At 41.0% G+C, this 60,258-nt stretch overlaps 1 protein-coding gene across 1 annotated transcript; it reads left to right on the top strand.

Moving 5' to 3' along the window:
• Window positions 1-11,231: 11,231 nt before the first annotated feature.
• Window positions 11,232-46,003, top strand: LOC146606906 (uncharacterized). Its single transcript, XM_085349305.1, has 7 exons — window positions 11,232-11,292; window positions 11,339-11,385; window positions 12,146-12,272; window positions 44,968-45,009; window positions 45,090-45,377; window positions 45,459-45,695; window positions 45,795-46,003. The coding sequence occupies exons 1-7, from the start codon at window positions 11,232-11,234 to the stop codon at window positions 46,001-46,003; spliced, it is 1,011 nt and encodes a 336-aa protein (XP_085205431.1).
• The last annotated feature ends 14,255 nt before the right edge of the window (window positions 46,004-60,258 follow it).

Raw genomic sequence — 60,258 nt, forward strand, 5'->3', positions numbered from 1 at the left:
CAGGAGTGTCTGAACATATACGGGGACAAGCCTCATGTCTTAACTTCGCTTCGTTAAGGAGATATGACAATTTGAAAATGCCTCTCATTAGAGAAATCAAGCGGTGATTTTGAACAAACTCTCCATTGAGTTTATATGGAGAGTTTTCTGACTTTGTGTTACTCTGAGGAGATTTGCAAAATATCTATGAGTCCCACAACAATGATAGTGACATTTTCTGAAAGCCAGCAAAAATACCTACGTTTTGATGTATAATTTGTGGGGCTTGAGTGGAAATTGAGCGAGCAGCAAGAAGTTGTTTGGACATGAAGAGAAAATTCAAACAGTTTCACTGTCCCCTCTGAGTTAATTGCATAGCAACCATAGCAACGCATGTATTTTCTGAAAAATCACAATTTTGCAACTGAAAACTCAAAGAGGGATAAGATTAAAATGGTAGAAGATCTGAAAAAGCTGAATCATACAGGAATAGCCAAATCATTTGAGAACATTTTAAAGTTTGAATGGAGTTTCTAGGTGAAAGTATGAGGCAGTAGTTAAGTTTCAAAGACAAGAAAGTTTTAGCAGAATTGTGGAAGTTTCCCATTCATTTCAATGGGACAAATTAAAGGAAAAAAGTGTAATATTTTAAAAAGTATAATAGTAATAAACACCAAAAGTCATAGCCGGCATTAGCAGAAAGAGCAGAACAGTTTAGAGTTTGAACGGTGAAAATAGCACAAAAATTGTGGAAGTAGATCCACGGCAAAAAGTGTACGGAAACACCCGGAATAATAATAAAGAAGAAAGAGAAACAGGATCTCAATAGTGTGGATGCCTATTAAGGCATCCACACAATAAAGAATAAAGAGAAACAGGAACTCAATAGTGTGGATGCTTAAAGCATCCACACAATAATAAAGATTAGAAGAACAATACTGTGAATGCTTTTCAAGCATTCACACTAATAAAGATTACAACAACAATACTGTGAATGCTTTTCAAGCATTCACACTAATAAAGAGAAACAGGAAAACAATAGTGTGGATGCTTAAAGCATCCACACAATAATAAAGAATAAAGAGAAACAGGAACTCTATAGTGTGGATGCTTAAGCATCCACACAATGAACGACTACAAGGAAAGGGAGAGTCATTTGAACACTTTGTGACAGAGTTAAAGCTACTCGTCAAGCAGTGTAGATATGTTAACAGTGACAAAATGGTCCGAGACAGGATTGTTTTTGCAACTAATTTCCCACAAGTCAGAAAAATACTACTGAGCCAAGGGTCAGATTTAACACTAGAAAACGCCATAGACATTGCACACTCCAATGAAATTGCACAGAACTAGAGATGGCACGATACCACTTTTTTATGTCCGATACCCATATCATAAATTTGGATATCTGCCGATAGTCAAAGGAGCTTGTAAAGAAAAGCATCTGGACTTCTTTAAGTTGCTTTAAGATGTTTCACCTCTCATCCGAGAAGCTTCTTCAGTTCTAAGGTCAAATGGTGGGGAGTCCCAGATTTAAACCTAGTGAGAGTATCCCCCAAAGAGGGACAAAAGGACCCCCTGATGATCCTCTAATCGCCTGAGCCAAGGTGTGAAAATGGGTGTGGGTCCCAATCAGCCAGGGTTTCGGGTGAGCTCATTGTGAAACCTGGCCCCTTCAACTGGTGGGGGAGTATGAAAGGGAATCAGCGAAACTAGTGGATTATAGGAACCATCTCCGTTTCAACTTAAGATGCAGACAAAGCAGAGTTGTTTCTAAGAGTCTGCGCCTTGGATCCACTGTCAGGGGATACAGAGTAGACTTGATTCTACAGAGAGCACAAAATCAGCTTTTAAGTGAAAGGATAAGACAGGTCCATTTCACTATAGATGCCCTCCAGATCAAGATCAGCCAGACTCTGCAGGAACTGGAGACCCTTCTACCCTCTCCAACCTTAGAAGAGTTTTACAAGTTTGTGGACAAGGCTCAGCGGGCCCAACACTCTAAAGGAAAAGAAAGACAAGGCAGGAAATTTCACACCTTGTTTCCAAAAACACACACTCCTCATTCTGAACCTACACAACTCAAAGAAGAAAACATACCTGAAGTCAGTCAGGAGAAATGGGTAAAGAACTTTTCAGACCGGAATCTCACTGAACCTGAAAAGAGAGTATTAGCCAAAGGACTCAATTTTGCCATTTCTCCACAACAGTTGCCCATAGTGGACCTCATCACAGCCACAGAATCTGCCATACGCATTAATAAATTATCACAGACAGAAGCAGAGCAAATCAGGATGAAAGTCTCAGCCACGCTCTCCAGTGCCAAAGTCCCGCCGTCCAACCTCACAATACAAGAAAAGAAGGCCGTTGCATCCCTGAGCAAAGACCACAACATCACTGTTTTACCAGCTGATAAGGGAAGATGCACCGTGGTCCTAAACACTACAGATTACCACACAAAGATCACTACTCTCCTCAGTGACAACAATACATACGAAGCCTTAAAGCGAGACCCCACAAGCAGCTACAAAAAGAAAGTTATAGCTTGCCTTCAGGACCTTGAAAAGGACAAAATTATTGACCGCCTTACATATCACCGCCTTTACCCAGGGGATGCCATACCCTGCATCTACGGACTTCCTAAAATCCACAAGGAAGCTGTCCCACTCAGACCCATAGTCAGTAGCATAAACTCAGCCACTTATAACATTGCTAAACACCTTGCTACCATCCTTGCTCCTCTCGTGGGGAACACCCCACACCACATCAAGAACTCCACCGACTTCACCGACAAGGTCCAGAAACTTACCCTGGATCCAGATGAAACCATGGTGTCCTTTGATGTAGTCTCTCTCTTCACTTGCATACCCACCACGGAGGCCGTGGAGACCGTCAGAAAACGACTACAAGAAGACAGCTCCTTGGAGGACAGGACCAACTTCACACCCGATCAGATCTGCACCCTGTTAGACCTCTGCCTCACCACTACATATTTCAAATACAACGAAGGCTTTTACAGACAAAAACATGGCTGTGCCATGGGCTCCCCCGTGTCACCTATTGTAGCCAACCTTTACATGGAGGAAGTGGAAAGGAAGGCTCTTGGCTCTTTCAAAGGAAGAGTACCCAGCCACTGGTACAGATATGTGGACGACACCTGGGTCAAAATCAAGACACAAGAAGTGGAATCCTTCACTGCGCACATTAACGCTGTGGATAAAAACATCAAGTTCACCAGGGAAGACACAAAGGACAACTGTTTGCCTTTCCTGGACTGCGCTGTGCACATTGAAGAGAACGGCAACCTCAACATCGAAGTTTACCGGAAGCCCACACATACGGACCAGTACCTCCTCTTTGACTCCCATCACCCTCTGGAACACAAACTTGGAGTAATTAGGACCCTACACCACCGGGCAGAACATGTTCCCTCTAAGCCTGAAGGAAAAAAGAAGGAACACACACATGTAAAGGAAGCACTCAAAACGTGCGGCTATCCTAAATGGGCGTTCTTAAAGTCAGCAAAGAGACACAGAAAAGAAGACCAGACACCAGCGAGGGAGGATAAGAAGGACAGACGCAACAACATTGCCATCCCCTATGTAGCCGGTGTATCAGAAAAACTCAGGAGAGTTTTCTCCAAGCATGACATCCCGGTGCATTTCAGACCCAGCAACACGCTCAGACAAAAACTGGTTCACCCGAAAGACAAAACGCCAAAACACAGACTTAACAATGTGGTGTATGCTGTACAGTGCAGCGAGGAATGCCCAGACCTCTACATTGGAGAGACCAAACAGCCACTTCACAAGCGCATGGCACAACATAGAAGAGCCACCTCCACAGGACAAGACTCAGCAGTCCATCTGCATCTTAAGGATAAAGGACACTCTTTGAGGATGCCAATGTTCACATTCTGGACAGAGAGGACAGATGGTTTGAAAGAGGAGTGAAAGAACCATTTACGTCCACTGTGAGCGACCATCTTTGAACAGAGGCGGTTTAAACGTGAGTTCATATTCACGTTTAAAAAACAACAACAACACTAAAGCTATTCTGTTATACCTGTATGCAAAAAAAAAAAAAAAAATCATAGTTAAGCAATACTGATCAATCTAATGAACTTAAACCTACACCATCCTCCCTATTCTGGTATTTTAATGAGTACTTAGTGTAAATATTAAGCAACCTAACTAATAGGGTTCCAACTCCCAGCAACAACAAAAATAAATAAATAAAAAATAGGGAACCACCCCTCATGCTCCACCTCATGATGCTTAATCGACGTAATCAATCTTAATTTGATGCAGTGTGAAAAAAAATGCACAGAAATCAATTATTTTTCAAGAAATATTAAATAGATTTAACATCTTTCTTTAACAGAATTGCAGACTGCACAGCCTTCCCAAAGGAAAAAGTACTATAGCTTACTAGGCTATATTAGACTATACAGTAATGGACTTCTATACATTTTATATCAAATTAAAACTTTGGGTGTAAGATTCAGATAATTATTTATTAAAAGCTCGACATTTTAAATGAGAATAAGAAAGAAAAGTATGTCTTTGTGCCCCCTTTTCCCTGTTCATGCCCTATCGGCCCCCCTGGCTAAACTTTGCTAGATCCGCCCCTGCACAGTTACAGCCGTCAGCTGCGTAGAAAAAGATCCTGGTGTAGAAAGTAATATTAAATAAATTCTAACGAAAGCTTATCAAGCTTAAACGTGCTGCTGTTGTTCAGCCGCTGGTTTCCTCTTTCTGGTGCAAAGTGGGCCAAAAACAAACAAGAGAGACGGACTCGCGACAGAAAAGCCGATCAGCTGATCATTAAGCAGTTTCATGATTGAAGTAGCAGCCGGAGAGCGAGAGGCAGTCGCTCGTTAAGCTTAACGCAGGAATGCTTTACAAACATTCAGAGATGGACTTACACACTTGCTTTACTTCTCTCGGGGATAACTTTGTCAGAGATGAAATGCCAGGTTGGTAGCGAAGCTCCAAATGCTCAACCAGACCACCACAGGTCTCGCACGTCACAGACGCTCTATCACGTGACCACACTGCTCCGACGTGCTAAGGTTATGAGGCGAGTTACGGCGTCCCGCAAGTTTTGTGAGGCGCTTTCTTGATATTTAATGGATCGGATTACATTTTTTATTTCTCTCCAATATCTGATCGAGTAATTTAGGTCATTATCGGACCGATACCGATAAGTAATATCGGATCGGTCCATCTCTACACAGAACCACTTAAAAGCCATGTTCAGCCCACACACAGGCCTGAGCATACAATGTTCACTAAGCATCAAAGTATGCAGTAGAAGAACAGGACATCCCAACATAACAAGAGAGGAAAGCCATGTGGGAGATGTGCACAAACAAACAGCTTGAAGGATGACAGTTCTGCAAAAGAGAAGAGGCGCAAAAAGTGCAATAAAATGACCCGCTTTGCTAAAGTGTGCCGTTTGGAAACACCACATCAATCCAACCTAGTGTACTCTAGCAAACCTAACACTCCTAGCGAAGAAGGGGGATCAGATTTGAGTTTGGTACTTGGATGCAGAACAGGATTTCATCATCCGCAGTTTGTGAAAACTGTAGATTCACAAATAATGGAATCTTTTCCGAGGTATGCTTCATGTACTGATTAACATACAGTTCAAAGACATGCAATAGGGTGCACACTGGTTATGCCATTACGGATTTTGCTATATGAATATGCTCAAGAGTCTGTTTGAGCTAAAAACCTGAAATACACTCAACAAAAATATAAACGCAACACCTTTGTTACTGCTCCCATTCCCCATGGGATGGACGTAGAGACCTAAAATTCATTCCAGATACACAATATAACCATCCCTCCCAAACAGTGGTCACAAATCAGTCCAAATGTGTGGTAGTGGGCACATCTGCCATATTGAGATAATCCATCCCACCTCACAGGTGTGCCACATCAGGATGCTGATCTGACATCATGAGTAGTGCACAGGTGTACCTCAGACTGCCCACAACAAAAGGCCACCCTGGAATGTGCAGTTTTGTCTCACAGCAAAATGCCACAGATGCCACAAGCAATGAGGGAGCGTGCAATTGGCATGCTGACAGCAGGAATGTCAACCAGATCTGTCGCCCGTGCATTGAATGTTCATTTCTCAACCATAAGCCGTCTCCACAGGCGTTTCAGAGAATATGGCAGCACATCCAACCGGCCTCACAACCGCAGACCTCGTGTAACCACACCAGCCCAGGACCTCCACATCCAGCAGGTTCACCTCCAAGATCGTCTGAGACCAGCCACCCAGACAGCTGCTGGAACAATTGGTTTGCACAACCAAACAATTTCTGCACAAACTGTCAGAAACCGTCTCAGGGACGCTCAACTGCATGCCCGTCATCCTCATCGGGGTCTTGACCTGACTCCAGCTCGTCGCCGTAACAGACTCGTGTGGGCAAATGCTCACATTCGATGGCGTCTGGCACGTTGGAGAGGTGTGCGCTTCACGGATGAATCATGGTTCACATTGTTCAGGGCAGATGGCAGCTGAGAATGTCCCAGTTCTTGCATGGCCAGCATACTCACCGGACATGTCACCCATTGAGCATGTTTGGGATGTGCTTGACCGGCGTATACGACAGCGTGTACCAGTTCCCACGAATATCCAACAACCTCGCACAGCCATTGAAGTGGAGTGGACCAACATTCCACAGGCCACAATTGACAATCTGATAGACTCCATGCGACGATGTGTTGCACTGCATGAGGCAAATGGTGGTCACACCAGATACTGACCGGTTCTGGGTCCCCAGACCCCCAATAGCGCAAAAAACTGCACATTCCAGGTTACTTGCAAAAAGAATAAAATAAAAATCTGAGTTTAACAAAACATTTTAAATGTAAATATCAAGCTTACCTTTCTTTTTCCATGAAATGTGCTTGTGGGCACGCCAGCCATTTTGAAAAGGTGGGCAAAACAATTGGCAAGGCCACACCCCCACACGTGTGATATAATTTTAAAGGTACTGTTGCCCTCTCTAAGAAACATCAGGACTTAGAGGAGTGGCAAGTAGAGTATGCGAGCTACAAGCAAAAACTAAAATGTGTACTACAGTGTGTAAAAATGAAATACTGGGTCATCAGGGGGACATGAGGGACATTTATAAAACTAAAAGTCCCACTAACCTTAAAGTGCACTTGAAAAGCTCACACAAGAAGGCTAACCTAGCTTACCTAGAAGACCTCATCAGGGGGAGCACACTCCCCCTCCTTGAAGAGCTCACCCACTCAACCCGCATCCCCAGAAAACAGCTAACCCCAGATAAGGCAGCGTGATGTATCCCGAGACAACAGGACTGGGACATCTAAATAAAGGTGTGAAACAATCGCCTTCAAAAGGTTATCAATTCACTTCAACCAAAATTAGGACCACACGGTGCGGCAAGAGTTAATAGTTATTAGTCTCAACACCCAAGGATAACCAGAAGAGCATGACTGATATGATGGAACTGGGATTTTGTTACACTTAATTTTTGCAAAACACAAATAAAACTAAATTGAAACTAAGGATTTTCAGAAAATAAAAACTAAACTAAACTAGCAAACAATTGGTAAAAACTGATTAAAACTGATGAAAATTGCAAAACTATTACAACCCTGGTCCAGACTAAGATGGTGTTGGACATCTTCAGGGCAGAAAAGGGTTGGTGTGACCAAGGTGTGGTTTGGCTTGTTGTATGTACATTTCAAAATGTTACAGCTCTGGATGGACCAGTTACCAGGGCATGGAAGGATGACAGACTTTATTACATGAGGAGAAGGGACATTTTCGGGATCGAAGATCCTCAGGGAGGACAAGGCTGGAGCAACGGTACTCGAGAGAAGAATTTCTGATACTTTCTGAGATATGATGTCACCAACCTTCTCTTTTAATTGTCTAGCTCCAATGAATTGACACATGGGAGTGTGTCAAAAAGGGGGAAGTTGAGTCCGAACATCAAACAATGGTTTTATGAACATCTTATGAAGTTATTTCTGTGTTTAATAATTTAGCTATGGTAAAACTTAAGCTTATAATGTGTTAGACTTAGAAAGGGTTCACTAATTTTTGATTTCTTTTACACACACATAGATTATGATTAGAATAGGTCCTGAACATAATATTTTAAACCAAATTTGAATCATTAGAACAACAATGGATAACAATATTAGATTATCAAGGCTAGGGAGAGAGGTGTTTTGGTTTTCTGTCTCTTGCAGAGAAAGGAAGAGACACCAGACGGGGACACGGAGATGTGAGGACCCTTCACAGCAGAGACAGATGTAGGGACAGCCGAGACAGCAACTGGGGTCAAGTGTCATGACGTTTGGGCTCCTGGAGAAGATGGATCCCACAAACACAGCAATAACCATGAAGGGGTTGGCGAAAACCAGGAACACCAGACCAACGAGGTTCGAGAGGCTCTTGGCAAAAAGGGGGACACACCGGTGAACCCAAAACACACAGATCCTTGTTTGAAATCGGGGCAGAATAATCCCCAGAACTGTGCAATGACTAAAGGGTGGTCTAACCCCGGAGGTCGAAGAAAGAAGCTGAGAATCACCCAACTGGAAGACACTGGTAGCTGCAGCAATAAAAATAAAGGTTAAAAGCTCCTTAGACAGAGGTTCTAGTCTAAGTACATTTGAAAGGTATAAGGTGGCATTAAAATGGGAGTGGAAAACTGGAGCACCAAAATAAAGCTGTGGGAGAATTGGGGAGTGATGGGAGTGTCATCTGTAACTGCTGTTATGGTTGTAAATCTGTAAGACCGGTTATGCTTCCATCCAGCGTAGTCATCCGACCGGTCCATGCTATATCGCCCCTCCCGACCCGGAGTGAAATAACGTTTTGTAGAAAAGTTTGATCGATTCGCTCTCGCTCTCTTTTAAAAAATAATAATTTCTCCGGGATTTTTTCTCATATGCTTATGGTACCCGACAGAGTAAGCATCCCGAGCTCTCGGAGGTAATTGACCGGGATGAACCGACGGTCATCTGACTCCTTCTTGATGTGCGTAAAACAAGGCCGTTTTCTTTTAGGGTTTCCTGTCTGTTGAGAGTTTTCTGCTAATGTTGCTAATGTTTCACTGTTGGAAAAGTGACTCTAAAAAACAGAAAAGTCTTTCCCACACAATACCTCTTCTGAGGGTGTTTTAATAAAGTTATTTGGGGCCGATTTCTAAATAGGACCGAGTTTTGAATATGGGCGCGGTGCTTTTTTTTAAACTCTGGGTTATTTTTACAGATACAAGGATGTAGCTTGCCTCCACATAAATGCATTCCGTTACTAGTCAGAAAATCCTAAAGGTTTTTTATTTTATTACATCTGTAATAAGGTTAATATAAGAAAGTAAAATACATCTGCTATTGTAAAAAGAAATGGCTCTCTACAAGCAATGTAAAGTCCTTCTTTTCATGACAAGCGCTGGTGTAGCTTGCCTCCACCACTCGCTATATATATATAAATGCAATCCGTTAACAGTCAGATCATCTTAAAGGTTTTTATTTTATTGCGCATGTAATAAGATTAACGTAAGAAAGCAAAATAAAGCCGCTATTAAAAAAAGAAATAGCTCTTTACTGAGAAAATGGTTATCAAGATCATTGTCATAATACTGAAATATTTAAACAGAATTCAAACTGTTGTCTGTGGAGAACTAAATGCCGCGATCATTCTCTCTGTCTCTATACAGCACTGACTTATCAGAAATATGCTGCATTACCCCCCAGGAACCCCTCCCTTTCTGATCAGAATTATCCCTCAACCATCCCCCCAGGAACCACCCCTACTTTTTTCCCCCACCGGATGCGATTAGTCACACATATGGAATCGATTAGACACTTCCGGAGTACTTCCGGTGAGGTCAAAAGGTCAAGGCTAGGGCCATCAATCAAATTTTGACACAAGCCATACACCTAAGCTCTCTAAAGTTTCTACTCAGGTATTATCAGTTGTTATGAGGGTAACGCAAGGATTGTGTTTTTGCTTCTCAACAAACTAATTCAACCCCCCAATGCTTTACCACCACACTTCTATTCTTCTGAAACCTATAACTCCTTGATGATTTTCTGGACTACAAAAATCAATAACATCCACCAGAAACTCAGTTCAAATGTTCTGTCTACCCCCTCTCCAGAACCTTTTCTCTATTTTGAGCCGTTTTCCACTTTTCATCTTCCCAATTTATCTGATATTTCTGAGTTTATATGTAAATCAAAGCCTGCCACACGTCATCTTGACCCTATGCCTACAGGGCTTGTGGAATCCCGCCTCTCTTCCTTACTCCCACTCATCTCTGCTATCATCCACTCTTCACTCACCGCCGGTATCATTCCCTCCTTATGCAAGATTGCTTCAGTCACTCCCATCCTGAAAAAAACCTTCTTTAAACCCTAACAACTTTAACAACCTCCCTCCGATTTCTAATCTACCCTTCATCTCTAAAATACTCAAAAAAGTAGTTGCAGTTCAACTTCATTCACACCTGGTTAATAATAACATCTACGAGAGATTTCAATCTGGTTTTCGTTCATATCACAGTATAGAAACTGCTCTACTTAAAGTCACTAATGATCTTATAATAGGAGCTGACTCTGGTCTTCTCACCATTCTCGTCCTTTTGGATCTGAGCTCAGCCTTCAACACCATCTCTCACTCTGTCCTTCTAAGCAGACTTTCCTCTCTCGGCATCTCTGACACACCCCTAGCCTGGTTTCAATCATATCTCCTTGACCGCTCCCAGTTTATTCAACTGAAATCATTCCGCTCTCGTCTATTCCCGGTCACTTCTGGTGTACCCCAAGGTTCTGTCACGGGACCGAGTGGTCTGTACTGAACTGAACTCAGGCGCAGAAACCCAGAGCAGAGACAGCAGATGGTTTAACAATATTTTATTAGGCTTAAGCACTAGAAACGTAGCAAGGACAAAAATAAACAATAAGACATAGAGTTTGACGTGGTGTGGCCTGGGAAACGTGGCTAGGGCGAGGGAACAGGGCCTGAGATGCAGAGTGGAGCTGAGCAGGGAACAGTCATATTGCAGTAGGGGACACAGAGTGTTGAGAGGGGAGTGACGAGAATCCAGGGGAGCTGAGTGGCGTGGCAAGGCTGACCTGAGATCCGGGGTCTTCATATGGAGTGTGATGGCAGGAGGGCAGGCAGGTGAGGCACAGAGTAATTTTCAAAATGATTGCTTGGTATCCTGAGTCCAGAGGTAGAGCATGAGCCAAGATGAATCCAGCAAATGGGTTGATGACGAACTGGCGGTGTATGAACATCAAGGTGTGGCTTAAATCCCTCTGGCTTGATTGCCTGGAATTGGCTCCAGGTGTGCAGGAGCTGGAGGAGGTGGCCCTGCCCAGGGGTGGATCCCAGGTAGGTTCAGAAGCCTTATGGAAATTCCAGCCACCCACCGCAGACCATGACAGGTTCTTGGGCCCTCTTCTCTTCATAATATAATCCTCCCTCTAGGTACCATTTTCCGCAAATTTGATCTTAACTTTCACTGTTTTGCTGATGACACCCATATCTCTCCTGCAAACCTGATTCCTCCCTCCCACCTTCTTCCTTTACAGAATGTCTATCCAAATTAAAATCCTGGTTTAGCTCTAATTTGCTAAAGCCCAATGAGGATAAAACTGAAATCCTCCTTACAGGCACCAAATCCAACCTTTGAAGGTGAACCATTTCTTACTCACTATCGTTAACTCCACAGTTTTCCCTTCTCCTCAGGTTAAGAGCCTTGGTGTCATCCTAGACAGTTCACTTTCCTATAAATCTCACATCAATAATCTCACCCGTTCTGCCTATTTCCATCTACGCAACATTAACAGATTACGTCCTTCTCTTTCCACCCAGTCTACATCCATTCTTGTCCACAGTCTTGTTACCTCCCATATGACTACTGCAATTCTCTTTTGCATGTTCTCCTCCAAAAATCCCTCCATAAGCTTCAACTGGTTCAGAACTCTGCTGCTCGCATTATCACCAAAACCCCCTCCTACCAGCACATCACCCCTGTTCTTCAGGAACTTCACTGGCTCCCAGTGGAATTCCGGATAATATACAAACTTCTTGTGCTCACCTTCATGGCCATTCATAACCTTGCACGTCCTTACCTTTCTGACCTGTTAAGCACTACCACAAGAATGCACTGCTGAAGCAGGGGAGGAAACTAAAAGGATCGAACGTCTACATGAATGACCATCTAACCAAATCCAATGCTGACATAGCGAAGAAAGCACGATACCTAAAGAAACTGGGTAAAATTCAGAACACCTGGACTGCAAACTGTAAAATATTTATAAAGCTCAACGGTACACCGGAGGAAGCCAAGGTGCTGGTCATCAAATGCATCCAGGATCTGGAAAAATATTAACAGGTCACATGACTACAAAGGCAAGGAGCTGGACAAACAATCTACAGTCATCAAAGCAGGTAATAGAAGACGACAACGGAAGCTAAAGCGTAACGTATTCAAGGATGAAACAATCAATTAATTCATTATCTGGGAATTATACATTGCTACCACAGAGGATTGCTAATCAGGAGATAAATTCACCAGTAAACACGGAATACAAAACACACTTCACAGAGCAGGACATTGATCCAGAACTGAACTTTTTTAACATCAAAAATACCTGCTACTATCATACTGAAGAACAATTCAACAAAACTGTCAAGGTCGACGGCAAAATATCTATAATCCACTTTAATAGTAGAAGTTTATATGCAAATTTTCACAAAATAAGGGAATATTTAAGCAAATTTACACATCCATTCAGTGTGATTGCAGTATCTGAAACATGGATTAATAAAGAGAAAGGAGAGGACTTTGTAATAGATGGATATGAATTAAATCTTACAAATAGAAAGAATAAGAATGGCGGTGGTGTGGCCTTGTTTGTGGATAAAAATTTAAAATACAGTATGGTGGGAAAAATGTTGATGGTGGTGGATAATATATTAGAGTGTGTAACAATAGAAATTAGTATGGGAAAAGAGAAAAATGTCATTGTAAGCTGTATATATAGAACACCAGGTTCTAATATTGAAATTTTTAAGGAGTGGGTAGATAAAACATTCATTAGGACAAATCAAAAAGTCATGTTCATTTGTGGGGATTTTAACATAGATCTACTAAATCCAAACAAGCAGAGAACGACAGAGGAATTTATTAATACAATGTATAGCTTGGGACTTTTTCCAGTGATCACTAAACCCAGCAGGATTACAGCACAGTCGGCAACCCTAATAGACAATATATTTACTAATGAAATAGAAAATAGAACCATAAGTGGTCTCCTAATTAATGACATCAGTGATCATCTACCTGTTTTTATAGTGTATAACAGCAATTACAGGAAGGTTAAACAGGAAAACACAATAAAATACAAACAAGTGAGAACAGAAGAGTCAATAAACGCATTCAAAAGTGATTTACTCAAGCAAGAATGGGAGATGCTGTATAAGGAAAAAAATATTGATAAAGCTTATGAGATTTTTTTAGGAAAATTTAAACTGTTATATAATAGTCATTGCCCAGTAAAGAAATATAGTAAAAAACAAAAATATGCAGAGTGCCCATGGATTACAAAAGGATTGCAAAATGCATGTAAGAAGAAAAATACCTTATACAGAGAATTTATAATGAACAGAAGCACAGAAGCTGAAAATAAATACAAGAAATATAAAAATAAATTAACGAGTATTTTAAGGTCATGTAAAAAGGAATACTATGAAAAATTACTGATTATGAATAAAAATAATATTAAAGGGATCTGGAAAACATTAAATACCATCATCAAAAAGGGCTCGGGGCAGGCAGACTATCCTTCGTATTTCGCAAATAATGATAGAAATATTACTAATATGAGAGATGTGGTAAATGAGTTCAATAAATTCTTTGTAAGTGTTGGGCCAGACTTGGCTGAAACAATTCCTGATATAACAGATTCTGTAGAGAAAGAAACTAGACTCATTGACCGCAATCCTCATTCAATGTTCTTAACGGTGGTGGAAGAAAGGGAAATCATTGATATTGTTGGGAAATCACAAACAAAAAACTCTACAGACTCTGACGACATTCATATGGAAATCGTTAAGAGAGTGATAGAGGGCATTTCCAAACCCTTAACACACATTTGCAATTTGTCCATACAAACTGGTACATTCCCAAAACAAATGAAAACAGCTAAAGTAACACCACTGTTTAAAAATGGTGACAGACACCAATTCACAAATTATAGGCCTGTCTCTCTACTTTCGCAATTTTCAAAAATACTGGAAAAAGTCTTTAGTAATAGACTTGACAAATTTATAGATAAACACAAAATAATAACGGATAGTCAGTATGGTTTCAGATCAAATAGATCAACATCATTGGCATTAATGGAACTGATCGAAAATATCACCAACAATATAGATAAAAGACAATGTATAGTTAGTGTATTCATTGACCTAAAAAAAGCTTTTGACACAATTAATCATGACATATTACTTGATAAACTGGAGTACTACGGCATTAGAGGAGTGGTGTTAGAATGGGTAAAGAGTTATTTGAGAGACAGGCAGCAATTTGTGAAAATTGGGGAATATCAATCAGAGTGTATGGACATTGTTTGTGGAGTTCCGCAGGGGTCAGTACTGGGACCAAAGCTGTTTATCCTCTATATCAATGATATATGTAGAACATCAGATATACTACAGTTTATTCTATTTGCAGATGATACAAATATTTTTTGTGCTGGAGAGAATTTACAGCAGCTTTTGGAAATTGTCACACAAGAAATGATTAAACTGAAAACATGGTTTGATAGAAATAAGCTATCATTAAATTTGGAAAAAACTACATTTATGTTATTCGGAAATTGTAAAAAAGATGCAGGAGCAAAATTATTAGTAAACAATGTTGAAATAGAGCAAGTTTCGGATACAAAATTTCTGGGTGTGATAATAGATAACAAAATCTGCTGGAAACCTCACATAAAGCATATACAAGCCAAACTGTCAAGAAGCATCTCCGTACTGAGTAAAGTTAAATATTTTTTGCCTTCCAAATCACTCCGGGTACTTTATTGTTCACTTATATTGCCATATTTGGAATACTGTGTGGAAATTTGGGGAAACACATATAAAACTGCACTTCAACCAATATGTAAAATTAAAAAAAAAGCAATCAGGATGATTAATAAAGCAGGATTTAGAGACCATACTAACATCATGTTTTTGAAATTAAAAATACTGAAGTTTATGGATCTTATAAAATATAAAACTGCAAAAATTATGTACAAGGCCAGATACAATATGTTACCAGGAAATATACAGAGGATGTTCTATGACAGAGAAGGAGACTATGAATTGAGGGGGAAATTGAATCTAAGGATTCTTAAAGCACGGTCAAAGGTTAAAACCTTTTGTGTCACTATTTATGGGGTAAAACTGTGGAATAGTTTTACTATAGATCTACAGCAATGCTCAGGAATTAGTAAGTTCATGAAAATACTTCGAAAACTGATTTTGGAAGAATATGATACCGATAAAGATGATCACCCATTGTATGTATAAAAATATCAAATTATATCCAAATTATATCAATCACGGTAGCCATGTTTATATAGGTTCTCCTCGTGTATTGTGTGGAGTATGTGATGATGGGAATTAGGTGAATTATGTGGGATCAATAAGATGTTGAGCAGGGGTAGGAATTAATAAGTATGTTCATACTTCTTCCTACTCCTTTTCAGACCAAACATTGTTACATTATGTCAGACGATTTTGTTTTATTTCATTATATTTTTTTTTTGTTTATCTGAACACATACGTGTGTGTGTGTATATCTACATATATATTCGTATCTGTAAATGAAAATATATGTAGTGTGTATATATTGTTTTTTTGTTTTATATGTCTGAAACAAATAAAGATACAATACAATACAATACCTATTCTGCCCGCTCACTTTGATCTTCTTCTTCTATCCAGCTTTTGCCTTCCTTCCGCCTCACCACCATGGGAAGCAGAGGTTTAAGCTGCTCTGCTCCCAGGTTGTGGAACTCTCTACCCCCAGATACAAGAAACACTGGTTCTCTCTCCCAGTTTAAATCTCAACTCAAAACCCATCTGTTCAAATCTGCATATTAACTGTGAACCCACTGTTTGTTAATTTTATCTTGTGCTTTTGTTTTATTGTTCTTTATTGTGTCATTGTTCTATTATGTGTTTTTATCTATTGTGAAGTGTCCTTGCGTATCTTGAAAGGTGCTTTATAAATAAAATTTATTATTATTATTATTATTATTATTATTATTATTATTATTATTATTATTATTATTATTACATCATACTGTGACTTTTACGCTTGACACTGGAGCCACTGCTAATGCTATACCCATCCAGCTGTTCAAGAAGTTTTACAAGCAGGTCAGCTTGGCACCACCCACACACACTATCTGATTATGAAGGAGAAAACTGAGTATAAAAGGCACATGCCAGCTGAAGTGCAGGCGGAAAGACATTCATAAGTTGCTGACTTTTGACAAAGTAGAAAGAGCAGCACCCCCATCCTAGGTTTGAGAGCATGCTTGGATCTGGACCTAGTCAAGCTGCTCTTGTCAGTACAGGTCACAGGCATCAAGGAAGAGTTTGCTGATGTGTTCAAAGGTATAGGGAAATTTCAAGGGGAATGCGACTTACACATTGACCCAAATGCTCTGACCGTTGTGTATCCCCCTCAGAGTATCCCTTTTACAGTGTAAGAACGACTGAAACAGGAGTTGGACCAAATGGAAAAAACGGCATAATCATCAAAGTAAAAGAACGCACAGAATGGGTAAATGGGCTGGTGGTCGTAGAGAAATGTAATGGGAAACTCAGAGTATGTCTTGATCCATGCGATTTAAACAAAGCCATCAAAAGATATCATTACCCTCTTCCAACATTGGGTGACATCATGCCAAAACTGGCAGGAGCACAGTATATCAGCGTCATGGATGGTTGTTCAGGCTGTTGGGCCATCCAGGTAACCACCATGTCATCACTCCTCACCATCTTCAACACGACCTTTGACAGGTACCGTTTTCTGCACCTTCCTTTTGGAATAATATCAGCACAGGACATTTTCCAAAAGAAAATCAATGAGACTCAGTGGCGTAGCAGCCATCGTGGATGACATCCTCATGTATGGCAGAACAAAAGAGGAACATGATGAGAACCTTCGTGCCATGCTAGAGCGCACAAAGGAATGAGGAGTGTGCCTGAATCCAGAGAAATGCGTCATAGGCACCACCGAAGTGAGCTACTTTGGACACAAACTCACCCGGGAGGGCATCCAGTCAGACCCAAAGAAAATACAGGCTATCAAGAACATGCCCCCCTGAGAACAAGAATGAGCTCAGACAATTCTTGGAACTACCTGTCTAGATTTGCACCACGAAGTGAATGCACATCTGGGATCAGAACCAGTGTCCACATCTCCTCAGACCTGACATAGTCTGCGCACATTCAGGTCCAGTCCAAAAAGGCTAAGCAGCACCTATACCATCTCCGATAACTGAGGAAAATTGGGATCTCTCCAGTAATCCTTAGCACTTTCTATGCAGGCGCTGTGGAGAGTATTCTCACACAGAACATGTTAAGGCCTAAAAAGCTTTTCAGAGAGGGGCTGCTCTCCCCTCTCTACAGGACATTTACACCAGGAGATGTTGGTCCAGCGCAGTTCAGATATTGAAGGACCTGTCCCATCACAGCAACAAACTGTTTAAACTTCTGCAATCAGGTAGAAGGTTCCGCACCATTCGGGCAAAAACTGAGAGGCTCAAGATTGCTTTCCTCAGGCAATCCAAGTCCTAAACCAGAACATGCCACCCACTCCCCCCAGCATCCATAAGTGACTAAGACAGGACTTATTCTCATACCATGCCTGATTCTGTTGGCCTGATTCTTTTCTTTTTAGGTCTCACTACGGCACAAGACACTTTAACACACACTCACTCATTATCCGGTTTTCAATTCAAATTTCCAGATTATTTTATTTTATTTTATTCTATTTATTTAATACATATAACTGACTTACTTGCTCTATATAATGTCCTCCTTTTTGTATATAATTCACTTACTGTATATAATGTTCTCTTTTTGCATAGTCGAGGAGCGTATCAGGACACATTTCAATGCATGTTGTTCTCGTATAACTATACATGTGACAAATAAACAATCTTGAATCTTGAACCACGACAAAGTATTTCAGCAAATGAAGGATCTCATAACCAGAGCCAGCTCCCATACTAGCATACTACGACACAAACAAGGAGCTATGCCTACAGGTTGATGCATTAAAGTATGCCTCGGGAGCTATGTTAACACCTACATATACGGCAATAGGGCCATCGTCGAATCAGATCACAAGCCCTTGGATCACATATTGAAGAAGCCAATCTCTGTGGGCCCGGCTTGTCTGCAACATATGTTTCTACAGCTGCAGAGATACGACATAGAGATTGTGCACCGGCCTGGAAAAGACATACCTGTGGCCGACACTCTATCCAGGAAACCATTGCTTGACCAATACAGCACGCTGAGCAAAAGCATGGAAGTCTCAGTGCTAAACAGCCTACCAATGAGGAACAAAAAACTCTCAGAAATACAGGCTGCAACACTTCTGGACTTTTCAGAGATGAAATTTCACACTATAATATCATCATCTTCAAAGGTGACAAAATCATAGTGCCTGCAGCCCTGAGAAGCAATATGCTGGAAAATATCCACATTGGGCAAATGCGGCTTGAGAGGAGTAAACAGAGAGCTAAGGATGCCATCTCCTGGCCAGGCATGGGCAAAGTGGAGTGGAGAGGAGAAGTATTCTATATGTCAGGAAAGGCATGCAGTGAACCCCAAAGAACCTCTCATTTTGCACCAGATCCCTGAGAGACCATGGCAGGTCATGGCCTCAGACCTTTTCACCTGGCGTAGACAAGACTACATAGTAGTTGTGGACTATTACAGCTGCTATTTTGAGCTCAAAAGACTATTCTTCACCACTGCAGGGTCAATCATTTAAAAAAAATGAAGGCTGTATTTGCCAGCCACAGGATACCAGAGAAACATATTTCGGATAATGTCAAGAGATTTTTGTTTTTATATAATTTGATCAGCTTCATGAAATGTGTTTTTCTGTTTACTGAGCAATCCAAATGTCTATGTGACTTTTCACCTAATAACTTTTGTGATGAACTTATTCAGCTACTAAACCACTTCCTGTTTTCAGAGAACAGTTAGATGTAGAGAAGAAAAACCGCAGCTCTTTCCGAGAACTGTAGATTTAGAAAAGGGGAAGAACTTGTTGATTCTGAGTGATGTTGTTATTTTACACATACACACACACACACACACACAGACATGTATAAAATAAAAGTACGCAGGCAGAAGCGGCGCAGTTCGCAGGGTGCGTTTGCTGCTGCCCACACGTGTAAAAATGACTGCAGTCTCTCTGTGTGTTTTCTAACTCAGGTGTCTCAGCTGAAGAACTACAGGGTGATTTAAAGAAATCCCCTGTCAGATAATCACCCACAGTACAGCTCTCGGTAGTTCAAAGACTTTGCAGTCACATGAGACTCAAGCCCTTTGTCTCAATAAAGCAATGGCCTTGTGGAAAGAAGAACAGCCAAATTAGTTCTGTATAAGGTTCATGCCCAGGGAGTTCATCCCTAAATGTCTCTGTTGGAGCAAAGGTACACGCCAGTAGTGATGTTCGATTCGTGAACGAATCGTTCAATACTCAAGAATCACTTTACTGACTCGTGAATCATGATTCACAAGCGCAACTCACTGACTCATCCCTGTTGCTGTTAGCAAACTAATTCCATTAGTAGAAATATATCTAGCTTATAAGTAAAATTGTGGGGGAAAAAACAACAGCCAGTTTCTTAACAAAAACATTTCTGCTCTGAAATGGAAGAAAATACCCTGAGTAGAAGCTCACATCAAGACAATAGCTCCTCAGTTCACAGTAGCATCGCTCAGCTAGCATGCTAACAGCACATTTGAGTTACTCACCCCCTCTCTTGCTGTGCTGAATCATAGCATAAGCGAATCACTCAGGACTCACTAACCCCCTCCCTCCTGGCTCACAGCTTCTTCTTCTTCTTGGTTGGCAACCAATGTGAAGGTGCTTTACCGCCCCATGGCTCACAGCTCAGTGGAAATTTAGATGTCTTCATCAGATGCGAGATAGTGGACTCTTATAGGTACCTGGGTGTTCACCTGAATAATAAACTGGACTGGAGCCACAACACTGATGCTCTTCACAGGAAGGGTCAGAGCAGACTCTACCTGCTGAGGCGGCTGAGGTCATTTGGAGTCCAGGGAGCGCTTTTAAAGACCTTCTATGACTCTGTGGTGGCATCTGTCATTTTTTACAGTGTGGTATGTTGGAGCAGCAGTTTATCAGCAGCTGAGAGGAAGAGGTTGGATAAACTCATCAGGAAGGCCAGCTCTGTTCTGGGATGCACCCTGGACCCAGTGCAGGTGGTGGGAGACAGAAGGACTCTGGCCAAAATAACATCTCTGATGGACAGAGTCTCCCCCCCATGCATGTAAATGTTGCTGAACTGCAGAGCTCCTTCGGTGACAGACTGCTGCATCCTCGATGCATGAAGGAGTGTTTCTGCAGGTCCTTCCTCCCTGCAGCTGTCGGACTGTACAATCAGAACTGCTCCCAACAATCATAGATGTTTACATCAGCGCTGTAACTGCAATAAGTTAATTAACCGATTCACACTACAACCTGGTTTGCCTCTTATCTGTAGTTATTTTTATTTAATTTAATAACTGTACAGTACTCTCTGTATATATTAACCATTATCCTTTTTTTTTTTTGTCTCCCGTTTGGATCTTTAGCATCAGAATTGTTGACTTGAGGCCAAGAAAGATGCCAAGCGGATTTATTTTACCAAGTGGATCATCATGGCCTTGCCATATTGGTCCATTTGATTGACCTTTATTATAATTATGAATTTATTTTATTTTCAGTTGTTACAAACGGGACAGACATGACTGTGGGATAGGACAGGGGGAAAGAATGAAAGAAAGAGAGGGAGAGAAAGAAAACCAAAGGGGAGAAGAGACAGTGAGAAGGGGGGGAAGAGAGAAAAAAACAAACAAACAAAAAAAACAAAACTCCTGGGTCACCTGTATGGAGAAAAAAAAACAGAAGAGAAAGCAAACAACAAAGAGCAACATAATAAGAAAAAAAAAGCACCATCACAATAAACTAGCTAGCAGTAGATATCAATAGTTACTAAATAATAAACGATATTGTGCAGCACGCAAGATAGACAGCGCACAGTGTGCTTTGAGGCAGCAGCCAAGAAAGCTTTAGTCCGCGTCTGTGAATACCCATGCGTACACCTGTGTGCATACCTGTGTGGATCAGCATGCTTGCATTCCAAAGGTTTCTCCATGTAACGATCTGCTAGGGAGTGTGGGGAGCCACAGCCCTGTCCTCTATGGTATGAAGCAGGTATGGAGGAGATCAAAACTCCAGACATCCAGAGGCCCCCAGAACACAAGAGACCAAGGAAGACCCACAGAGGGGCAGCCGCGCCACTGTCCCAGTAAGAGCTAAGGAGAGTCCCAGATGAGGGCTCATTCAGCAGCCGCAGAGCAGGAGCCAGGGGGAGCTGCAGTGACCTGCCCGTGAGCTCCGCCGGCAGCCAGCTGTGCCTGAGTGACCGAGCCCCAGGCCGAGAGGCCGGGGGCACCCCACCTCCGAAGTGGCCCGAGCGAGCCCCAATAAGCGGCCGCCAAGGAGTGAGCCGGTGTGTACCCGGACGCCCACCCCCAGATACAAAGAACCACCAACGCACCAACACCTGAGGGAGTCCGCCACCGGCAGGGGAAGTGGTGGTGGGTGGAGATAGGCCCTCCAAGGTTTGGAGGCCTGAGATGTCCCCAGAGAGGTGGCGTCTGATACCCAACCTGACATATAGACACAGACATACAGGCACACACAGACACAAACATCCATTCCCACCCTCATGCTCTCATATGCACTTACACCACACTCAACCGACGTGGAGACAGACATAAAGAGACGCTGTACACACGATCACACTCCCCAAGCGTACTCTACAAACCGGGTCTAGGTACCCTTGCCCCTGGAGGAGGGAACTGCACCCAGACCCAGGTGGTGTTACCCTTTTCCCTGCGGTGGGGAGAGGCAGACCGCCCCGACTCCGCAGCAGCAGGGAGGCGCCACACCTCCTAGCCCCCCCGCTCCAGCAGGCCGCAGAGAACGGGGGTGAGTGAAGACTCCAAACCTCCCTCCACCCGCTCATTGTAGTGTTGATGTATGTGTGTTCTAAGGTGCATTTAAAACCCAGGGGGGCATGGAACTACCTGCCAGAGAGCAGCAGGTAAGCGCATAGTCCCTCCTGTTAGCCCTCAATGTCTACGTGTATTTAAAATTGAGAGGTGGGCAACGATGCCAGGGGTGGGGTGTACACCCTGATGGTAATTTGGACTCCGTGTATCGTGCCCACCCCCAAGATCCTATATGTATGTGTAATGAGGGTGTGAGTAATGTGAATGTCTGAGTTGTGGGATAAAATTGAGGCAGAGGCAGCCAGAAGGGGACAGGGGGGGGGGGGGGGGGGGGTAGCCTCCTCTGCACCCTGGTGACATACCCCTACTCCAAGGCCCTGCATGTGTGGGTGGTTGTGGTGGAGCGGGAAGAGGGAGGCAGCTGGAGATGGGGAGGGAAGGAAGGGAGGGGCAGTTAACCCCTCTCTGGGGCCAGCTCCCCCGCTGACCCCAGTAGGCACTCCCATACTCTGCGAGTAACCATTGTCCTTAATGTAAATATGTAAGAAAAAAATGTGTATGTTTCTGTTCTGTGTCCTGTGTACTGTTTGTTTGTATATTTGTCTTTTTGGCTGCTGTTACAACCAAATTTCCCCTTGTGGGACAATTAAAGGATTATTCTATTCTATTCTTCTGGTTTCTAGGTTCCTGTTCTGTTTCTGTACCTTCACCGTGTCCCACTTCTTGTTACTTTAGTCTGTGCCCCATGTTTGTGTTTTCTGCTTTGCTTCCTTGGTCTTGTCATGTGTAATTAATCCTGGCTGTGTTTCTGTTTTCCATTCCTTGTTTCCCCATTTATATATAGTTTGTGTGTGTCATTCCTGCGTGTCATTCTGTGTTCTGACTGCATGCCATGGCTTCAGGTTTGTCTAGTTAGATTTCCCAGTTTTGGTTTTCCTTAGTTTCTGTCTATGCCATCTCCACTTCAGTTTGTATTCCCCTTGTTTGAAAATAAACTCACTTGTAGTAACTGGTGCCTGCACTTGGGTCCTTCTGTTTAAAACTCCACACATCTGCCGTTGCAGCTGTGACAAAAAATATGTCAAATGTTTATGTGAAGTAATGAGTGCAGTTCCATGTTGTATTGTTGGAGAAATTTGATCTGCAACAGTATTGAAAACTGATTTTACTCCTTATGTACCGGAAAAATCCCTTTTGAAATACATACCAGTGAATAGCTGGCATAGTGGCATACACTGGCAGACGTGCTGTATTCTGTTCAGAAAAAAAGGGAAATGTTGTATTTTTACCTTGTGTGCACGCGGTGTGTATGAACAGTCCAAGTGAGTGCCTGGAAAATTCCACTACGCTCCCTGAATAGCTTTTTTGGCTGTTGTTTGTCTGTTTGCGTTGGATTTTGATCTGCATGTGCTCACGGTGAACACCCTAGGGGAGCTTTTTGCTTTTCCTCTGCTTTGCTGAATTTGACCACTCAATAAACCAACTGGCATAGAACTCTGCTTTTCTCCTGTGATTTTTGTACTTTTTTGATTCCAACTGGAAAGAGGACACAGAAATCCACTTCCATCTAACTAGAGAAAACCTCTCAAAATTTGTGACTTGTCACGCCCTGTCCAGGATGTTACATCCTCATCATTGAAAGAGTGTCAACTGGCTTGTAGGTGTAAATAGACTGCAGAGTCCTGGCCTGGCGAGTTAGCTCTTCTGTGTAGTGCCATCCGTTGCCCTAGAGGTTGTTTGGTTTCCCCGATGTATAAATCATGGTGTGATGGCATGCCACACATGGTAAGCTCCACACCTCACCACCCATTGATTCACTTTAGTTTAATTTACAGTCACTACTTTAAAATATTCTATTTATTGTTCAATATTGTTTCTTTATTAAATGTATTTATTTTTCCATCACACCTTCCAATGTTTATATGGCGTGCACACATATTAACCTTGCAAGGTCAAAGTTCTGTTTTATGTTATATTAATACATCTTTCTTTGTTTGAGTTACCTGGGGATTGGCTTCTCCTCCTGTCTGGCAAAAGGTGTGGCAAAGGGCTGGGAGACCTGAAGTACCACTGACAGCCTAATTGGATTGCACCACATGCTTCATTGCCTGGGGGGTGTTTCAAGTTTGTTTAATTGTTTTGTATTAGTTGGTTATATGGCAGCCATCTTGTTTTCCCCCGTGTGTGTCATTTGGTTTAGCTAAACCAGTATTTAAGTTCCCCCTGTGTCATTTCAGCAGGTCAGTTTATCTTATGTTTGTTTGAGGTTTTGTTAATTATGAGCTTGAGTTTAGTCTATTGAGTTGACCTCTTTTATTGGTCTGCCTGTTTAAGTTTTGACTTTGTTAAATATGTTTTCATATTTTTGGGTCAATAAAACCCCTTTTTTGAATTAAAACCACCTGTGTCCTTTATGCTTTACTGCTTGGTCCCTGATAGTGATGGTGAGATGAAGCCTCATGATGAACTGAAGCTTCCCATCCAACTGGTCGACTCATGGTTCGAAGCATTGTGATGATTCATTTGCTCTACTGCGCCATCAAGTGGACAATTCAAGTGAAACGGGCTCAATGATTATAATGATGTGTAAACCGTTAAACTGAATAAATAAATTGTTTTTCATGGTTATTTATCCCGAATATTGTCTCAGTATGTCTGATACAAAAGAGAAAGTGGAAACTATCAGTACACAGTTTTTGGGATGATTGTGTAACTGCGTAATCATGCTTATGTACATCTCAATAATGACACAAACTAGTGTGTGGCACTTCAAGTTGAATGAATAAAGGAATTACTATTGTTCATGACACCAATAACTGAACTCTAAATATTAGTTATATTTAATATTATACTAATTTTATATTATATTAATTTAATTAATGTTTGTGTATAATAAATTGGCAGCTTAACACAGGAATGTACATGGAAACAAAAAGGGAGGGAGTTGTGATGTGAATGTGCTTGTGACTTTATAACAGTGCTCATGGGGGAATCAGCTGTTTTGCTGCCCATTTTATTTCGAATCTGGCGCGAACCGGTGAACCAGTTCCCGAATCAGTCACGTGGTACGGACTGCCTGCGAGGCCTCGAACGTCACTGCATACGTAATCAACGCAAGCCTCGATACGCGCTTCAGAAAAACGCCCCCGCGATTACCCGACGCGCGATTCGAAGCTTCGACACACAGGACACATCACTAGTCCCTGACACATGGCAATCCTCCTCCTGGCATTAACAGTGTACAGGACCAAGTTTTGGCGCAGTGTTTTAGGGTTTAAAAGCCACGGAGACGCAGTGTTTAGAAAAAATGTGTCTCCGCTGTTCTGATACTCCTGACACATATGGGATCACTAAGGGTTTTCACTTAGGCAGTGGTTGTCCTTCTCTCCTGGATTGGCTGAAACTTTTTTTATGCTCCTTCCTAGCTTTTACTCATGTCCATCTGGGATAACCACATTTACTCAGGGCGTTCTTGATGTGATGTTTTTCTGCTTCCCTGGCCACTGTGTCTGTGGGGATGGTGTTCGCTCTCTTTTGTAGCATCCTGATGACACCCAGTTTTTGGACTTGTGTTTTGTTTTGGGACTTTCTAGTGCTCCTGTTTTGTTTTTCTCCCGGATGCCCCTCCGGTGGTCCTCCTTGGGCTCTCGCACTCTGGGGCCTCTGGATGTCTGGGGCCTGGATCTCCTCCATGCCTGCTTCATGCCCTGGGAGACGGGGCTATGGCTCTCTACATCCTCTTGCTGACCATTACATGTGGAAACCATTTGAATACAAGCGCGCTGATCCACACAGGTATGCACACGGGTGTTCACTGCTCGTAGACTTAAATTACACCTTTCTTGGCTGCTACTTCAAAGCACATTGTGCGCTGTCTGTCCTGCGTGCTGCACAACAACATTGAATATTTAGTATTTACTGCTGTTTACACTTAGCTAGATTAATGCGATGGTGTTGTGTTTAGTATGTTGCTTTGGTTTTTTTTGCTTGTTTTCTATTTTTCTTCTCTCAACAGGTGATCCAGGAGATTTTTTTTCTCCCCCCTTCTGTTTTTCTTTTCCTTCCTCTTTCTCTCTCCCTTTCCTATCCCTCACTCATGTCTGTCCCGTCTGTAACAACTGAAAATAAAATAAAATAAATAATAAAAACAAAGGTCGATCAAATGGACCAATACGGCAATGCCACGATGATCCATTTGGCAAAATAAATCCATTGGGTATCCTTGTTGGTCTTCAGACAACAATTCTGATGGATAAAGAACCAAATGGGACAGGCAGAAAAAAAAAAAAAAAAAAAGAAGGTCCGTGTCTGATCTCAGTGTGTTCAGTTTACTTTTCCCCTGTCTCGTCAGGTCTGATTACTCCCAGCTGTGCCCTCTTCTGTCTCATTCCCTCATTATCCTTCTGTGTATTTAAACCTCGTGTCTGCCTCTATTAGTTGCTGGTTCGTCTGCGGTTGATCTGATATCCTCGTGTTGGTGTTGTTCCCAGATCATCATACTAAATGTTGTTCCAGGATCAACATTGCAAGTGACCAATCAGAATGTTGTGACGTCATACTTTTGCGACTTCGGGAAAAACTGGCGTAAAACAAAAAACTGTACTTAAGCTGCGTGAAACCACCTCTGTCCGCCGATCAATGACCCTGACCCTAACCCTAACCGTAACCCTTTAATAAACAGTAAGCAGAATTGATATTGTCCTTGCAACATTGGAATTTCATAAATGCATGAATGGCTTGGCGCGCAAAGGAATAACGTCACAACAATGTGATTGGTCACTTGCAATGTTGAACCTGGAACAACATTTTCATGATGGTCTGGGAACAACACCAACACGAGGATATCAGATCATCCGTTCGTCTGCGCCTCTCCGTCCGTCTCTCTGTGTATTTCCCCGTACCTCCCTGCATATCTGTTTCCGGTTAGTTTCTGTTATTTTTTCCAGTTTAGGTTTTCTTAGTTTTAAGCTCACCCTCGCTATCTCTGTTTGTATTTTCTTCTGTTAAATAAACTCACCTGCACCAGAGCTGCCGCATCTGGGGTCCTATCTACAACTCCACACATCTGCCACACCAGACGTGACAGTTTTATTGGTTGATTATTTTTCATTTCAGGAAACCAGCTTTAAAATTTGATGGTATGATCTCCACTGGACACCCTTGATATGCCTCGAACACACAGAAGTCATAGCTAGGTCTCACCAGTATCAACATGAAAAATGTTAAATTCATTTAAATGTTATTTATTTACCACCAAATCACAACAAGTCACCTCAAGTTGATTTATATTTTATATTTGGTCTTGCTGCCCTCGGTTAAGGTTAATGTGACACAGCTGAAGCCATGTTACTCCTCTGCAAGCAAGGTGAAAAGAGAAAAATGCAGACGGGTCCTAAACATTGTTTTGACGAGGAGTCCCCTGATCCATAGCTGGGGATTTAAATGTAGCTAAATCATGGGGAAGCACTCCAACAGTCCAGTTTGGTGCTTCATTGAGTATTCAGTCCCTTTTTCTCTGTGAAAAAATTGTAAAGAAGTTGTGTGTGTGTGTGTGTGTGTGTGTGTGTGTGTGTGTGTGTGTGTGTGTGTGTGTGTGTGTGTGTGAAGGTTCTCAGTCATCCAGGTCATCGTAGTCAAAGGAGCTTGCAAAGAAAGCGTCTGGACGTCTTCAAGTAACTTAAAGAAGTCCAGACGCTTTTCTTTGCAAGCTCCTTTGACTGTGTGTGTGGCTTTTGTTCTTTAAATTAACTGGAATAAACTGTTGATTGATAAAACCGTGGGTTTTTTCTTATTCCTTGTAAATGAAGTAAGTACTCAGAATACCTAAGCAAACCATCACACTATAGCTGCTCCAATATCTCACAATAACAAACACAATTCATGTTTGTTTCTGCATAGACCGATCCTTTGTTAAGCCATCTGATCCCTACATCCTGTATTTGGGCCCTTTTCTCTCTAACCTCTACAAAGTCTGCATATGTTGTCAGTTTATAATAATTCTAGTATGTTAGTGTCCATGTGGTCTTTGTGTAGAACGTACTCATGCTGAGTCTGACAATGTAGAGGTGTGAAATAAAGTTCTTCAGGACAGTTTCACACCAATGTTGTGGTTGAGCTATTCAAAGAAATTCACCACATTTTCATTTAAATCACACTGCTACTAACACCATCAGCCAGCTCTGTGCTGTTTTATTTCTCAGCAATCGGGTATTTTTGTTTTGGTTCTTCCTCTTTTCTGGTTTTTTTTCTTTGTTTGTTTGCAGTCGGGGGCAGAGGGGTTGTTCCTGTTTTCATCTTCCTACCACTTGACATTTTTTTCAGACTCACACAGTGTAAAATAGCTATCTCAGTCACAGAGTAGGGTTACTTATTAGACTTCTCAGATAATTCATTTTGAAACCCAAAACTAAATTGGGCAACAAGTTTGTAGTGAGACAGCTTTTCAGCAGCTGTTTTCTGTTTTTGCATTTAATGTATAAGGAAACATATGGAGACGTGTCATACATCCCATAATCAAATGTCACGGTACTGAGTTTGTGTTTTACAGTTTCTGAAGATTCTTTGATTTCATGTTATTCATGTCATAGTCTTTGCATTTCTTTTTTCTTAGATATTTTCTGCAGTTTCAAGGATTTAGGTTTTGTTTCTACACTGTAAAATGTAATATTGTGTTTAATTAAAAATATTAAGTAGGCTGAACTCAATTTTTATCAATTTGTTATTAGAATTCAATTTAAGTAAGTTACCAGTACTTTGTATGAAAAAACGCTGATCAACCCTATTTATTTGAGTTGTCTTAACTTAGAAAAACTAAGTAAGCTGGAAGTTTTGCTTCTCAGTGCGGAAGGATGAAAGAGGTTTGAAAATGCCATGTCACTATCATCCTCCTCCCAAGCACGGATCAGTCCGCACGTACCTGGAGAAGCGTCAGCTCAAGATATTATTTTTGTCATTGCTGTGGATCTTTACCTGATACACTGACTTGGTGAGTAAATGTTTACTCTTATTCAAACTGATTTTGTGGCTTCTCTTAGTTTAGCACCAGGTTTATAATCTTGCTAGCTAGTTAGTGTTAGCCTAGCGTTGCTGCTGCCGCTGGGCTCATGTTACTTAAAAATTAACACCACAGCCTTAAAAACCTTATAAAACTATGTCTGTGAAATTTTCTGTTGATTGTTTGAAATAAAAGAGTGAGATAAGAGCCCAGACAAAATTCTTTGGGAGGTGCAGCCGTTAGGGGTGGGGTGGGGTGTGTGGGGTATTTTCAATCCATAGCCATAACTAACTAACTATATATATCATGTTTAACCTGAGTAGCAAAAGACCACAGGGGGGTTGAAAACGATATGCCAAGAGTTAGCTGTTCTCACTGGCTCTATCGAGCCTTGACCTCCCGGTCAGCAATTGCGCTGGTGGATAACAGAGCTCTCCCACAACGTCGAAGCACTTTTGCAAATATGTGATATTTTGATAAATTAAGTAGATATTTGAGCATTACACAGCTACATTCTAGCCTGAAAATATCTTAAAAGGTTATTTTGTGACCCAGAAAGGGTAGTCTGGGGAAAAGGAGGATCGCATTTGTCGGCCACAGTTGTCGGAGCCTGTGTATGCTTACTTGTGAGTACTTGTAAACGCGGCAATGGCAGAGAAGCGTGGCTAAAAAACTTTTAAATATTACTTTTTCTGGGTGAGGAGGAGAGATGGGTCCCCTGTCACAGATGGTGTGGTCAGTGAAGATGGTCGCCTGCAGGTTCAAGGTCATTGCATCTCCAACCCACATCCACTGCCACTGTACTGAAGGGAACATAAAGACTTTCTTCTGCATTTACATTTGGATCACCTCGATCCATGATAGTCGTTCAGGCAGTAATGCCTGTACTGGAAACGAGCCATCCTTAAAATATTACAACATTTCAGCTCATGTGTTGGAATGGAAAACAAATGTGTTGTTTAAATTAAAGACTGCACTTGTGACAGAACATAAATATATTTTATTTTGATTATATAAGTAATGTAAGTACAAAACAAACTTGTGGTAGGCCTAAATTTATTTTCAGAATAATTACATCTGAGACTTTGTTTCATTGTAAGATTATAACAGTGATGGCAATATAACTGTTTGTTGTTCAGCAGAACAGTGTCCAGTATGTTGGCTGTTATACTTTGTTGTGTTTGAAAATAAAAGTTGGGCTGATTTTAACATCATTACAAAAAGTGTTGTTAATTATTTTTAATCATATTCAGGTTACCACAAATAGTTTTTTGATTTAGTTGAACTTGAAATGTTTGTCAGTAGGTAAACAATTAGTATTGTAATGTCAGAAATATCAAGTTATTCTTAATACTGCAGACTTGCAATGAATAAGTTGTCCTAACAGTCATCTTAAGTAAGCTTTACTGTTTGCATATGAGTTTGCATATTTTTTTTGATTTCTGGAAACTAAATAGGTTTTTACTCTGTACTCAAAGTGAATAAGTTGCCTTAACTTAGTCATCTTAAGAAAACTGTAGTCAATTTTTTTTTGAGGCAACGAGTTTGCATAGTTGTTTTGAGTTCTGGCAACTAACAAGGTTGTACAGTGTACTCAAAATGAGTAAGTTGCCCTAGCTTAATCATCTTAAGTAAAACGTTACTCAATTTTTTGAGGTAACGAGTTTGCATAGTTTTTTGAGTTCTGTGAACTAATTAGATTTTACAGTGTATGCCTCCCCTGTATTTCATGATTCTTGTTTAATCAACCTTGTCTCTATGTTCATCCTGTGTCCAGTCTATGTTCCCTCTGTCTCCGCAGTCTCTGTGTTAAGCTTGCGTGTCTTGAGTCTGAGTTTCGGTCTGTGTGTTTCCTGTTTTATTTTGATAGTTCCTTGTCCTATGTTCAGTGTATTCAGTTTTGCTTCCTCCTCATCTCGTTATGTGTTACTATTCCTAGCTGTGCTCTCCTCCTCTGTCCCATTCCCTCATTACTCCCTTCTGTATTTAAGCCCTGTATTTCCTCTGTCCATTGTACCTCACAATATTGTGTGTTTCCTCCGTGCTCCTGGTAATTCCTAGTTCTCTATTCCCGGATTAGTTTTCTACTTTTTTGAGTTATATGTATGTATATTTTGATATAAAGCTGGCTCCCTTGGTTTTTTCCTTTATTTTTGAGTCCTTCCTACCACAGCTCTAGCCATGACAACAAATATTTATCTGAATATGACACATGGGGATCAGATGGACTGATTTTTTTTTTATATAGTGCTTTTCTACTCTTCCGGAGCACTCAAAGAGCTTTACAAAAAGCAGTGGACCTGCTATACCTCCTGAGCTGCAGCCACCCCCCACACACGCGTTAATCATCAGATTAACGCGTGTGTGGACATTTAGTCTTTAAAATCAAACTTGCATGGTACTGTACGCTCATTAAGATAAGATGGGGCCTGATTATTTAAGACCTTGTATATGAGGAGCAGGATTTTGAATTCAATTCTGGATTTAACAGGAAGCCAATGAAGGGAAGCCAAAACAGGAGAAATCTGCTCTCTCTTTCTAGTCCCTGTCAGGACTCTTGCTGCAGCATTTTGGATCAGCTGAAGGCTTTTCAGGGAGTTTTTTGGACATCCTGATAATAATGAATTACAGTCGTCCAGCCTGGAAGTAATAAATGCATGAACTAGTTTTTCAGCGTCACTCTGAGACAGGATATTTCTAAAACTCCACCCCGGAAATGTCTTTATATGGAAATGTCCAGAGCACCTGTAACACATGTTCGGACAGGTGTTACAGTACCATGATTATTTCAGGAATGGTACAAAACTATAAACTGCAGCTCATTAAAGCATGCCCCGCCCTCAGTGATCACAGCAGCATATCATCACAGCAGTGTGGTGAGTTGGAATTCAGGCAGTGAAACACTGCATGTGTTCGGGGAAGTGACGAAGCTTAAAGCACTTCTCTGTTGCTCAAACTGACGTTCAGTCATCATCCAGTCATCATGAAGACTATGGTTATCTCGCTGCTCATCGGTGAGTCAAACTCGACGCTCCTCTACTCAACCATCTTTCATTGTTTCATTCAGCAGAGATACAACACTTATCAAAGAAAATACGCATTTCCATCACATAGCTGGAAGCTGTCTTTCACTCTCACAGCTTGAAATGAAATTGTATCGGAACTGTGATTAAACTAGATTCTTTGATTTTGCAATGCTTGAATTTTAAAGTTCATTTATTTTTACATAAGGTAGCATGGCACAGTGATTAGCACTGTTGCCTTACAGCAAGAAGGTCTTTAGTTCAGTTCCACCACCAGTTTGCTTTTTCTCCCATGTTTGTGCAGTTCTTTCTGGTGCTCTGGCTTCCTCCCACAGTCCAAAGACATGCAGTCAGTGGGGTTAGGTTAACTGGAAACTCTAAATTGTGACTTTAAATGGTTGTCTGTCTCTGTGTATTAGCCCTGCAACAGACCAGCAACCTGAGCAGGGTGTACCTCTGCACCACAACGCAACCCTGGCAAGAGGATGGATGGATGATTTTTATATATTAGAAAGGATCTGCCTTTGCATTGCAATGAATGTTTGCTGTTGCAATGTGTCAAGTCTGAAAAACATTTTCAAGAGATTTGTCTTGCATTTTAAGATAAGATAACATAAGATAAGATAACATGGTAACATTTAATTTGTTTTAGGGTTCCATTTTAAGATGTGCAGCAAAGAGGTACAGGGATATGTAAAATGCAGTTCATAAAAACTTCAGCCTCAGACTGTTGAAGTCACTCTGGAAAAAAAAATACTAGACAGCAAGAATAGATGACAAACAGAAGAAATTTTAGGAAGCCAAAACAGGAGAAATCTGCTCTCTCTTTCTAGTCCCTGTCAGGACTCTTGCTGCAGCATTTTGGATTAGCTGAAGGCTTTTCAGTGAGTTTTTAGGACTTCCTGATAATAATGAATTACAGTCGTCCAGCCTGGAAGTAATAAATGCATGAACTAGTTTTTCAGCGTCACTCTGAGACAGGATATTTCTAACTTAAGAGAAATTGCGCAAATGGAAGAAAGCAGTCTTACATATTTGTTTAATATGTGCATTGAAGGACATGTCCTGGTCAAAAATGACTCCAAGGTTCCTCACCGCGTTACTGGAGGCCAAGGTAATGCCATCCAGAGCATCGGCGGAGCGGGGGGTGGCTTACTGGGCTTAAGCCCGGGTCATTTTTTCAGAAGCCTTTAGTCTTTAGGAGTGTAATTTGTTTTATATTTCGATGCCTGACTGACAACTGTTATAAAACAAAAACTACACACAATATCGAAGCACATAGCGCACAGTCGTAAATTCCCCCTAATTTTGGTATGATCTGAGCTTGGAAACTAGCCGACTGAGCACAGCACTTACGCATGTGAGCAAGGGGGGAGAAGCTGCTGCCTGCGAATTTGCAGTAGGAGAAGTGCAGACAGGCAGACAGAGAAGAGCTTAAGTTTGACCGGGTACCAAAGCAAATAATTCGTACTGTACAAATAATGTAACTATGACGGTGTATCACAAAAGATTGATATCAAACTGATCACTTGACCCGTATTACATTACTTGCTCTTCAAGTAAATCAACAATTAGTGAAATGAAATCCGAACATCGGTTTTTTTTAGAGAGTCTTAGCTTACATCTGTGTTTATTTCATATTTTCAGTTGTTACCCCTCCACGGCTAAATAAAGCACTCTAAATCGTTTTTTTTTAGTTATGTACTGATAAACGTAACAATGGACATAAGGAGCTCCTTTCAAAGAAAAACCTCAGCTAAATGTTATTTTATATATTATGCGTTGTATGTTGTTCAATATATTTCTATGCAAAACAAGAGGAATTTGAATACACAGCAATATACTCACAGATACCAGATATTTACATACATTTTAGGGAAAAAACATAAAAACATTTTTTTTACTGTTGAACATCAATTTAGAGTAAAAATTTTTGTTTTAGATAAATAAATATTGAAATATCTTTTGAATTAGTTAAATGTCAGAATAAAGAGAGAGAGCTGTCTATTTTTTATCACTTTCATCAGATTTGAGTATATATACACTAAGTTTATTGTTTCTTTAATTAATAATAAAACTCCAGATGATTCCATTCTGAGGTTAAAAAGCTTCTGATAGGTTAGTAGAGTCAATTTGAGTAAATTGGTGGCACACCTGTGGATGGATATAAGTCACCCCCAAAACACAGAGCCTCTTTCTTTGACATGGGAATATCAAAAGATATCAACCAAGACAACAGAAAAAGAATTGTGGACCTCCATAAGTGTGGCTCAATTTTGAATACAATTTGGGTGCCATTTGCAATTACGAAATAGGTACAAATTATCTATTGAAAAGGAATACTTGAATAATATTGACAATTATCAATAATATTGATAGTTTGGCAAAACTCAAACCTCGAAGATACAGTCTCATGTTAGCACAATAAAGAGGTGTTGTCAGTGTAGTGCAGGTCTATGAGGACTTTCAGTGCTACCATCGTCTAGTTTTGATTCTGGTTCTGTCTTGGTTAAGTCTTAAAGTAGACCTGATTTTTAACTGTTGTAGTCCTGTTTTGATTCCGGGTCACATCTGGGTCTGGTTGAATTGGGTTTTAGTCCCTGTGTCTTGATACAGCCCTGATTTTGTTCTGCCTTGCTGCTTAATTAAAAAAACTAGTTTAAGGTGTCCTGCATATGTGATATATTTTTTTTCTTATATCGTTTTTTTTACATATATTTCTACTTGGAGAAATTTAAGAGGCTTATCCCTCAAAACTTTAAATACAAAAAAGTTGCAAAAAATAGTTTCCAACAACAGGAGATTTATTTTGAGTGTCTTCATAGTTTTATTTTTGAGATACACCAATTTTTCTATACTACAGAAAAAACGAAAAAAACAATCATATAATTCAAATTTGCAAAGAAAACAGCAGGTGCATCAAAATAAACTATTTAAAGCAGTGCAATTTGAGTTCTAAGCATCCCAGAAATTATTCAGAAAAGCATAAAGTCAAAGATGACTTTTAAAAACACCAGTATAGGCTTATAAGGCCTACAAGTAAAAAACTACATTTTCCGCGAAAATGACGTCACTTCCGGTTTCGGGCAGGTAATGGCGGACATGTGATTGTTCACGCTGACGTCTATTTCAATGTAGTAAGTGTTATGAACAGCTGATCGGATCAGCAAAGCCTGTTTCTGGAATATTATGTTTTTGTTTCTGCAAGCGCTTTTTATGCAATTTTTGCAAAGCTATATGTGGAAGGAAACCGTGACCTAGGACAAGCTGATGGCATAAGATGTAAGTACAACTCCTCTGGTTTCATATGCAAAAAAAATTATTGCATTAGCTTACGTGGTTCCGGTTCTACGGGGATTTAAAAATGGTAACGCAAAATGGAGCGTGCCCGCTCCGACCGGCTTTAAAGGGTTACTGGATAGCTCGCTTAAATTTGACAAGCAAGTGTCTGCTGTTGTGAGGTCTAGTTTTTATCAGCTGCGCCTCATTTCTAAGGATAAGCGCTATATTCCGCACAACGACCTGGAAAAACTTATTCACGCATTCGTGACTTCCAGGTTGGACTACTGCAACTCTCTTTACATTGGGCTTTCCTCCTCCCTTCTCGTTAGATTGCAGACTGTCCAGAATGCGGCGGCACGCCTTTTGACAGGTAGCAGGAAGTTTTCTTCCATCACTCCTGTTCTTGCTGGCTTGCACTGGCTTCCAGTTAAATACCGTATTCAATTTAAAGTACTACTTTTTACTTACAAAATTATTAATAATTTGGCGCCGAGCTACCTCAATGAGCTTCTTAGGTTACACACTCCTGTCAGAGCACTTAGGTCTGCTACCCTTGGTTTTTTAGTGTGCTTTATAAATAAAGTTTATTATTATTATTATATTATTATTATTATTTTGATGCATATGCTGTTTTTTTGCAAATTTACATTATAATATTTATTTTTCCTGGAGTGTATAAAAATTGGTGTATTTCAAAAATAAAACTTTGAAGACACTTAAAATAAATTTCATGTGGTGGGAAACTATTTTGTGCAACTATTTTGTATTTACAGCTTTGAGGGATAATCCTCTTAAATTTCTCTAACTACAAAATATGCTTTAAAAAACTAAAATGATTTTCAATGTTTTTGTAGTTTATTGCACTTTTTTGCAATTTATGTAATTACTATGCACTTAATGCATACATATTATTAAAATTTCGGCTATAATGGTTGTATTGATGTATATCAACTTGAAATGCTCCCAAAAATGGCTCTACAACAGGTAAAAATATAATATAAGCTCTGGCGAACTTGGTTCTATGGTAGGTCCATCCATCCATCCATCTTCATCCGCTTTATCCGAGGCCGGGTCGCGGGGGCAGCAGCCTAAGCAGAGAAGCCCAGACCTCCCTCTCCCCAGCCAACTAGAGCAGCGGCTCTACTCTGAGCCCCTCCCGGATGACTGAACTTCTCACCCTATCTCTAAGGGAGAGGCCAGCCACCCTTCGGAGGAAGCTCATTTCTGCCGCTTGTATCCGCGATCTCGTTCTTTCGGTCATTACCCACAGCTCGTGGCCATAGGTGAGGGTAGGGACGTAGATCGACCGGTAAATTGAGAGCTTCGCTTTTACACTCAGCTCCCTCTTCACCACGACGGACCGGTGCAGCAAAAAAAAGACTATTTTTCAAAAAGAGAAGGGGTGTTACAATTTGAATTATTGTTTACAGGCTTAGTTATGTTCCACAATAGGTTGTGTTGCTATATGGATGTTTTAGAGTTTGACACAAGGAAGTAAGTGTGATGACCGGAAAGTTAGGCTGTCTAAAAGAGACTAATCACATGGCATCAGACTTTTCAGAATTACTACTTGGAAATGGATTATACCCTCTGATTTCAAAGCCGAGTAGGATAACGGATACATCAGCAACATTAATTGATCATATTTTTACTAATAGTTTAGGGAATAATATTAAAAGTGGCCTCATCATAAATGATATAAGTGATCATTTACCTGTTTTTTTTTTTACTTTAGATTACAATATGAGAACTCGTAAGGAGGAGGAGGAAGAGCAATTGGACAGATGTATAAGGATAAGAAATGAGGATGCAATAAATAAATTTAGACATGATCTCATAGAAGAGGATTGGAAGGACGTTTATGTAAATGATGTTAATGTCGCATATGATGCGTTTTTAAATACTTATTTGGCCTTGTATGGAAAACATTGTCCACTGGTACCGCTTAAGTTTAAGAAGAAGAAAACTAATTTTAAACCAAGGATAACTAAGGGGCTAGTAAACGCGTGCAAAAAGGAGAGCAAACTATACAGCGATTATATGAAACTCAGAACAAAGACCGCTGAAATGAAATATAAAGTCTATAAAAATAGGCTAGTATTAATAATGAGGAAGGCCAAGAAAGAATACTATAACAAACTATTTCAAGAAAAGAAAAATAATATAAAGGGTATTTGGAATATTTTCAGAGATATTAGGCAATATGAATGTTGCCTTAGATTTGCCTAAGTATTTTTATAAGGAAAATGAGATTATAAATGACATGAATGAAGTGGTAAATGAATTCAATTCCTTTTTTGTAAATATTGGCCGTAATTTGGCGAATCTAATTGGAAAACATGATAAGTTAGGACAAAAGGATGATTGGAAAGGTGAAAGCAGAGTAGTTAAGTCTATATTTTTAGCTGATATCACTGAAAAAGAATTTGCAGCAATTTTAAATAAGACTAAAAATAAGACATCTACTGATTGCGATGGTTTAGATATGGTTATAGTTAAAAAGACATTGGACTGTATAATTACTCCTCGTTGTTATATTTTCAATCTTTCATTCCATACCGGCGTATTTCCTGACAGAATGAAAGTGGCAAAAGTGATACCTCTGTATAAAGAGGGAGATAAACATAGTTTTAATAATTATAGGCCAGTGTCACTTCTGTCACAGTTTTCTAAAGTACTTGAGAAACTTTTTGTTGAAAGACTTGATAGCTTTATTGAAAAACATCAATTATTAAGTGAAAATCAATATGGTTTTCGGAAAAATAGATCAACGGCATTAGCACTGATGACTACTATTGACGATATTTCATGTGCAACAGATAATAATAAATATACAATAGGAGTATTTAGTGACTTAAAAAAAGCTTTTGATACGCTGAAACATTCTATTTTGATTTCTAAGCTTAATACTTATGGGGTGAGAGGAATTGCATTAAACTGGTTAGTAGTTATCTAGAAAATAGCACTCAGCATGTGTATTATTTGGGCATTTCCTCTGAAAGACTGAAAATTGAATGTGGGGTTCCTCAAGGGTCTGTTTTGGGACTAACCTATATATAAATATATAAATGATATTTGCGATGTGTCCAAAATGTTAAATTCCGTTTTGTTTGCAGATGATACAAATTTTTATTGTGCTGGGGATAAATTGAAAGAATTGGCTGAATTAATGGTTTCTGAAATGGAAAATGTAATGTTAGAGATATTAGTACGGAAGACGATTAGGGTCACTGGAAAAAAAAACTCCAGCGATGTGTCCACTTTGGCAGGTGGAGAACTAATTCACTAAATATGGTGGATATAAGTGATTTTTTGCGTGGCCGAGGGGTCCCCGAAGATGCTATTTTATTAATGGAAGAGCAGAAGGTGAGTAACAAAAAGAGAAATAGTTTGGTGTCTCCTATTTTTACAGGAAAACAGTTATGGTACAGTTACGGTTTAGCGGTTAGCATGCTTGTTAGCTTATGTTATATAGGAATGAACGTGTTTCACGATGTTACAGTATTTTACAGTAGACAAAGGCTAGCACTTCCTCCAAGTTTGATTGATTCTTCCTTCTAAAAAGCCCAAGTCTTTTACAAATTCTCTTTAGAGTTCGAATACTTACAATTGTCTGATGACTATGTGCTAAAATTGAAAGTATTTCTTTGTTACTGAAAGAAAGTCTGAAATACAGTCTTATTAAGTCATCCAAATCTGACATGTCAGCCACTGTTTCTCTCACTTTGAGAGGTGAACTTTTTGCAGAAGTCTTAGTTTTCTTTTTGACAGTGGTTGCTTGCTTTTGCAGAAATTGAAGAGGGCAATTCGGTCTCCGTACGAGGGAATGTAGTTTGCCAAAGTTGTGTCATCCATCAGTGCTATGACGTCACAGTCAATCTGCACACAGGAAGAAAGAAAAGACAGTCATTTTCTGCAACATTTACACTGCAAAGCAATATTACGGTTAAGTAGGGCTGCTCGATTATGGCAAAAATGATAATCACGATTATTTTCACTGAAATTGAGATCACGATTATTTGACGATATTTATTTAACCCTTTAAGACCTACCATAGAACCAAGTCCGCCAGAGCTTATATTATTTTTTTACATGCTGTAGTGCCATTTGTGGGAGCATTTCAAGTTGCTATACATCAATACAACTGTTATAGCCCATATTTTAATAATATGTATGCATTAAGTCCATAGTAACTACATTAATTGCAAACAAGTGCAATAAACTACAAAAAAATTGAAAATCGTTTTTTTTTTTGTTTTTTTTTACATATATTTCTACTTGGAGAAATTTAAGAGGTTTATCCCTCAAAACTTTAAATACAAAAAAGTTCCAAAAAATAGTTTACAACAACAGGAAATTTATTTTGAGTGTCTTCATAGTTTTATTTTGGAGATACAGCAATTTTTATATACTGCAGGAAAAACAAAAAACAATCCTATGATGCAAATTTGCAAAGAAAACAGCATGTTCATCAAAATAAACTATTTCCAGCAGTGCAATTCGAGTTCTAAGCATCCCAGAAACTATTCAGAAAAGTCAAACATGACTTATAAAAACACCAGTATAGGCTCTTAAGACCTACAAGTAAAAAACTACATTTCCGCGAAAATGACGTCACTTCCGGTTTCGGGCAGGAAATGCGATTGTTCGCGTTGACGTCTTTTTCAAAGTGGGAAGTGTTAAGAACAGCTGATGGATCGGCAAAGCCTGTTTCTGGAATATTATGTTTTGGTTCCTGCAAGTGCTTTTTATGCAATTTTTGCAAAGCTTTATGTGGAAGGAAACCGTGACCGAGGACAAGCTGATGGCATCAGATGTAAGTACAACTCCTCCGGTTTAATATGCAAAACAAATTATTGCGCTAGCTTACACGGTTCAGGTTCTACAGGGATTTAAAAATAGTTACACAAAACGGAGTGTGCTGCTCTGACCGGCTTTAAAGGGTTAACAATAACAATGTATTGAATAATGACTTTAAAAAATAATATAAAATAGTGTGCAAATACTGATAACAGTGCAAATGTTTGCAATATAAGAAATAAATGAAAAATGTAAACATCTATGTTTAGTGAACTTTGCAGTGTTGCTCTGTGGTGCAGCTACTACATCGTAGCAAAGTTTACACACTGTCTACTTGATCCACGTCTAACTCCGCCAACCCATAATGTTTCCACACCACTGAAGTTTTTTTTTACCTCTCTTTTCAACCAACGGCAGTCACTCTCCTCTCCAAATAACTTCTGCTTAGCTTTCCGAGCTTCCCTCGGGTCCTCTTAATTGTTGTGACGCATGTTCGAAATGGAGAGAGGTGCGCTCAATTTGCTACACGGAGCAGCACGAGAGTAAAGCATGAGGGAGGGGCTAATAATCGGCTCAGTCATTTTTAATGATCATTGAAAGCCCAGATCGTAATCGTGATTAAAATTCGATTAATTGAGCAGCCCTACGGTTAAGGCTCTTAGGTCACCGCTAATGCCAGTAGGAGAGTACTGACTGTAGTTATCAGAAAAGCTATTTATTTTATGCAGGGCGAAACACAATAATGAAAGAAGCAAACTAAGGCATAGCCTTTCAATAAATAGTAAATCCTCTTCTGTATTTAAAAAGAAGCAGGACTTGATTGGTTATGTTGTAGGTAGTACGTCTTCTAAGGATGTTCTACGACACTGTGGTGGCGTCTGCTGTCTTTTATGTTGTGGTCTGCTGGAGTGGTGGAATGGCAACGGACAACACCTCCACGCTCTCTGCATGAGAATGTACGACCACTGAGCAGCTCGATCAGCAGTAGACTTTTGTGTACACGCTTGTGTACATATCTCTGTACATTTTTATCTGTACATATGAATGTTACTTGTGCATGTAAGACTATAACGCAGAGTCATAAATACACAGTCCATTTAGTCATTTAAGCAAAGGTATTACACATAGAACACAAAGTAACATTGTAAATCACTCTTTGGCACAATATCGGGATTATTTCGTTATTTATTTATTTATTTTTGTGTTTATGCGAACAATATGCCTGATTTGCGACTTTCTGCACTTCTATTGGTTGTGCGAACAAACGTCACGTCACCCCGAGGTCAAAGTTCAACGCGGCAGCGCTCCTCAGCCAGCACTTTTTATTTTATTGTTCTATAAAAAAAAAAAATCAAATACTGTATTAAGTTTATTTTTTTACCGGTAGTGAACTGTAGTGTAGCCTACCATTTCCACATGTAGGCGTTAAGTGCACTGGGCAGCTCAGAGTATAAGATATGATTTCCTTCTTGAGCTGACATACATTACACAGTGCAGGAGAACGATGATGTCATTCTGACATTATAAACAGTTAACAGTTTGCTCATTTCTTCCGACACTGTACCACTAACGTATACACACAGTTACATGCACTACATTAGTTTGTGTTAGCTAACATGTTGTGAGGGGATCGTCAGTCGGCCACCGTCAGAACAACAACCGGGGCTGTGTCGGTGTCACGGTTCTGGGTCCGTTGGACCCAGTATTTTGAGTTTATTATATTTCAGTTTAATTCTGCTTCATGGATTGTTTTCTTATTCTCGTAGTGATGATGATTATTTCTTGTTTCTGTTTATCTGTGCTTAAGGATTTGTTCTCAGTTATATCTCACGTTTAGTTCAGGTTCCATGTGTCAGTCTCTGTCTGTCGCTCAGTGTAAAGTCTGCATGCTTGTTTAGTAATTCATGTTTCCTGTTTTATTGTGAAAGTCTTTGTCTTATGTTAGTGTGTGCAGCTTGGTTCCCCCCGTCTCGTTAACCCTGATCTCTCCCAGCTGTGTCTCCCTCCTGTTGCCCATTCGCTGATTACCACCCTGTGTATATTAGCCCTGTGTTTTCCTGTGCTCAGTGTCGCGTCGTACCCTCAGACCCTGCCTGTGTGTTCCTGCTTGGTTTCATGGTTTGGTTTGGGTTTTTGTTTCATGCCAGCAAGAAAAGCTGTGGTTTTAGTGACATTTTGTCTCGGAGTCCTGCATTTGGATCCACATTTCTACCTGCCTGCACACAGAGCCCTGACAGTTGGTGGCTGTGTATGAACGCCACCCATTTTTCTGAGTGAAATATCCGCATAAACATTCATTACAGTTTCTCCCCTCCGCTGTACTAAGTGTAACTTACTTGTACACATCAAATATATCAGTGATATTGGCAGGCGGCTAGCATCTGTAACACAGCTCCGCTTAACTGCCTTGAAAAACTCTGAAATAGTAGAACAATAAAATAAAATGCAACGAACCCATCTGGGATGATCCTGCGATCAACAACAGTTAAAACGTCAATTCACCTAGTATACTGTAACATCGTGAAACACGTTCATTCCTATATAACATTATAAGCTAACAAGCATGCTAACCGCTAAACCGTAACTGTACCATAACTATTTTTCTGTAAAAATAGGAGACACCAAACTATTTCTCTTTTTGTTACTCACCTTCTGCTCTTCTTTTAAAGCTGGTCCTACAACCGCATCCAAGAATAACATGCAGCTTATCTCAGAACCGTTGGTGAAAATTATTCTTGGAGCTAGGTTTAATTGAGCTGCATTTTAAAGAGGTGCAATTTCACAATTTGTGTATATTTTCCAAGTTCACTATTTTGTCATGTGTTGAGAAAAACACAGATTTTAAAATTACATGGTCTAATATTTACATTTAGCATATAACTGCAACATTATTTTTTCGTTGTTTTTTTTTAAAGACTCAAAAGGACTTGAAATTCAAAGTTTCAGACTTGTGACTTGACTCGGACTTTTACACCAGTGACTTGAGACTCGACTCTGACTTGCCTGACATTACTTGAGACTTGACTTGAGACTTGAGGATAAAGACTTGAGACTTACTTGAGACTTGCAAAACAATGACTTGGTCCCACCTCTGGTTTTTTGTACTGTTTTTATCAATAAATCTCAGCAACAAAGGACAAACACCCATGTGTGTTGATTTCTCCCTAAGACGGCAAACTGAAACACTCCAAGTTGGTGACTTTTGGAGATTTATTTCCCTGGATGATTGAGAATGCATCAAGATGAAACACAAAAGGAAGTTCACAGCTTTTAGCAGCTCCAGCACCCCCTCATCCACACACCCCCACTCCCCTCCCTCATGAATACCTTTTTAACAACCTAATATACATATGAATGACTAGCCAATTTAGCTTCCACTTGGCTGAAGCTAAAGCCTAGCTAAAAGCCATTTGGCTGCTCTCTGGGTTTTATAGGTAGAAAAGCCAAATGGCTGCTCTCTGGGAGTTCTAGTTCAGAATTCTGAGAAAAAAGTCAGAATTCTGAGAAAAAAGTCAGAATTCTGAGATTAAAGTCAGAATTCTTTTTTTTTCCCCCCAGTGGCCCTAATCCTCTTCCGTATATTAGAGATTATAAGGCAATGCGTATTTTATATTTCTCACTAATTTTCCCCTATCTCAGTTATTGTGCTGAGGTGTGGGGGAATACATATGCGACTTATATAAATCCTCTATACTTGTTACAGAAGAAAGTGGTACGAATGGTTCGTAATGTTAAATATAGAGAACATACAAATAATTTGTTTATAAAATCAAAATTGTTGAAATTTGAAGACTTACTGAAATTACAGACATTATTATTCATGTGCAAGGCAAGAAATAATACATTACCTCTTAAGTTACAAAGTTTGTTTGTATTGTGTTCAGGAAGTGGGGACAGTAGAAGGAAGTTTGACTTTAAGCACCAGTTTGCTAGGACCACACAAAGGCTAATGTGTCCGACAGTTAAAGGTATAAGAATATGGAATTCTCTTCAAGATAATCTAATATAATAATAATGTACACTTTTATTTATCCCCGTGGGGAAATTCTTCTCTGCATTTAACCCATTCACTCAGTGAAGCAGTGGGCAGCCACCAGTGCAGCGCCCGGGGAGCAGCGTGTGGGGATGGTACCTTGCTCAAGGGTACCTCAGGGTAGCCGTTCAGGGGATTCGAACCCCTGACCTTCCGATCATGGGGCAACCGCTTTACCTACTGAGCTATCCCTACCCCAAAACGAAAAAATGTTGCCCTGAGCAGGATTCGAACCTGGCCCTTCTGGTACTCAAGGCAGGTTCTCATCTCACTGCACCAAACTCTTTCTCAATCTCAAGAGTTGTACAAACATGCACCGTTTTAAAAAGTGTTACATACTAATACATACATATAATGCACATCTATAAAGATAAATTACAGTGTTAATTTAATAGCACAACATGATTATTTCTAACTAAAAAATAAAATGCTCTGTAGCTGAATACATTTGTATAGAGTCCTTTAGTGACCTTGGACCCTCACTGACCTCTGTCCTCCTCTTGCAGGCATGTGTGTGCTGCTGCTGTCTGCAGTGATTGTTTCTGCAGGTGAGTTGATGGAAGTGAAAACAATCAGTGAGACTCCAACAAGAACACAAATACATTTACTCTGTCTGTGTGTCCTCCAGTGTCTCTGTCTGTCAGACCAAACCTTCAGCAGTTCTTCAAAGGAATATCTAAAGATAAGTCTTCACTGTCTCTGAGTTGTGTTGAGGATGGACAGACAGTTGATGGATGGACAGTGAAGAGAACCAGAGGAGGACTCACCGAGGACTGTGAAGCCGCTGCTTTGGACTATGAAAAGGTTCATGGTTCCTCCTGCATCCTCTCAGACATCTCCCAGTCAGACTCTTCAGCTTACTGGTGTGAAACCAGTTCTGGACAGAGGAGTGATCAGATCAACATCACTGTAACTGGTAGACAAGTTGACTACTCCATCTGCTGCTGCTACAACATCTGGATATGACTCTGTCATTAACTCTGTTTGTCTCCATCAGAAAAATATCTTATCCTTGCGGTTCCTGCACTTCCTGTGAGGGCAGGAAGTGATGTCACACTGCGCTGCAGACAGAGGAATGGTGACACAGTTCTGGGATATTTCTCCATTAAAGGAAGTTTTGTTGGTCCTAAACGAGAGCACAGTATCACTAACATCCAGCAGTCTGATGAAGGTCTCTACTGGTGTTCTACTGATGAAGGTGGAAAGTCTCCTCCGAGCTTTCTGAGGGTCAGAGGTCAGAACACTGACATCACTTCCCGTATAAAGACATGAATTAACCCGCTCCAGATCCGATAATAAAGTGACTGAATCATCTTCACCATCTCTCCTGCAGATCCTCCTCCTCAAATACCCTATCCCTCCTCTCCTCTTACTTCTACTCTGTCCATTCACCCCCCAGCCTCCTCCCCTTCTCCTCATCCTCCCTCCCTCCTGGTCCCAGTTGTGGCAAGTCTGGTCTCTGTGGTTCTCCTCTTTCTGGTTGTGGGTGGAGTTCTGTTCTTCTGCAGGAAACTAAAAGGTGAGAAACCTGCACAGATGTAAAAGTACTTGTAGAATGCACTCCACGCACACACCGATGTATTTTTACACATGTCACTTTAATTTCTTTTATTATTTTTGTGCAACTGCCACAGTCTGGTCAGCGCTGGTCTCAGTTTTTTCTGGTCAGCTCTGGAAACCCGGGTATGAAACGGTGGTATAACCTGTGTAAATATCAACACTTCCCCGAGTTCTTTTGATTCCTCAGAGGCATCCGATGGAAGACAAAACACGGCTCAGTAGATCATTTAACACTTTATTTCTCTTTCACATTACTTCTAGAAGGGAGATGCGTCCTGCATGACACGTTGCCGCGGATCTCAAAATGGTGGTGTGCCCCTAACAGTTTTATTACAGAAGCTCTCTCATTCTAGTCTAAACAACAGTGTCTCAGTAACTTTCCACTAGAGATGGTCCCCTTTCATCCACTTTTTCCACGGCAAAGGGAAAGCAGTCATTTAGATAAAATATTAGATATTGTTTACCTGTAAATGCACAAAGAGAATTTAGAAATGTAATTATTGTCAAGAGTGAACAAGCACTGATAGTGTAATCTACAGCTGTGGCCAAACGTTTAGAGAATGAGAAGTGTTGTTTGTTTACAGGGAGTGCAGAATTATTAGGCAAATGAGTATTTTGTCCACATCATCCTCTTCATGCATGTTGTCTTACTCCAAGCTGTATAGGCTCGAAAGCCTACTACCAATTAAGCATATTAGGTGATGTGCATCTCTGTAATGAGAAGGGGTGTGGTCTAATGACATCAACACCCTATATCAGGTGTGCATAATTATTAGGCAACGTCCTTTCCTTTGGCAAAATGGGTCAAAAGAAGGACTTGACAGGCTCAGAAAAGTCAAAAATAGTGAGATATCTTGCAGAGGGATGCAGCAGTCTCAAAATTGCAAAGCTTCTGAAGCGTGATCATCAAACAATCAAGCGTTTCATTCAAAATAGTCAACAGGGTCGCAAGAAGCGTGTGGAAAAACCAAGGCGCAAAATAACTGCCCATGAACTGAGAAAAGTCAAGCGTGCAGCTGCCAAGATGCCACTTGCCACCAGTTTGGCCATATTTCAGAGCTGCAACATCACTGGAGTGCCCAAGAGCACAAGGTGTGCAATACTCAGAGACATGGCCAAGGTAAGAAAGGCTGAAAGATGACCACCACTGAACAAGACACACAAGCTGAAACGTCAAGACTGGGCCAAGAAATATCTCAAGACTGGTTTTTCTAAGGTTTTATGGACTGATGACATGAGAGTGAGTCTTGATGGGCCAGATGGATGGGCCCGTGGCTGGATTGGTAAAGGGCAGAGAGCTCCAGTCCGACTCAGACGCCAGCAAGGTGGAGGTGGAGTACTGGTTTGGGCTGGTATCATCAAAGATGAGCTTGTGGGGCCTTTTCGGGTTGAGGATGGAGTCAAGCTCAACTCCCAGTCCTACTGCCAGTTTCTGGAAGACACCTTCTTCAAGCAGTGGTACAGGAAGAAGTCTGCATCCTTCAAGAAAAACATGATTTTCATGCAGGACAATGCTCCATCACACGCGTCCAAGTACTCCACAGCGTGGCTGGCAAGAAAGGGTATAAAAGAAGAAAAACTAATGACATGGCCTCCTTGTTCACCTGATCTGAACCCCATTGAGAACCTGTGGTCCATCATCAAATGTGAGATTTACAAGGAGGGAAAACAGTACACCTCTCTGAACAGTGTCTGGGAGGCTGTGGTTGCTGCTGCACGCAATGTTGATGGTGAACAGATCAAAACACTGACAGAATCCATGGATGGCAGGCTTTTGAGTGTCCTTGCAAAGAAAGGTGGCTATATTGGTCGCTGATTTGTTTTTGTTTTGTTTTTGAATGTCAGAAATGTATATTTATGAATGTGGAGATGTTATATTGGTTTCACTGGTGAAAATAAATAATTGAAATGGGTATATATTTGTTTTTTGTTAAGTTACCTAATAATTATGCACAGCAATAGTCACCTGCACACACAGATATCCCCCTAAAATAGCTAAAACTAAAAACAAACTAAAAACTACTTCCAAAAACATTCAGCTTTGATATTAATGAGTTTTTTGGGTTCATTGAGAACATGGTTGTTGTTCAATAATAAAATTATTCCTCAAAAATACAACTTGCCTAATAATTCTGCACTCCCTGTATTTACAAAGTTTGCTGTTTCAGTGATAGTTGTATATCACATTATATCATTTCAAACAGAGGTGATCCACTAATGAATTAGACTAACTATTCACTTTAGCTAAAGTTATTAAGTTAGCTAAAGAGTTGGGATGCTGTGTAAGACATAAATAAAGCTAAAATACAAAGGTTTGGACACCGTTTTACATGTTTCCCTACTGTAGGGGTCTCTGCAAGGATACAGGGCTCTGAGAGAACTATGCTAAATTAGCGTTTTAAGCTAACAGCTACAATAAGCACAAAAGTTACTGTACGGCTATCATTTGTTAACATTCTTATACATGTAATACATTTATTTCCAACATGAGAGTTTATCTGCTGGTCATTCGACATGACGAATTGTTATGAACTGTAGTTCAGCACACAAGCTGGACCCAGAAGCAGAGAGAACACGCCAAGGTGCACGCAAAATAAACTTTATTTTAACTAAGGGTGTCCCGGAAGGGTCAAAGGAAAACACGCCAGGTAACTAGAAAACCAAGGGACCAAGGGAAATAACTCAGGAACGCCGTAATCAGGACTGTGGGAGGCTGCAACAGAAAGAGGAAGAGGGTTACTGGGGAACGGAGAAATAACAGCATTCGTGGGTAAAGAACTAATCTTACGGTCCAGATGGGGCCGTGGGAACCGGAGGGAGGGGTGAGGGTCCGCGGGGAAGCTCCAGGTGAATAGAGGAATACCCATGTGTACACCTGTGTGCATACCTGTGTGGATCAGCATGCTTGCATTCCAAAGGTTTCTCCATGTAATGATCTGCTAGGGAGTGTGGGGAGCCACAGCCCTGTCCTCTATGGTATCAAGCAGGTATGGAGGAGATCAAAACTCCAGACATCCAGAGGCCCCCAGAGCACAAGAGACCAAGGAAGACCCACAGAGGGGCAGCCGCGCCACTGTTCTAGTAAGAGCTGAGGAGAGTCCCAGATGAGGGCTCATTCAGCAGCCGCGGAGCAGAAGCCAGGGAGAGTTGCAGTGACGCGCCCGTGAGCTCCGCCGGCAGCCAGCTGTGCCTGAGTGACTGAGCCCCAGGCCGAGAGGCCGGGGGCACCCCACCTCCGAAGTGGCCCGAGCGAGCCCCAATAAGCGGCCGCCAAGGAGTGAGCCGGTGTGTACCCGGACGCCCACCCCCAGATACAAAGAACCACCAACGCACCGACACCTGAGGGAGTCCGCCACTGGCAGGGGAAGTGGTGGTGGGGGGAGATAGGCCTCCAAACCTTGGAGGGCCTGAGATGTCCCCAGAGAGGTACCCTGATACCCAACCTGACATATAGACACAGACATACAGGCACACACAGACACAAACATTCATTCCCACCCTCATGCTCTCATATGCACTTACTCCACACTCATCCAACGTGGAGACAGACATAAAGAGACGCTGTATACACGATCACACTCCCCAAGCGTACTCTACGAACCGGGTCTAGGTACCCTTGCCCCTGGAGGGGGGAACTGCACCCAGACCCAGGTGGTGTTACCGTTAAATGGTCCACCTGATCGCCTGAGATGGGATGCAGGTGTGGAGTCGACAGCCACACCCGTGGGCGTGGGCAACCCATCAGCTCCTTGGACACCGGGCCGCGGACCATGACACGAATGACTTCTGAAGCCTTAATTCAGCTCAAGATGCTCTAGATTCCCTTCAGTAACACTGAAATTGAATTGTAGAACTGAAACTGAATGGTGAGAAGTGAATCTGAAATTATTCGAAAGCTGAATTTTTAAAGGATAAAATGCAGTTTCTTTTTTTTTATAAATTTTATTTTCAGTCACAGCAGCATGTTAACAACAAAACATTGAACATACAGTAGTTTGCTGTTCAGTATTTACAATACCCCAAAAGATAACAGAAATAGAGAAGGAAAACAAACAAACAAACCAAAGAAACCCCTACAAAACAACAAAAAACAAACAAACAACAACAAAAAATTTATAAAAATAAAATGTATAAAGGACATTCAGTGTACAGTTAACTATGATAGTGATATAGAGATATGGCATCCGGTCATGATAAGGTGGTCATTTTAAATGTTTCCATGTACATCAGAAATGGCTGCCATGCCCTAAGAAATTTGGTGGTTGAACCTGCCAGTGTATATCTCATCTTTTCTAAATGTAAAAACCTCATGAGCTCTACAAGCCACTGTTCATGTGTGGGAGGAGCTTCCTGCTTCCATCTTAAAAGTATAAGGCGCCTTGCGATAAGTGAAGCAAAGGCAATAGAATTCGAATAGTATTTTGGCAAAGTGATGTCTTGAGGTATCACCCCAAAGATAGCCATTAGAGCAGAAGGATCATATTTAACGTTATACATCTCTGACAGAGTGTTAAATATAGACACCCAATAGTTATGAAGATTGGGGCATGTCCAAAAGGTATGAAGGAGCGAACCTGTTTCTGCTTTACATCTGTTACACAGAGGGTCAGCTCCTGGATAGAACTTGGCTAACTTTTCCTTGGAGATATGTAATCGGTGTAGGACCTTGAATCGAAGGAGCCCATGCCTGGCACATATCGAAGAAGAGTGTACCCTCCGGAGAAAAGATTGCCAGAGTTCATCTGTTATAGTCATCCCAAGGTCTTTCTCCCACTGTGCTTTAAGGATGAAGAGAGAATGAGATTGAAGATCTAATAATATAGCATAGATTTCTTTAATCGCCCCTCTCTTATGAACGTTTATATTAACAATTTTATCCAAAGAAGTTTCCTCAGGTAGTTCCGGAAATGAAGGAAATCGACTCTTTACAAAGTGACGAATTTGTAGATAGCGGAAAAAATGTTGCAGACGAACATTGAACTGCTTCAGGAGCTGCGTGAATGAGGCAAAAATCCCATCTACAAAAAGGGCTTTGATATTTCTAAGGCCATTACTTTCCCATATTTTAAAGGCAGAATCCATCATGGAGGGTGGGAACATATGATTTGAGCAGATAGGTGCTTTAATTGACATTAAGTGTAACCCCAACCTTTTCCTACATTGCACCCAGATTCTGAGCGAGTCATACAACAAAGGGTTACGTTTATAGGTGTATAGTTCTAATGGGAGAGCTGAACTCAACAAAGCTGATAGGCAAATTTTGCCACAATTGGATGACTCAATTTGGAGCTAAGCTGGAGTCTCTGTAGTAACATTACTCATCCAGTACAGCATATTACGAATATTTGCTGCCCAATAATAAGACTGAAAGTTTGGCAAGGCTAATCCACCCATTGGCCTAGTCCTCTGCATGAAATCTTTACGAATTCGTGGACTTTTGCCATTCCAAATAAATGCAGAGATATGCTTATTCAGTGTTATAAAATACTTATTGGGTAAGTAGCATGGGATACATTGAAATAAGTAAAGGAACTTGGGTAGTATGTTCATTTTGATAGAATTGATGCGGCCAATGAATGACAGTGGTGAATTGTTCCATCTCTGAAGATCTGTCTCAGTATTCTTAAGCAGCGGGACAAAGTTTCTTTCATAAAGACCTTTGTATGAGTGGGTAACCTTAACCCCCAGATAGGTCACATACCCTGATTTAACGTTAAATTGAAAATCTGAAAATGAAATCTTCCTGGCTATAGAGTTGACACAGAGAAGTTCACTTTTATGCAGGTTCAACTTGTAACCTGAAATATTACCAAAACATTCAAAAATGGCAAGAGCACGGGGAAGAGAGCATAAAGGCTCTGACATATACAGCAAGGCAGCATGGTGGCACGGTGGTTAGCACTGTTGCCGCACAGCAAGAAGGTCCTGAGTTCAATTCCACCATCAGGCCGGAGTCTTTCTGTGTGGAGTTTGCATGTTCTCCCCGTGTCTGCGTGGGTTCCCTCCGGGTACTCCGGCTTCCTCCCGCCGTCCAAAGACATGCAGTTTGTGGGGATAGGTTAATTGGATAATCCAAATTGCCACTAGGGTGTGAATGTGGGTATGAATGGTTGTCTGTCCTTGTGTGTTGGCCCTGCGACAGACTGGCGACCTGTCCAGGGTGTACCCCGCCTCTCGCCCTATGACAGCTGGGATAGGCTCCAGCGCCCCCCACGACCCTGAAAAGGATAAGCGGTAGCGAATTGATGGACATATACAGCAGGAGGTCGTCAGCATATAAGGATATTTTGTGCTCCTGGTCACCTCTGAAGATGCCCTTAATGCAACTGTCAGCTCGCAGTTTAATCACCAGTGGTTCAATTGATAATGCAAAAAGAAGAGGGGATAAGGGACAACCTTGTCTCGTACCACGGTGAAGTGGGAAATAAGAAGTGAATAACGAATTTGTTCTAACACGTGCCATAGGTGAGGAGTAAAGTAACTGAATCCATGAAATGAAATTAGGGCCAAATCCAAATTTATGTAGAGTATAAAACAGATAATCCCACTTCACCCGGTCAAATGCCTTCTCAGCATCGAGTAATAAGGCAATTTCAGGGGTTGTAGTTGACTTGGTGTGTAATATGTTTAAAAACCTGCGCAGGTTGAAAAAACCATGCCTACCCTTCACGAAACCTGTCTGATCTGGAGAAATTAACAATGGTAGATATTTGTCTGTGAAGGTTCTCAGTCATGCAGGTCATCGTAGTCAAAGGAGCTTGCAAAGAAAGGCGTCTGGACTTCTTTAAGTTACTTGAAGACGTTTCACCTCTCATCCGAGAAGCTTCTTCAGTTCTAAGGTCAAATGGTGGAGAGTCCCAGATATAAACCTAGTGGGAGTAACCCCCCACAGAGGGACAAAAGGACCCCCTGATGATCCTCTAATCGCCTGACACAAGGTGTGAAACTGGGTGTGGGCCCCAATCAGCCAGAGTTTCGGGTGGTAGATATTGCTCTAGCCTGAGAGCAAGTGTTTTTGACAGTATTTGACAGTATTTTTAAATCTACATTTAAGAGTGATATAGGACGATATGATGAACACTCTAATGGATCCTTATTTGGCTTCAATAGGAGTGAGATGGTTGCTTGTCGAAGCGTTAGGGGAAGACATTTTGAAACCAATGACTCAATGAACATGTCTCGTAATAAAGGTGATAAACTGTCTTTAAAGGTCTTGAAAAATTCAACCGGATATCCATCCGGACCCGGTGATTTGCCATTCTGCATTGAGCTAATCGCCAATTTTATTTCTTCCACTGTAATTTGCTCCTCCAATTGGTCTCTGAATGCCGAGGTTAAAGTCGGAACTGTCATTCCATCAAAAAAAAACCTCAAACAGTTCAGGCGTGTTTAAAGATTCAGAATCATAGAGACTGCAATAGAATATTCTTAAACTCTCATTTATTTTTTGTGGTGTAGTGGTGACATGTCCAGATTTAGTCCTAATTTCAGGGATTATACGAGTTGCTTCTGATTTACGAAGCTGATGTGCTAAAATTTTAGATGCTTTTTCTCCGTGTTCATACCATCTTCCTCTAGATTTAAGAATCATAGACTCTGACTGCTGGGTTGAGATTAAATTAAATTCAGTTTGTAACGTTAGTCTTTGTTTATACAGTTCTGGAGAGGGGGTTGTAGAGTGTTGCTCATCCAATTGCGAAATAAGGTGTATCAATTCAGAAAGACGTTTCTGTTTCTGTTTTCTAGTATATGAACAGTATGATATAATAGGGCCCCGTAAGAATGCTTTTAAGCTTTCCCAAACCGTACTATAGGCCATGCCAGGCGTAATGTTTGTTCTTATAAAGATATCAATTTGTTTGGAAAGATATTCCACAAACTCCTTATCTGACAAAGAAAGAGGATTGAGTCTCCAGGAGTACACAAAGGGTTCATCCGGGAAGCTGAGTTCCAAAACAAGTGGACTGTGATCAGATATTACTATGCTATTGTATTTACAAGTCTTGATATTGGGAAGCAATTTTTTGTCAACAAAAAAGTAGTCTATACGAGAATATGTTTGATGCACTGCAGAAAAAAAGGAATATTGTTTAGTAGAGGGGTAGAGGAATCGCCACGCATCAACAGCCCCATAGGTTTGTAAATATGACTGTAACACTAATGAGGATTTAGGGAGTGGAAGTCTTTTATCTGAGGAGCGATCTAGTACTGGATCCATAACAGTATTCATGTCCCCTCCAAGGATCAATTGGTGTGTATTGATCTGTGGAAGGGAATTAAGAAAGTCATTGAAAAAAGTTGAGTCATTCCAATTCGGAGCATGTACGCTTGCTAAAATAAGTGAAGTATTAAACAGGGACCCTGTCACAACTACATAGCGACCATTTGGGTCAGCTATTGTGTGAGAGACTATAAACGGAGTATTCTTATTAATCAAAATTGCTGCACCTCTGGCTTTACCACTGAATTTGGAATGAAAAATTTGTCCATCCCAATTTCGTCTTAATCTGGCATGATCTGTATTCTTAAGGTGTGTTTCTTGAAGAAACGCTACATGTACTTTAAGATAAAGAAGATGAGAGAATACCTTATTTCGTTTCACTGGGTGGTTCAATCCCTTACATTCCAACTAATAAAGTTAACATGGCAGCCATTACTCACAGCAGTTGAAGTGTCATCAACAGAAGTCATCCCCATATAAGTACATGATGAAAAAGGCAGTTCCAAACGCAAATACCAATTCTATCATGGGTGTACACTGAAATGTTGTTGTTAACAATAATCTGAGCAAATAATAAACAACAAAAAAGAAAAAAGAAAAAAAAAAGAAAAAGTAGATAAGTCCCTCCCACCCACCTCCCTGTGTTCAGTGTTGTCCCCAAACGACACACCAATTTCCCAAAGCTCCCCTGCTTCTATTAAGAGTCCCATTCACCTTATTCATAACCACAGCCCCACATGAGCAGAAGCATCTGAACTATGAATCACACATGTAGTCCAAAATATATTCAAATTAGAAAGTCACAAAGTCCAACATAATAGAGTAAAATAATTAAGAGAAGGAAAGAGAAAAACTCCCACGTCAAATTTACCCGTAACCGAAAAACGGACCTGTTTCACTTCTCATCAAAGCTGACCCCGGAGTCCCTTTTAAGTGACAAGCACTGGAATATAGAGCATCCAAGATGGCGCCAGTGTGTACGGCAAGCCGTCTCTGGATCCGTCTTCCTGAGTGTTGTTTACTCTTTGCCTTACTACTTTCTATATGTTTTCCAGATGTTACTGCTCTAATTGCCTATGATCGACAAACTCTTTTAAATCTTCGACCCTTGAATCATCAAAAGCCGGATCTATATTGGAACTTAGGGAATTTTTCCCAGTCTCGAACGGATACTTCCGCCTGCACATACTACCTGCCTTTTTTTCCACCACACAAGAAACGATATAGGAAACGGGGTAAATGGAGTGGTTTTCGCGTTCGTATTAAAGCCTATTTAAAAGCACATGGAGTGATTAATTACCGCTCCATCATAGACATCTTGCGGCCCTCCCAGTATACTTTCAGACTGTGTCATCATCGATGGATTCGCTATGCTGGCCAGCAAGCCCACTCGGTCCTACCAGTTGAGTGCCCACCTGTATGGAGCTGGAAGCGGGTCTCTGGAGGAGGTGTGGATCACAGCAATCTTCGCCGGCTGGGACGTGCTCCTAGTAGCGTCAACGTGGCTTCACTCCGAATGGCTCTGCTAAACACTAGGTCACTCGTGAACAAGTCCTTCGTTGTAAACGACTTTTTTCTCGCGTCAAGGCTGGACGTCCTGTTTCTAATGGAGACCTGGATTCGCCCTGGTGAGTCCTCTTCCTAGGACCGCAGGCAGGGGTGGAGGGCTAGCCTCGGTTTTTAGAAGTAAATTCCGAGTGCGGCAACTGCCTCCTGCCTCGCATTCCAGCTTTGAAGTACAACTACTGGAGCTGTCCGGTTCCCCCCGGACCCTCTGTGCAGTGGTGTATCGACCTCCGAAGCGCAACAAGGATTTTATCCGTGAATTTGCTGATCTTTTAGGATGTATTTTTTTAAATTATGATCGTGTTCTTATTTGTGGTGATTTTAACATTCATATATGCTGTGAGGTGGACCTATTGGCTAAGGACTTTCTTGCCCTTATTGACTCTTTTAATATCACTCAGTGGGTGAGAAAATCAACCCACACTAAAGGGCATATGCTGGACTTGGTATTGTCGTATGGACTGGATATTTGCATCACGGACATTAATGATGCTGGGATTTCGGACCATTTCCCAGTTATGTTTGATGTTCAGTTATGCAATATGGAACTGAACTCTGAGGGTCCACTGAGCCTATCGCGTCTGATTAATTCTGAGGCTGTTGCCCTTTTCTCTGCGGCCTTTGCTAACTCTTTCTGTTATGATGACATCAGTAATGCACCCCTCTCGGTTGAAGGCGTAGTCAACTCTTTTATTTCTACATGTTCTTCTATTTTGGACACTGTGGCTCCAGTAAAGACTAAACGCCGTAAAACCTCTCGCCAACTTTGGCTAAATGAATCCACCCTCGCTCTTAGACGTGAATGTCGTCGAGCTGAGAGGAGATGGAAAAAAGATCAACTTCAGGTGTCCCTTGACATCCTGCATATGAGCCGGTCTAAATTTCAGAAGGCTGCCAAAGTGGCAAAAACTTCTTTTTTGTCAAACATTATTGCGACTAATAGTCACAATCCTCGAGTTCTGTTCAAAATCTTTAACTCAGTGGTTAATCCCTGCTCTGATGTTTTGATGGGTGCCTCCCCGGCCCTCTGCGAAAAATTTCTAAATTATTTTATAGATAAAATCTCAGTGTTAAGGGCCCCACATTCTCCGGTAGTAAATCAAGCCCCAGTTTCTGAATGTTCAACGGTTTTTCAACAGTTTGAACCTGTGTCATTCTCGACTTTAAAGGAAAAAATTAATAACCTGATAAGCTCAAATTCTCTGCATGACATTATTCCTTCTCGTATCATTAAGGATGCATTGAATACAATCGGGTCCTGTATCTTATTTTTAATGAACTCATCACTGTCATCTGGCTATGTTCCAACTGTCTTTAAACATGCAGTCGTGCAACCTGTTATCAAGAAAAGTAGCCTTGATCGTAACACTCTAGGAAATTACAGGCCGATTTCTAAACTCCCCTTCATGTCAAAAGTTTTAGAGAAAATAGTGCTTCAGCAACTACAGACCCACTTAGAGAGAAACGGTATAAGTGATAAATTCCAGTCTGGATTTAGACTGCGTCACAGCACCGAAACTGCCCTACTAAGAGTCTTCAATGACCTTCTTCTAATCGCTGACTCTGGGCGCTCTGCGGTCTTAGTTCTATTGGATTTGACTTCAGCCTTTGACACGGTTGACCATGATATCCTTTTGGCAAGATTGGAACAAGTAGTAGGCCTTAAAGGAAATGTTCTATCTTGGTTTAAATCATATTTCTCTGAGAGGTCGTTCTCTGTCATGATGGGAAAATATTCCTGTTCTTCTGCCCGTCTTCTCTGTGGTGTGCCCCAGGGCTCGGTATTGGGTCCTGTGTTGTTTTCTCTGTATATGTTGCGCTTGGGCTCCATTTTTGAAAAACATAATGTCTCTTTTCACTGCTATGCTGATGATATTCAAATCTACCTCCACCTGACTGGGGATGTTTCATCTTCACTACATCCTCTGTTTGATTGTCTGAGGGATGTCAAAGACTGGTTATCACGTAACTTTCTTACTTTAAATGAAAAGAAGACAGAAATTATTGTTTTTGATAGAAATATGCCTCTGGGACAACTGACTGGCACATTTGGGCCTGTTGCTAACCACCTCACTGATGCTGCTAGGAATCTTGGAGTTTTCATGGATAGTTCCTTCAAACTAGATAAATAGGTCTCTACTGTGGTAAAAACCAGCTTTCACCAACTACGCCTAATTTCTAAGGCTAAACCTTACATACCACACAAAGATCTGGAGAAACTCATTCATGCTTTCATCACTTCAAGACTGGATTATTGTAATTCTCTCTACTTGGGCCTACAATCTTCTCTTCTTCAGCGTTTGCAGCTGGTCCAAAATGCCGCAGCACGTCTCTTGACCGGCACTAGAAAGTACGATTCTATCACCCCTGTTCTGGCAAATTTACACTGGCTTCCTATTAAATACCGAATTGATTTTAAAATTTTATTGTTTACTTATAAAATTCTAAACAATATGGCACCTGACTACCTAGCTGATCTCATCTGTCTGTATAGCCCTCAGAGAGCACTAAGATCATCGGGCCAACTGCTCTTAGTGCAACCTAGGTCTCGGCTGAAGACCAAAGGAGACCGTGCCTTTGCTGTTGCTGCACCCAGGTTATGGAATACTCTTCCTCTTCATATTCGTGCATCAGATTCCATTCAGTCTTTTAAATCACGTTTAAAAACGTATTTGTTTAACCTGGCATTCAAGGCGAATTAGGGTAATTTACATCTGGCTTTGCATTTAGATTATGTAATTATTTGATATTTTATTTATATCTGTAATTTATATTTTATATTGTGATTTTTATCTGTATCATGATTTTACTGGAAAGCACTTTGGTGTACTTCGGTCTTTAAAAATGTGCTATATAAATAATTTTTGATTTTTGATTTGATATAGTTAACCTCCCAGGAAACAAGGGCAAACTCACCAACATCTGAGATTTCTAAATGAACATTGAACATGAAACTAAGCTAAACCAGAGATCATCCGTTTATTGATTGACAAAAATATAGTCACGATGGTATAAAAGTCCCGGTGGTTCTTATGAAATGTCATTCGGGAGATGACTCAAACTTGGAGTCAATGAAATCTTTCACTGCTTTAGGAGAGTCGAATACCTCTGCTTCTCCATTAAACGAGATCCGAAGCCGGGCAGGATAAAGAAGACCGTAGCGAACTCCATCTTTTTTCCGTAGTAGTCCCTTTACCTCACTGAAAGCAGCCCGGCGTCTGGCCAGGTCGGCGCTGTAGTCAGGAAAGATGAAGATCTGCTTCCCTTGAAACTCCAGCCGGCCTTTCTGTCTGGCTAAGCGCTGTACCCGCTCCTTCTCCTGGTAGTAATGAATGCGAACAATGAACGGTCGCGGTCGCCCTCCCTCCGTGGGCAGCGCAACCACCGCCCGGTGAGCTCTGTCCAGGATCACTAGTGCTTTCCAGCTAGTCTTAAGAGCTTCCAGAGAGACATACCACCTATGCTTTTTCCACCGTCTTTCACATCTTCTCCATTGTTTTCTAGCAGCTCTAGTAAAATCAGTTAGCCAAGGACTAGCCTTGGACTTGCATTGTCTGAATCTTAAAGGAGCAACAACGTCGAGGACAGATTTACAAGCAAAATCCAAATAAGAAAATAATCCATCTGAGGTGGACAACTCAGGAGGATAAGAAATAAGTTGGTTAAACAATATGGAAAACCGCTCGGCAGTATCTGAGCCAAAAGCACGGTGACATCGAACAGGTACAGCCCGTTTAACAACAGGATTAAAAAGAACAATGTCACATAAAATAGGCATATGGTCAGAGAACACCGCATCCTCGACGAGTACGTTACGGACAGATAAACCATGTGACAAAACCAAGTCCAGTGTGTGACCACGTTCTTGAGTGGCACCTTTAACAGACTGAACAAAATTAAAGGAGCTCACCAAGTCCAAAAAGTCCTTGGCCAGGGGCTTCCCCGGGAAGCAGACGTGTATATTAAAATCACCAAGCAGAAGGATCTGGTCATACTGGGATGCAGAGTCAGCAAGAAACTCCGGGAACTCGGATAAAAACTCCTTATTATATTTCGGGGGCCGATAAAAAATCGCACACAACAGCGAAGACAAGTGGCCCAGTTCGCACAAACAGAGTTCAAGACAGGTGTGGCGTGTCGATGGGGATAGCTGCTTAATGTCAAGATGTGCCTTAAAAACAACAGCTAGCCCTCCTCCACGGCCAGAAACTCTAGGAACATTAAAAAAGTATTAAATCCCAGTTCTTTTGGATTCTTTACGGCCAAGAAAGACACGGCTCAAAAGTGGTCTTTTTACTTTAAAAATTATCTTTAATTTTACATATCCCGGGATATGGAGACTAAGCAGACACATAAATGCCTGCTCACAACAGCCAGTCTCCAGCAGTAACAGGAAGCCAGGTCATTTATATATGCGTCACACATACTTTAATTTTCGATCAAACACCCT

Source organism: Diplotaxodon limnothrissa, unplaced genomic scaffold (genome assembly GCF_057381915.1).
Source record: "Diplotaxodon limnothrissa isolate DT_005_m unplaced genomic scaffold, D_limnothrissa_male_GT1.1 unmapped_scaffold_4, whole genome shotgun sequence".
NCBI classification, from domain to species: Eukaryota; Metazoa; Chordata; class Actinopteri; order Cichliformes; family Cichlidae; genus Diplotaxodon; species Diplotaxodon limnothrissa.

What these genes read in the sequence shown, in the direction of transcription:
- LOC146606906 (XM_085349305.1), top strand. Translation starts at nt 11,232, where the DNA reads ATGAGCCAAGATGAATCCAGCAAATGGGTTGATGACGAACTGGCGGTG. An exon ending in TGCCCAGGGGTGGATCCCAG is followed by an intron (nt 11,386 to 12,145) that starts GTAGGTTCAGAA and finishes TGACCTGTTAAG; the next exon opens with CACTACCACAAGAATGCACT. An exon ending in GATCAACATCACTGTAACTG is followed by an intron (nt 45,378 to 45,458) that starts GTAGACAAGTTG and finishes TGTCTCCATCAG; the next exon opens with AAAAATATCTTATCCTTGCG.